Source organism: Oryza brachyantha, chromosome 7, assembly GCF_000231095.2.
Source record: "Oryza brachyantha chromosome 7, ObraRS2, whole genome shotgun sequence".
NCBI lineage: Eukaryota > Viridiplantae > Streptophyta > Magnoliopsida > Poales > Poaceae > Oryza > Oryza brachyantha.
The window spans coordinates 13,316,552-13,386,448 of NC_023169.2; the positions used below are offsets into that span (position 1 = coordinate 13,316,552).

General features: G+C 41.4%; 9 protein-coding genes across 10 annotated transcripts; 4 read left to right on the forward strand and 5 right to left on the reverse strand.

Annotated features, from left to right (window-relative positions):
* Positions 1-2,809: 2,809 nt before the first annotated feature.
* LOC102716428 (beta-amylase Tri a 17) lies at positions 2,810-6,175 on the forward strand. The gene is made up of 7 exons (XM_006657740.3): positions 2,810-2,887; positions 3,054-3,452; positions 3,774-3,938; positions 4,552-4,815; positions 5,044-5,253; positions 5,391-5,630; positions 5,741-6,175. The coding sequence occupies exons 1-7, from the start codon at positions 2,837-2,839 to the stop codon at positions 5,876-5,878; spliced, it is 1,467 nt and encodes a 488-aa protein (XP_006657803.1). The 5' UTR covers positions 2,810-2,836; the 3' UTR covers positions 5,879-6,175.
* Positions 6,176-9,154: 2,979 nt separating this feature from the next.
* LOC102707986 (protein STRICTOSIDINE SYNTHASE-LIKE 10-like) lies at positions 9,155-10,461 on the reverse strand. The gene has a single exon (XM_006658598.3). The coding sequence runs from the start codon at positions 10,327-10,329 to the stop codon at positions 9,265-9,267; it is 1,065 nt and encodes a 354-aa protein (XP_006658661.2). The 5' UTR covers positions 10,330-10,461; the 3' UTR covers positions 9,155-9,264.
* A 6,760-nt stretch (positions 10,462-17,221) lies between these two features.
* Positions 17,222-18,608, reverse strand: LOC102708267 (protein STRICTOSIDINE SYNTHASE-LIKE 10-like). Its single transcript, XM_040525679.1, has one exon. The coding sequence runs from the start codon at positions 18,504-18,506 to the stop codon at positions 17,442-17,444; it is 1,065 nt and encodes a 354-aa protein (XP_040381613.1). The 5' UTR covers positions 18,507-18,608; the 3' UTR covers positions 17,222-17,441.
* Positions 18,609-21,660: 3,052 nt separating this feature from the next.
* Positions 21,661-23,024, reverse strand: LOC102708546 (protein STRICTOSIDINE SYNTHASE-LIKE 10-like). The gene has a single exon (XM_040525678.1). The coding sequence runs from the start codon at positions 22,904-22,906 to the stop codon at positions 21,839-21,841; it is 1,068 nt and encodes a 355-aa protein (XP_040381612.1). The 5' UTR covers positions 22,907-23,024; the 3' UTR covers positions 21,661-21,838.
* A 2,340-nt stretch (positions 23,025-25,364) lies between these two features.
* Positions 25,365-26,750, forward strand: LOC102708819 (oxygen-evolving enhancer protein 3, chloroplastic). Its single transcript, XM_040525680.1, has 3 exons — positions 25,365-25,733; positions 25,822-26,117; positions 26,509-26,750. The coding sequence occupies exons 1-3, from the start codon at positions 25,442-25,444 to the stop codon at positions 26,605-26,607; spliced, it is 687 nt and encodes a 228-aa protein (XP_040381614.1). The 5' UTR covers positions 25,365-25,441; the 3' UTR covers positions 26,608-26,750.
* Positions 26,751-27,123: 373 nt separating this feature from the next.
* Positions 27,124-29,921, reverse strand: LOC102715954 (54S ribosomal protein L24, mitochondrial). 2 transcript variants are annotated; one of them, XM_006657738.3, is made up of 3 exons: positions 29,629-29,921; positions 28,171-28,612; positions 27,124-27,503 (listed from the first exon to the last, which is right to left on the reverse strand). In XM_006657738.3, the coding sequence occupies exons 1-2, from the start codon at positions 29,826-29,828 to the stop codon at positions 28,198-28,200; spliced, it is 615 nt and encodes a 204-aa protein (XP_006657801.1). In that variant the 5' UTR covers positions 29,829-29,921; the 3' UTR covers positions 27,124-27,503; positions 28,171-28,197. The 2 variants fall into 2 exon arrangements, with proteins under 2 accessions (XP_006657801.1, XP_006657802.1); XM_006657739.3 differs by having other exon boundaries at positions 27,125-27,452; positions 29,629-29,920.
* A 3,347-nt stretch (positions 29,922-33,268) lies between these two features.
* LOC102709100 lies at positions 33,269-34,304 on the forward strand. Its single transcript, XM_040525681.1, has 3 exons — positions 33,269-33,486; positions 33,571-33,770; positions 33,920-34,304. Exons 1-3 carry the CDS (start codon positions 33,388-33,390, stop codon positions 34,110-34,112), a joined length of 492 nt encoding a protein of 163 aa, XP_040381615.1. The 5' UTR covers positions 33,269-33,387; the 3' UTR covers positions 34,113-34,304.
* Positions 34,305-39,015: 4,711 nt separating this feature from the next.
* On the forward strand, positions 39,016-40,040 carry LOC102715677 (probable histone H2A.2). The gene is made up of 2 exons (XM_006657737.3): positions 39,016-39,322; positions 39,589-40,040. The coding sequence occupies exons 1-2, from the start codon at positions 39,134-39,136 to the stop codon at positions 39,805-39,807; spliced, it is 408 nt and encodes a 135-aa protein (XP_006657800.1). The 5' UTR covers positions 39,016-39,133; the 3' UTR covers positions 39,808-40,040.
* A 964-nt stretch (positions 40,041-41,004) lies between these two features.
* LOC102709388 (formin-like protein 11) lies at positions 41,005-54,451 on the reverse strand. The gene is made up of 6 exons (XM_006658603.3): positions 54,212-54,451; positions 52,098-52,758; positions 51,205-51,829; positions 50,902-51,101; positions 49,527-49,762; positions 41,005-42,277 (listed from the first exon to the last, which is right to left on the reverse strand). The coding sequence occupies exons 1-6, from the start codon at positions 54,350-54,352 to the stop codon at positions 41,432-41,434; spliced, it is 2,709 nt and encodes a 902-aa protein (XP_006658666.3). The 5' UTR covers positions 54,353-54,451; the 3' UTR covers positions 41,005-41,431.
* Positions 54,452-69,897: the final 15,446 nt, after the last annotated feature.

Here is a 69,897-nt window from a genome sequence, read left to right on the forward strand (position 1 = left end):
TCAAGATGAAGGGAAATGCATAAACAAATATGGTATAAAGTTTTCATATCTTTGGTCTATTGTATTATTAAGAGAATACTTAAAGAAACTACCCTGTTAGCTTTATGGATATAGAAAGTTAGAAACTACCATGCAAATTAGAATAGTATATGTAAAAATCTGATTAAGTTGAGCTAGGGTTTAAAATTATAGTACCATTTTTAATATTTTTGTTTCACAATGAAGTATGAAAGTATATTTGTTCTTATATAAGAAAATTTTGCGATGAATGCTAGGTGTGTAATCTGCGTGGGTCGCCATGTTAGTTCGTATTTATAGCAATAGAAAATAATAATAGGGAAGGCGAAAGGCAGTGTGTTTGTATAGAACAAATACTTTTCATTTACTTATTATCAGCTTACCATTCACGTAAGGATATTGCTTTGACTTGCATTCTACTTCTATATGGTTTAAACACTATAGCTATCGGAAAGCACTGTCTATTTGTTCATATTATAATATTTTCTAATTTTGCCTAGATTTTTATGTATATAGTTTATTTATATATGTCTATGTTTATTAGAAATTAGACAAAACTAGAATGTCTTATATTTGTAATAGAGTTTTTATATTGTAAATAGAGTGAGGACGATTCGTTGCATCTGTCCACTGTTCGTCTCACAGCAAGATGGGGTCATTTTTTGGATTTTAAAAGAAATGGGAGGCCAAACGACATATTTGCAAACAAAAAATATTTTATAAATAAAACTTGTATATATGTGTTTATAGCAATCTAAAAGTCAAGTCAGTTAAAATAAATTTGGTGAAAAAACCTCAAAATTAATTTTAAATTTAAGATTAAAAAAAAAGAAGAGTGTCACTCTTTATTACCGCAGATGAACTGGATCGATCCGGTCCTTGCAGCGATGGTTAGTTGAGTAAGCTGATTCAAACATAAGAATTAAAACTTTATTGTGTAAAATTTTTAAAATATTTTGCAACGCAGATCATAACGTAGTCTATATATGCTAGCTACTTACAAACAACCAGTTGCATTTTTTTTTTTGGCATTTTGTTTCTAGTATGTGATAGAAGATATTCTAAACTGCCCCAGCCCCCAACTGATATGAATATTGTCATGGCAGATTACCTAGATAAATTTGTAGCATGTGGAACAAACTAATGTTATTTTAAGGGCAGGTTGTTTTTAGCTTAATGGGCTTAGCTGCTTCTCGTTTTCCGTGATCATGTTTTTGAAAATGTTAAATGGTATATTTCTTGCGAGAACTTTTTAGGTCCAAGTTGCTTTAGAATCAAATAAATCTATTTTCAAGGTTTTGATAATTAATACTTAATTAATTATATGCTAATAACATTTCTCATTTTGCTTGGGAGTTATCAACTAATTTCAACCATAGAAAAGACCACCTAAACATGTATGTCAAGCAAGAGGAATTTTACGATTCTTTAAAAGGCACTAATATGTACTAAATTTTATATTAAAATTTTTTGATACCTTAAGATTCATATATAGTATTACCAAATATATAGTAATCCCTCCGTTTCATAATGTAAGAAGTTTTAGTTATGCTTAGATTCATCTATTAACCAATGTATATTGTTTATATATATGTCTAGATTCATTGATATCTATATGAATTTAGGATACGCTAGAAAATCTTACATTATGAAACGGAGGTAGTATTACCAAAATTTCCAAACTTCCACTTTCTCAAGTACTATAAAAATACCCATGGACGATAAATATGTAATTACCAAGGGTCACTGTGAGCGAGTACTGATGACTCGGCGATCCATTTTTAACAAACAAATTAGTGTTGCCTGTCGTGGTTGCTAGGCTATATAGAATATAAATGGGATGGATTTAATACACTATGGTCACACTTGGAACATGGTAATTTCATAATTTCCTACATGATATGAATCGATCATTCCAAATTTCTGCGCTGAAACATGGAACTCCATCTATTTCAGGTTATAAGGTATTTTGATTTTCTCTAGATTCATCTATGAACCAATGTGTATTATATGTATCTAGATTTATTAGTATTCATATGAATTTAGAGAAAATCAAAATACCTTATAATTAACCTGAAACAGGGATAATACAAACAATATGCATCAATCTCAAAAACCTCAGAGGTCGTTTGAACTCGCAAGAGGGGTTGCGGCAATGAGCGTCCAAAACTAAACAAATTTCTGTTGTGCCCTAACACACGGCACGTACGTACGTACAAAAGAATCCGTTCTGTTGTTAGCCGAAAGCTAGACAAGCGCATTTTCTCAAAAAATTTGAGTATAAATTTTGATACATAGAGTTATTTTCTTAAAAATGGTAAAAATTGCCCTTAAAATTAACCCCACCTGGAAGAACCGTGCAAGAGGCCATGTTCTCTTCTCGTCGGGATTTTCAGGTTTTCTAATTATCTAATTTAGTGAGAGCTACTGAGGGTATAAACGAACAAATTAACTACTACAAGTTTTACTTTAGAAATATCAAATGGCAAACTTGTATCTATAAATTGTTTACCAAACATACCATTTAGGAGTTTATTAAGTGTGGTTTATGATAATTCCATAATCAAAAATGAGAAAAGAACACGGACACGGTAGTTGAAATGCCGAATGATATCAACTGGGGAAGCCCTGAGATGACATAGTACACCATTAATTTCTGAGAGGAAGTACGTACCTGCAAGAAAAGGATTGGTTAGCTCCCTCCTTTTTCCCAGTATAAATAGCCCCTCAGCTGCCTGAAACATTCATCGAACCGAGCTCAGTGAGCGCAACAACTGAAACCAGTGTTCTCAGAGCATACGCGCACAGCCACACAGCAATGGCCGCGAACTTGCTCGCCAACTATGTCCAAGTCAACGTCATGCTCCCCGTAAGCAAACTAGCTCGCTCTTTTTGGGCAAAAATCTAACTCTAGTCACTCACAAACCTGGCGATATATATGAACACACACAAACACTACACATCTTGATCAAACGAGCTGTGCCTATGCATGCATGCCACTAACCTTTACTTCCATTGCGAGATGTGTTGTGCAGCTGGACGCGGTGAGCGTCGACAACAAGTTCGAGAAGGGCGACGAGATCCGGGCGCAGCTGAGGAAGCTGAGGGAGGCCGGCGTCGACGGCGTCATGGTGGACGTGTGGTGGGGGCTGGTGGAGGGGGAGGCACCCGGGGCGTACGACTGGGACGCCTACAGGCAGCTGTTCGGGGCGGTGCGGGACGCCGGGCTGAAGCTGCAGGCCATCATGTCGTTCCACCAGTGCGGCGGCAACGTCGGCGACGTCGTCAACATCCCGATCCCGAGGTGGGTGCGCGACGTCGGCGAGGGCGACCCGGACATCTTCTACACCAACCGCGGCGGGGCGAGGAACGTCGAGTACCTCACCCTTGGGGTGGACGACCAGCCTCTCTTCCATGGGAGAACCGCCATCCAGGTTGAGCTGATATGATAAGATAGACCCACCATCTGCACTGCACATTGATGAATTTTAGAAGAAAATGAGACAGGTTTTTGATTTGGTTATATTCACTAATGGTCAAGGCAGAAAGCTTTAACCTAAGTAGCATCCAAGGTTTTGTGTACAAATCTTCGTAGGAACATGAATTTTAGATTAGGTTATTTAAGGAGCTAAGTTTTCTACTTTGGCTAAGCCCGAATTAAAAAAAAATGGATGCATATATCCAATGGGTAAAATATCCTTCTCTAAAAAAAAAAGAAACCTTTGACTCTTCTCTCCTGTTTGTGGCTGTGACAGATGTATGCTGACTACATGAAGAGCTTCAGGGAGAACATGGCTGAGTTCTTGGATGCTGGTGTTATTGTGGACATTGAGGTGGGGCTTGGACCAGCTGGAGAGATGAGATACCCTTCCTATCCCCAGAGCCAGGGATGGGTGTTCCCAGGCATTGGAGAGTTCATTGTGAGTGTTCTTTAGTCTTTAGACTCTTTACCAATGTAAAGATTCTTCTGCATGCATGCCCTCACTTCATAAACAAGTACTCTCTCCATCCAAAAAAACCAACTTTTCGATTTTTGTGTCAAACGTTTGACCATCTGTCTTATTTGAAAAAATTTCAAGAAATTTTTAAAAAAATTAGTCAAACATAAAATACTATTAATGTTTTATCATCTAATAAAAATAAAATTATTAATCATAAAAAATTTTGAATAAGCCGAAGAGTTAAACATTATATCTAAAAACTGAAAAATTGATTTATTTTGGGACAGAGGAGTAGCTGATAAAAAAGATTCCTCCATGTGATGACTGATGAGATGACCAAGGACAACAATCTTGGTCCAATTGCTGATCTCTTTCAGATAAAGTTCATTGGGAAATGAGCACAGATATTAAAGTAAATCTTGTTCACAAAGATGTTAGGATGGAAAACATTACTAACAGCAAAAGCAACAAAAGCATAGGAAATCAAATGCTAAAAAAATCTGCTAAACCGATATGAATTGGAATGAGACGACTGAAAAACTGTAGTTATTCACTGTTCTAAATGTTATTAAAATATATAAAAAAACTGCAGTGCTATGATAAATACCTGGAGGCAGATTTCAAAGCAGAAGCAGCAAAGGCTGGGCATCCTGAGTGGGAATTGCCTGACGATGCTGGAGAGTACAATGACACTCCCGAGAAGACCCAGTTCTTCGCGGATAATGGAACATATGTCACTGAGAAGGGGAAGTTCTTCCTCACTTGGTACTCCAACAAGCTGATCAAACATGGAGACAAGATCTTGGATGAAGCAAACAAGGTCTTCTTGGGATGCAGAGTGCAGCTGGCAATCAAAGTAAGTATGATGCCAAAGATCTCAGCTAATTATAGTAGATCATTCTAAAGAATTAATTCAATGATTTCAAATGTGAAGGTGTGATAGCTTAGCAACAACAAATACTCAACAATGAAAATTAGACTAAGAGCTAGGTGACTAAGCAAGAGATGTATAAGGTTCCATTAAATTATCAAATCTATATAACATACATGAGAGTATGAGACATGCTCCAATGTTTGCTGGCAGATCTCCGGCATTCACTGGTGGTACAGGGTTCCGAACCATGCAGCTGAGCTCACAGCTGGATACTACAACCTGGACAACAGAGATGGCTACAGAACCATCGCACGCATGCTCACAAGGCACCGTGCCTGCGTTAACTTCACATGTGCTGAGATGAGGGACTCTGAACAAAGCTCAGAGGCAAAGAGTGCACCAGAAGAACTAGTCCAACAGGTAATTTAACTGACCATTAATTGCAGACTACTTACTGGTCTATAAATCAGGACCTCTACGTTATTCTTCTTCTAGGGTATAGCACAAGAGCACTTCTCATCAAAATATTCTTCTGGCTATGAACAATGAAATGGCAGGTCCTGAGTGCTGGGTGGAGAGAGGGCTTAAACGTGGCATGTGAAAACGCACTCGGTCGATACGATGCAACAGCTTACAACACGATACTCAGGAATGCAAGACCAACAGGAATCAACAAGAACGGCCCTCCTGAGCACAAGCTATTTGGGTTCACCTACCTCCGATTATCAGACGAGCTGCTGGAAGGACAGAACTACAGCACATTCAAAACTTTCGTCAAGAGGATGCATGCTAACCTGGTGAGTGCCACCATACAAAACCAAGACATGCAAATTGAATCCATGTTTTTTTTTTTTGTTTTGCTGCTACCAAGAGTTTTTTTTAAAAAAAAATATGAATGCTGCTTCAGGATCATAATTCAAATGTTGATCCATTGGAGCCTCTGAAAAGATCAAAGCCAGAAATGCCGATTGGGAAGATCTTACAAGCAGCATACCCAAAATTGGAGCCATTCCCCTTCGATGAGAACACCGACCTGCCGGTTTAAGGATATCACTGATGCAGTCTGCAGAGTACAGACACTTTGTGAGAATCAAGGGAGACATTAAATAAGCCTGTTGGGTACAAGATACCAGATGATAAATAAACTATGCTAGCTGGTTATAACTATATGATGTGCCAATAATTATGTGCAGTTGGTCATGAAACTATATGCTTGTACAATAAGCTGTAATACGTTGGCCATTACCCACCCTCATTCCCACGTTGTTGTATGCATTTGGGGTAATGAATAAAAGTTTGTGTGTCTTACTTAATGTGTAATTTAACAGTAAAATTGGAATTGCAGACGAGATTTTGCTGCTAAGTGTATGAATTAAGTTTAGCATGAGCTGGTCATCGAAAAGATAGAACAGCGTGCAATGTGAAACAATAAGATGCGTGAAAGGAATCAAGATGACAAGGCCAGTTGTACAAACTGCAACAAAAATGTCACGGGACTAAAATCAGCAAGCCAGAGCAGAGAGTATCGTACTGAAAATGATTTGCACACTGACAACTTTCTAGTTTTTGTTATACAAATACAACGATCCATAATCGCAATACACATGACAGTACATTATTAACAGCACACACTGAAAAACATTTAGGTAGCTGACAAAAAAAAAGTTGCTTCATATCAGCATAAAACATGTCGAAAATGTACCAAGATGTATATTATGATCTGGGCAGCCATGCATTATGCTCTCTATTAAGATACTAGTGATGAAAAACCTCATCATAAATATCACATTGCATTGTACTAACAACACTACGGATACAAGATTGAGATGCCCTGAGATTAGAAAGTAGATAGCAGACTGCAAACATTAAACAAAGACAGTTCTCCCATATGGTCATATGATCCTTTAGTTTTCACATATCACAGCAACCAATTTTACATGTCCTTTTAACCCGCAAGGGTGGCAAAATTGGGAAGTACCGATATGACTGTTACTAGTGAATTTTCTCAGGAAAAAAATAGTTCCAAATTTCTGGCAAGAACTAATTACTAGTAGAATAAGGCAGCTAACTATCTAAAAGGTGAATTTAGTGAGTCCACAATGCTATTTGACTTATGTTCCCTGCACACATTTGCTACATCAAGTTTTACGTGCAAAACTTGCTAACGTGCGTCTATGCTAGGATCATTATTCTTCGCATTACATCCAATTTTCAGAACAAGCAGTAGGTATCCCGCAACTATCAGCTTAAAATGGAATGAAAATGCATTTATTCAGCAGTCATTTTCCGAATCATCAAACATACTATTGTAGGGTGTGAAGCTACTACATCATACATGAACTATCAACTATACACCTAGAAATGCAGCGCATATGACACATGAATGTACCATAATAAGATGAAGAAATCATAGTATCCTAGTTGCCTCGGTGATCCAATTAAAATGTGAGCCATCAAAAGCTCCCCCAATTCTGACAAGCATCTACCGAACCGTCGCCTCCGATGCCAGCAAGCAGCGGTCTCGAGGAACGCACCGCACAGGGGTGGAGACTCGATCCGGTGGTCTCGGAGAAGGAAACCCACGCTGCATGCAGGCGACGCTCGCGCCGCCATTGTGGAAGCCATCCATACCCATAGCTGCCTCCAGCAGCGGCGGGCCGGGGCAGGGCCATCGGGAGGGGAGCTGGATCGAGAATTGGACGGACATGGCGGCGCTGCGTGGATCCTCCGCCACCACGGACAGGAGCACCGCCTCGACCCGCGTGCAAGGATGCGCCTCACCGAGGTCGCCGTCGCCGCCACCACCTCCCGCGAACTTCTCCGTGGCTCCCTTTCTGAAGCGCCGCCCTACTAATTAGCCCATCTAATATCGTGGGCCTAACTGGGTTATCGACATGAATTCAGCCCATCTACATAATGGGCCTAATTCCGAAACCGACGGAGATTTAGCCCATACAATATAGTGGACCAAATTAGGCCACTAGCGTATTATCGGCCCAGTTTCAAATTTCTTAGGGCCAAAAATGTTAGGGACTTTTTATTCAAACTGATGGGCCGAAAGCTTGGCATGTAAAAAATGTAGTGTGGGCCTTGATTTTGGACCGCAAGTTACGGGCCAAAATTTTCAGCCCACCTAAAAGATTTCGGCCTCTTAATATTTTAGCCCATTTAAAAATCTTTACTCAGGCCAGCCCATCAAATATCTGTCGTGGGCCGAAAATCGGCGCACTTATAGTCGTCACAGGGCCCAATTTCGGTCCACGTACAAATGGAAGCTGACTACATCTGCAGCGTGCTTGGGCCTAATTCTGGCCGTCGTAGGCAGCCCATGGGCTTCCAACAAGTCCACTCGTTGACCTCCATCCGGCCCATTTTCCACTGGATATGTATTTAAATTAGGCCCATATGTATGATGAGCGAAGTTTCCGCCTTTCTGGGGGTAATTCGACATAGTTGAAAGATTATGGGCCGAAGCGTTTGTGGCTGAACTTAAGAATTTCGGCCATTGGGCCACGGACAGTAAGAAAATCTTTACGTGGGCCAAACACAAGCTTACCCAACCGTCCCAGGAAATTTTCTTACGGAGCCCACGTAAAATTGACACACTACAAAATATTAAGCCAATACAAAATGGGAGCTAAGATGTTATAACTAGCATCGTGGCTACGCAGATTGCGCGATTAATTTCGTTATAAAATTTTTTATATAATATCAAATATAATTTTATATCATATTATAAAATAGTAAGTTCTAGACTTCTACATATGTGGCAACAACTTTTTTATCATTCTTGAAAAGTAAATCGAGATGATATATTTTTCAGCGTAAAAATTTAGTAACTTGAGGTATAATGTATCTTAAGATATCAGAATTTTGCGCTAAAATTTTTGATACCGCAAAATATTTCTCAAGTACGATAAAAAAAATGCCGTGTGGCAAAGTCCTTAAAGCTTCCAGATTGATCAAGACAAAGAGAACTTAGAGAAGGTATGGTTAGCTAGAGCGCAAGCATAAAGGTTGTGAGCAGAGAGGGACGGCGACGACGATGAGCATGCCCGTGCTCTGCAAACCGGCGAAGCTGATCGCGGCATGGAGATCAGCGTTTGCAAATTATTACATTAGTTCAGTTGAAAACACATGCATCAAAACAAGCGCGCTGAACAGGCAAAATACCCTCCATAAACTAAACTAAGGTTATTGGTTGTTACAACATTATAATTGCATACAAATTATATTAGAATTATATATACCAGTTATATTGTAATTATATAATATTTACGTTTTAATTACACCGTAATTATACTTTATTTACGCTCGGGTGATTTTAAGTAAAAGATCACTGATGTACAGCAAAACCGTTGCAAGTTCAGCTGAAAATAATTGCATCTAATACAAGAAGCTCACCGAAAAAAAAAATCTACGGTAAACAAACTACTTAGTTGGGGTAGCCTTGACAACGGCGACGTGGTTGAGTTCAACCGAACCCAGGAAGAGCTTGCCGCCGTCCCTCTCGATCACCTCCGTCGGACGAACGTCTTTCGGACCCCTCAGCTCCTGCACCAGCTTCCCGCTGCGGCTGACCCGAACTGCGAGGAGGTGGCTGTCCGAGCCATACGGCGTCTCCGTCTTCTCGCGGTGCAACGCCACCCAGTGGCCGCCCTTCCCGTCGGGCCTCACGTTGTCCGGGTAGCCCGGCAGCTCGGCGAAAGGCTCCGACGTGCCGGCCTTGTCGCCCTTTATCCAGTGCCTCACCAGCTTGCACGGCCCGGTCAGCGCCACCACGAGGTGCGTCCGGTCGGCGCTGAGGGCGAGGCCGTTCGGGTACGTCATGCCGGACTCGAGCACGTCGAGGTAACCCGTCGTCGGGTCGTACCTCATCAGGCGGCCCGTGGAGTCCCCGGTGGCCGTGACCCTCTCGTGCTGGGACCGCGGGAAGCGCGTGCTGCTGTCCGTGAAGTAGACCTCGCTGGTGACCTGGTCGACGTCGACCCCGTTGGTGAAGCGGACTGGCACGCCGTCGGCCTCCTTGGCGAGCACCGTCGCCTCCCCGCCGCGCGGCCCGACGCGCATGAGCCCCTTGTACGCGTCGGCGATGTAGAGGTTGCCGCAGGTGTTGTGGAAGCGCAGGCCCAGCGGTCGGCCGCACGTGCTCTCGGTGAACTCCCCGGGGCGGAGCTTGGGTGCCATGCACTTGGCGACGTTGTATCCGGGGGCGGTGGAGTACGTCGTCCAGCCGCGGTCGGCGCCGTCGTAGCGGAGGATGCGGCCGTCGGAGACGCCGCTGTAGGGCCCATCGCCGTACGGGTCGAACGCGACGCTCTCCGGGCCGACCAGCGACGTGGGCAGCGGCAGCGTCTCGACCAGCGTGGCGATGGTGTCCGCCGCGTCGACGGCCGCGGCGAGAGCGTGCGATGGCAAGAGGAGCAGCAGGACGACGACCGCCAACGCGACGCGGGTCAGGGTGCCCACCCTCCCGGTGCCTAGAGCGGCACCCATGAAATGGTTGGTCGATCTGTTCTGTTTTTGCTTCTTCTCTTTAGCGAATTGCTTGTTGCTTGAGACTTCTTGTGTTCTTCCTTTGGACGAGTGTGTGCCTTTATTATACCAAAGGCCGAAGCAGCTTTTTAAGTACACACGGTGAATATGCACGTGTCGTTGGTATTGGTATGTCATCTAAATAGTCATAAAAAATATAAAAAATTTAAAAAGATAGATTAATATGAATTATATTTCTTCACAAACATGCAAGTTTAAATTCAACTTCTACGAGTTGTAACAACAATAATTATGAATATGCATATACTTAGTTTCAGTTTAGTTTGTTTATTTTTTGCTACAATTTGTAGAAGTTGAATTTAAACTTGCATGTTTGTAGAGGGATATAACTCATAGTAATTTATCTTATCAATTTTTTTATATTTTTTATAACTATAACACGGGTCCACCCGTTGCTAAAAACGGTTTCGTAGGCCATGTCTAGTGTCGAACGCCGATTCCGATTACAGTCCGAATTGAATTAGCAAGGTTAGTGTGGCGCCAATGTAATTAGCCCGTCCCCTAATGGCTATTCGGAGTTAGCCTGATTAATGGGGCTGACGTAAATAGCCCGCTCAGTATCGTGGACCTAATGTAGTCATCGCTGTAAATTCAACCCATATAAATGGACCAGACTAGGACATGGTCGATCTTATAGATGGCTTGTGTAAAGTCGTTTCTCTTGCAGGCTGCGAACTCCGCCCCTTGCAATCCTCGATAGGCAGGGCATTTAACTTTTTATTTTTGTTACTTTTACTAATGTTCATAACAAATTTATTATTGGAGCTACATGTCATAGACTCGTAAGAGTTCATATGTCATAGACAGCGAGTGGTAAATCTGTTTTGACCACTTGTTAGAGTGGCAAAAAGTTAAATTTCCCATATAGCCTGAGCATATCGGCTACAAGATCAAATACTTAAAAATCTTCAAAAATAAAAAAATCATGCTATAAGATTTTGAAATGAATAATTTGTTGAGCCATATAAATTAAAATTTGCAAATGATTTGATATATTTTTTTATCGTGACTCATGGAGCAACCCATAAGTCATAACTCACTCTACCATAATTATATATAATAAATATAAGAGAAAATTATCATTTATTAAAATATGCAATATGCATTTTGATTAATTTTATATTCCTATTATATATATTGTACCTTATATCTGTGATAATTAAAAAAAATTATGTAAGATAAAAATGCTGGATATGTCAATGGGCCCAGCCCTACCATGTACCATGTGTTTATGAAAAGTCAAATGAAGCTTGAAAAGGCCCAATCGACCCGAGAAAAGCCTGAGGGTTGGGCTGGGTTTGGGCTTTGTTTCTTCTGTGGATTATGAGGTTTGGGTCTAGGATTGGAAAAAGTTCACCAAAGGTCCCTCAATTAATAGACGAGTTTGTTTTTCGTCCCTTAACCAGAATACCAGAAATGTGTACCCTTCAACTAAATAAAATAGTGCAAACTCGGTCCCACTGCAGAATTGACTCTGTTTTTACGCGGTTTTAGATGACATGGCATAAGATGGCCCCACATATCAATAGCTTCAATTGTTTTCTCATTTCCTTTCTCTTTCTTCTCTCCCATGTTCTCCTCTCTCTCTCTTCTTCGTCACTTCGCATGGGGCGGCGCCGGCTGGACACATGCAGGCGCAGCTAGGGCGGGCGGCGACCTGGCCGGGCTGGGGCTGGCCGAGCTAGGTGTGAACGGCCGCGCAGGCTGGAGTCGACGCGGGCGGCGGCGACGCTAGTTGGATTACTCGTCCGCTGAGCAAATGTTGTCGTAGCTTCGTCGTACGGATCCTGGTCGGTGGTGAACGTTCACCGTCAGCTGGTTGTCCTCGCCGTCGAGCGACTCTGCGAACCACTCGTGTAGAGCGTGCCCGGCAGTACGTGCACCAGGTGGCGGCCGCGAGCTCGTCCTCAGCGACGGGTCGACGTCCTCGCCCTCGCACAGCAGCATGCCATGGATGGGCTCGAACAAGTCGAGCGCGGGGAGGAACGGCTGCGGCGACAGGTTGTTCTGGCGCACCACTTTGAGGATGAACTCGATGAGGACGACGACGCAGGTGGTCAGGTGGTGTCGTTGGTGAAGAGCGCGCTGGCGACGTCGGAGATGACGCAGACGCGGAAGAGGGAGGTCCTTGATGTCGCGGTTGTTCACGACAACATGTTCCCGAGGTACTTGAACATGTCGGCGCGCTAGAGGAAGATGCTCACCACCATGGCGCCGAACAGGAGGCCGAGGATAGGGAGGTCGATGGCGGCCAGGCGGCGCAGGCCTTCTCCGGCGTCATCATGCGGAACAGCACCATCAGCATGGCGCCCAGGAGTGACCCCGCCGTCCTCCCCATCGGCATGAACGGCACCGACGGGAACACGGCCAGCAGGCAGCACCCAGAAGATGGTGAACGCCACACATCCCAGCACCACCATGGGCGTGCTCGCCAGCACCATCTTCTTCGTCTTCCTGATCAGACTAAATCTCCAAGAACCCTACTTGATCCAACACCACCACACCAACTGCACAAAAAAAACACCACAAACCAAACCATCAACCAATACGCATGCATGCACTAGATTCGGCGAAACGAAATCACGCAAACAATCGGTCATCACAAACACCATGCAGCCAAGGCATATGCATGAACAGAAGAGCTGCACATACACCATGCAGCATTTGCGCTTTGTAGGATCAACAAGACATATCGTACGTGTCAGTCACCTGGCTAAGAATAGCTACGCATGCGGACTCGACTCTGTCCGCTCTGCCACAAGCCGCCACCGCCACCTCGCCCGACCGCCGCCTCTAGCCCGTCGCCACTCCCGCCCCAGCCAGGGAGAGAACAGAGGAAGAAGAAGAGAGAGTTGATAGCACAGGAGATAAGGGAAAAAGACAAAAAGAAAAGAAAAAAATTGACATGTGGGACCCACTATATGTCACGTTAGCGAACCAGGCAAAAATAAGTCAATACCGCCATGGGATCTTTTTTAAACAGTTTATGTGAGTTAAGGGATACACATTTCTGGTTTTGCGGTTTAAGGACCTCAGACAAACTCGACGCTAAGTTGAGGGACTTTTGATGAACTTATTCCTCTAGGATTTTTAGTCAGGCTTTCTCCCGGTCTAGCCTAAAGCCTGATCTGGGATTTGAACAGGCCTAGGGGAGAGGACAGAAATTAAAGATTTAGTTTTGAAGGGAACGTGGACCCCAATGTAAGATAGGAGACTGTACAACTTGATCCAAGGCTTTGGCCGCGTTCGGTAAGGATACGAATAAGTTAACTTATCTGGCGCGGAAAACATAGTAATAGATTAATACATGATTAATTAATTATTAATTATTAAAAAATATAAAATAGACTAATATACTGTTTAGCAGTTGCGCGAGAAAAACAAGAAGATTAAGTTAACTTATCTCTGCGACATAGATGGAGATTTGTGTATATACTTACATGAGAGGATATATCGGACAAGAGGAATATTCAGTTCAAGTGCTAGGCGGTTTATCTTTTTTGCAGAATTGCTCCACCGCAATGAGGGCCTTTGGATCAAGATCGGAAAGTCCCAAATAAATGAGTGTATGCGCACCTTAAGGTGCTGATACGTTGCCTATAGGTGGACCCGACTTTTCACCCTTTCTATATCTTTAGTCCTAATTCCAGCCTCGATCGTTTGGAAAATTATAGGCACGGACGTCTGTAGCTTAATGGAGGCCTTTGTAGATGGGTCATATGTGGGTGAACGCAAATTCATGAATGCACGCGTGTGCTATAGGCACTTTGAATGTGTTCATGGTACGACCGCGTTCGGGTAAAAGGCGGGTAAGTTCACTTACGTAGTAATATATTAGTACATGATTAATTAATTATTAAAAAATATAAAATAGACTAATATGATTTTTAAAACAACTTTTCTATAGAAAATTTTCACAAAAAATACACCGTTTAGCTATTCGGGAAGCGTACGAGCGGAAAACGAGGGGATAAGATAACTTATGCCCCTTACCAAACATAGCCGCATCATGACAAGACATCATGCTAGGATTAGGGTTTCGACGGTATGGAGGGGGAGTGGAAGAGATGCTAAGGAGAGGGGAATCGGAGATTGGTGAGGAAGCAGTGGACTGACGGGTGGCAAAAGCCAGGCAACAAAGCTACAGGGTTGGAAGAGGGGTACTCCCTTCATTCCTAAATATTTGACGTCATTGATTTTTTATACACATTTGACTGTTCGTTTGTGTGTTCAGATTTATTAGTATCAATTAATATGGAATTAAGGTAATAAGTAGAGATAGAGATTAGTGCTCTACAGTGGGTATCTACCATGTCAAAATTGGAAGTTTTAAATTAGGGTGATTATTTACGGAATTTACAATGCATTTTTAAAAATACTTGTATGGTAGCTTCGTCTGTCGAGATTGAAATGATTTGGCCTTTTTCATGAGCATATGTTAAATGCTCTCTGTTATGGAGTTGTTTTCAGCCTCTTATCACAATTCACAAATCGTGGTAATTATGCTACAGCATACTGATATATTCCAAGGACATATAAAGTGCATTTTTTTTACATCCGTAGTTCACTGGTTCAGCCGAAAATACTTGCATCTAAAACAAATTAAAGAAAACAAGCGCACTGAACAAAAGCCAAGGAAATAAGCTAACTCCGAAGTCTTTACGTACGTACTTCGAATCGTGGTGCGGTGCTGCGTCCCTGCATTTTATAGCGCGGTGCCCACGTACGTCCGGGCTCGATCGAACTCCGACTAGTATCATTTCTGAAGCTGAACGCAGAGTCCGATTCGGAACGGGAACTACGGCGTGGCATAACTGAGTACTCCGAAGTCATTTCGTGCTTCGAATTGGAAGTGAGACATTGATGCTGATTATAAGATTTATTACTTAATATATTTTAACTAGAACTTGTATTGTCATATATATGCATGAAATGTTTGGATATGACAAATGGTCAAAAGTATGTTAAAAATTAACGACGTCATCAATTAAAATACTAAGAGAGTATAAAATTGTGTATTTTGACTATAAAAATATGATAAAAATCCAAATTTAAAGTGGTGTATCATAAAAATACATATTTACCATCGAGTTTATCCAAAAAATTGCATACTTAACGTAGATAAAATTTAATAAAAGAGTTATCACTTAAGTACGGATTTTATGGTGGGTTTTACCTCCCTAGCAACGCTTCTGTAGTGAAGTCTTAAACATTGTAATTGTAGTTTTATGTTTTAATTGGAGCTAAACTTGTAGGTTTTGAACTTTATCATGACCATCTTTTTGTTTATGTTTGTGCTTATAAGCTAAAATTTAAATTTTTAGTCTTAAATTTGAAGTTGATTTTGTGGTTTTTCATTGAAATTTATTTTCCAGCATTGAGTTTTAGATCAGAAATAATACATATATAAAAGTTTTATTCATAAATTATTTTTTTTTGCAAATATGTCATTTGTTTTTTTTAAAAAAATATCAAACAATCACTGTCTATTAAATATATAATTTGTATTAACTCCATCTTAAATATTTAGTGCTAAGATAAATTCAGTGTTAAATATGTACATCCTCCGTTTCATAATATAAGATTTTCTAGCTTTAACTAGATTCATAAGGATGCTAATGAATCTAGACATATATATATATAAATTATATACATTCATCAATTGATGAATTTAGACAAAGCTAGAAAGTCTTATAATATGAAACAGATGTAGTAGTTATGAGATATTGTATCAAAAGGTTGCATGGGCAAATAACGTATAGTTGGACAAAGTGTCTCATATTACACTTTGACAATCAACATTTCTATAAACCGACCGGATGTGGAGCCAAAACCGGTGCTAACACCCTGCCGAGAAGGGATCCGGATCCTCTGCTTTTGGAGGGTAAAGGCCGAGGTGCACGTTAAAGCGTGAGTAGAGCTACAACAGTAAACTGTATTACGCCGTTATTTACTGTAGCAGCAGTAAAACCGTATTTTACACTGATCCAAATCACCAATCACCATGTACTCTGCAATCGATCTTGTTTGTTTATTTCAATTAGACGAATAAAAATACCCCAAAGTAATAACACTGTGCACATCTGCCTCTGGAGGCAGAAGGTAGAGGTCCCGATTCCCCGGGAAGGTCTATCGTCCTCTGGCTTTGTTGGCCACCACCAAGAACGGCCCGATCAAGGACGCATAGGAGATTGATGTCCATGGATGGGCATTGACGTGAAGATCGAGAAGGTGAAGGACCACCATCTCCTGATGTTTTGTTTCGAGCGAGGGATGGGAGCAGATACAATTGTAAGCCAAATATAAACATATTTTATAGAGATAAGAGAGAAGAGCATCAAGCTACATATATGTAGTCAGATACAATACAGACTCTAAGACGTAAGATGTCTATGATAGGTGAACCAGGTATTAATAGTATAGTACATGTTTTGTAGATAACTATTGTAAGACTTGACTATTAGATTGATTAGGGCAAGTACAACCATATAGACGGTTGTTGTCTATTTGACACACAGATAGCTAAGTAGACGGCTTGTATAATAACTTGTTTATTTGTTTGTTTACAAAATATTTAATTTATCCTTTGACACATAAATCAAGGTATTCAATGGTACTAGCGAGCGAATAGACGATATGATGTAAAATGATATGGCTTTTTTCATAGGCAGATGTTAAATGCTCTCTGATATGGTGTTTGCTAGTTGTTTTCAGTCTCTTATTACAAATCGTTGTAATTATGCTACATCATACTGATACATCATGGTAGATTCGTCTGTCGAGATTGAAATGATTTGGCCTTTTTCATAAGCATATGTTAAATCCTCTCTGTTATGGAGTTGTTTTCAGCCTCTTATCACAATTCACAAATCGTGGTAATTATGCTACAGCATACTGATATATTCCAAGGACATATAAAGTGCATTTTTTTTTACATCCGTAGTTCACTGGTTCAGCCGAAAATACTTGCGTCTAAAACAAATTAAAGAAAACAAGCGCACTGAACAAAAGCCAAGGAAATAAGCTAACTGGTACTCCGTCTGAACAACAAACTAACTGGTAGCCTTAACAATGGAAACACGGTTGAGTTCCACTGAACCCAGGTAGAGCTTGCCGCCGTCCCTCTCGATCACCTCCGACGGTCGGACGTTCTTGGGACCCCTCAGCTTCTCCACAACCTTCCCGCTCCGGCTGACCCGCACTGCGATGACGTGGTCCTCCGAGCCATACGGCGACTCCGACTTCTCACGGTTCAGTGCAACCCAATACCCTCCCTTCCCGTCAGCCCTCACGTTGTCCGGGTAGCCTGGCAGCTCGGCGAAAGGCTCCGACGTGCCGGCCTTGGCTCCCTTGATCCAGTGCCTCACCAATTTGCACGGCCCGGTCAGCGCCACCACGAGGTGCGACCTGTCGGCACTGAGGGAGACGCCGTTGGGGTACGGCATGCCGGAGTCGAGCACGGCGGTGTGGCCTGTCGTCGGGTCGTACTTCATCAGGCGGCCCGTCGAGTCTCCGGTGGTCGTGACCCTCTCGTTCTGCGATCGCGGGAAGCGCGTGCTGCTGTCGGTGAAGTAGACCTCGCTGGTGACCTGGTCGACGTCGACCCCGTTGGTGAAGCGGAACGGCACGCCGTCGGCCTCCGTGGCGAGCACGGTGGCCTCGCCGCCGCGCGGCCCGACGCGCATGAGCCCCTTGTACGCGTCGGCGATGTAGAGGTTGCCGGAGGTGTTGTGGAACTGCAGGCCGAGCGGGCGGCCGCACACGCTCTCGGTGAACTCCCCGGGGCGGAGCTTGGGCGCCATGCACCTGGCGACGTTGTACCCCGGGGCGGTGGAGTACGTCGTCCAGCCCCGGTCGGCGCCGTCGTAGCGAAGGACGCGGCCGTCGGAGACACCGGTGTAGGGACCTTCGCCGTACTCGTTGAACGCGACGCTCTCCGGGCCGACCAGCGACGTGGGCAGCGGCAGCGACTCGACCAGCGTGGCGGAGGTGTCCGCCGCGACGGCCGCGGCGAGGGCGTGCGTAGGCAGGAGGAGCAGCAGGACGACGACCGTCAGCGCCGTCCGGGCCAGCGGCCCCACCCTCCCGGTGCCGAGAGCGCTCAGAGCGGCCCCCATGACTAACCACTTGGTCGCTTTTCCTTCTGGCTTCGTGAACCTTGGTCTACCTAGCAATCGAAGCTCGAACAGCCCAGGCAGCTAGCTTCGCCTTCGTCTTGCCGCACCTTGGTGCTTTGTGTTCGTGCTCGCTTTGCTACGATTCGTGCATTTTATAGCGGTGGCCAGGCTCGATCGGGCTCCGACTACGAATCTCATTTCTGAAGCTGAACGCAGAGTCCGATTCGGAACGGGAACTACGGCGTGGCATATCTGTGTACTCCGAAGTCTTTACGTACTTCGAAATGGGAGTGAGACATTGATGCTGACCTGGCCCTGATCTGTATTCGTCAGACAGAGGCCAACCTCTCGGGAGAATAAAATTTGACGAATGATCAATTGTTTTTCTGTATAAATTAATTTTACTCCCGGTGTGTATTTTAACACATGGCGTTGTTGACTTTTTGGTGGGCATTTAACTATTTGTCTTACTTATAAACTTATATAATTATGATTTATTTTGTTGCTATCGGATTTGTTACTAAATATAGTTTAACTAGAACTTGTATTTTTGTATTTATGGATGAAATGTTTGGATAAGACAAATGGTCAAAAGTATACCAAAAATCAATGGCATCATCTATGAAAATACAGAGAGAGTATAAAATATTGTAATTGTAGTGTTATTTTTAATTGGAGCTAAACTTGTTGGTTTTGAACTTTATCACGGCCATCTTTTCACTTATACTTATACTTCTAAGCTAAATTAGAATTTGTAGGGCTAAATTTGAAGTTGATTTTGGGTGTTTTCATCGAAAATTATTTTCCAGTATTGAGTTTTAGATCACAAAGAATATATATATATATATTCATTAATTATTTTGTTTGCAAATATGTCGTTTAATTTTTTTAAAAAAAATAGAGAGCAAACAATCACTGTCTATTAAATATGTAATTTGTGATAACTCCATCTTAAATATGTAGTGGTGAGATAAATTTAGTGTTAAATATGTAGTTATGAGATACCGTATCGAAAGGAAGCATGGGGTGGAGAATCTATAGTTGGACAAGGTGTCTCATATTACACTTTGACAATCAACATTTATATAAATCAGATGTGGAGCCAAAACTAGTGCAAATTGACCTGACACCCCCTGCTGAGAAGGGATCCGGATCCTCTGCCTTTAGAGGGTAAAGGCAGAGGTGCATGTTTAAGCATGAGTAGAGATAAAGTAGTAAATTGTATTTTGCCGTTATGTACTGTAGCAATAGTACAACTGTATTTTAGACTTATCCAAATCACTGTGTACTTTGCAATCGATATTATTTGTTTATCGCAAATCAGACGAATCAAAATACCCCGAAGTCATAACATTGTGCACATCTGCCTTTGGAGGCCGAAGGTAGAGGATCCCGATTCCCAAGAAGGTCTATCGTCCTCTGCTTTGTTGGCCACCACCAAGAATAGCCGATCAAGGACGCACAGGAGGTATTTTTTGATTTTTTAATTTTATTTATTAAATAATTTATAAATTTAATTTTGCTTTCAAAAAGTCACAAAACTAACCTCTTGCCGTCCTCTAGGAGGGCGAAAAAGTGACGTGACAAACGGCCACGAGGGACGACCGGCAACAGCGGCACGGTGAAATTTTTATTTAGGTCCTTTCCGCCCTTATAGAGGGCGGCAAGGGGTAAAATACAAAAATATCGCACACGTTCGGGAATTTTTCAAAGGAATCAGAAATTTTTCGATTGAACTGCGGTTTGATGCATATATGCATAACGTTTGTAATTGATTAATCCCAAATGCTTCTATGGCTCTATGGCTCAGTGGTCGCTATCATCCTCTTCTATCTAAGAGACCGGAGGTTGAATCTCCGCTGAAGCATATTTTCTTTGGCTTTTTCATGGGCTAACAAAAATAGGAGAAAATATGCTCCTATAGTAGTGATTAAACAAGTACATACATTATACATATATTATCAAACCGTGGCTCAATCGAAAAGAAAAATTCTCGGGCGCACGCAACATTTTTGTAGTTTGCCCCTTGCCATCCTCTGTAAGGGCGGAAAGGACCAAAATGAAAAATTCATCGTGTCGCCGTTGCTGGCCGTCCCTCTTGGCCGAGTGGCCGTTTGCCATGTCATATTTCCGCACTCCTAGAGGGCGGCAAGAGGTTAGTTTTATGATTTTTTGAAATGCAAAATTAAATTTATAAATTACTTAATAAATAAAATTCAAAATTCAAAAAATTCAGCGGGCATTGACGTGCAGATCGAGAAGGTCAAGGACCACCATCTCTTGATGTTTTATTTCGAGCGAGGGGATGAGAGCCATCAGAGGTGTAATCAAAGACGATTAGGTCAGTCTTAATAAAGGTTTTATGGAGGTGTCATACGCATTAATTATGTGACATATCAGCACAAAAGAAAATATTTACATGAAACTATGAGGAGAGAGAGGAAATTAGTTTCATAGTCATGAAACCTTTGGGTACTGTTACCAAGTTCTCGGTAACATAGTAAAACTTACATCGAGGGGCTTAAGGCGTTTTATATACTCAAACTTTCAGGAGCAATGAAATGTTGACTGTGAGTAGTTGTTTCATGCATAGTTTTATCGAATTAGCTATTTTGCAAAGCGTGTAGTGAAACTGAGCATTAAGACTGACCTGAGTGCACTATATGGATTTAGAAATAAACAAAACAGAATGAGCACGTGAGGGACTCGGGGTCGGGAACACGAAGTACTTACCTCTATATTACAACTTATTTTTGGCTCTGTCTAAATTTATTAACCAATTAATAAATATTTATATATATTTGTTTAGATTCATTAGTATCTATAACTATAAAATAGTAGAATTAGAGATCAGTGATCTACTGTGAGTATGTACAATGTAAAAATTGAACGTAAATTACAGTAGATTATTTACGGAGTACGATGTAAAATGACATGGCTTTTTTCATAGGCAGATGTTAAATGCTCTCTGATATGGTGTTTGCTAGTTGTTCAGTCTCTTATTACAAATCGTTGTAATTATGCTACATCATACTGATACATCATGGTAGCTTCGTCTGTCGAGATTGAAATGATTTGGCCTTTTTCATGAGCATATGTTAAATCCTCTCTGTTATGGAGTTGTTTTCAGCCTCTTATCACAATTCACAAATCGTGGTAATTATGCTACAGCATACTGATATATTCCAAGGACATATAAAGTGCATTTTTTTTACATCCGTAGTTCACTGGTTCAGCCGAAAATACTTGCGTCTAAAACAAATTAAAGAAAACAAGCGCACTGAACAAAAGCCAAGGAAATAAGCTAACTGGTACTCCGTCTGAACAACAAACTAACTGGTAGCCTTAACAATGGAAACACGGTTGAGTTCCACTGAACCCAGGTAGAGCTTGCCGCCGTCCCTCTCGATCACCTCCGACGGTCGGACGTTCTTGGGACCCCTCAGCTTCTCCACAACCTTCCCGCTCCGGCTGACCCGCACTGCGATGACGTGGTCCTCCGAGCCATACGGCGACTCCGACTTCTCACGGTTCAGTGCAACCCAATACCCTCCCTTCCCGTCAGCCCTCACGTTGTCCGGGTAGCCTGGCAGCTCGGCGAAAGGCTCCGACGTGCCGGCCTTGGCTCCCTTGATCCAGTGCCTCACCAATTTGCACGGCCCGGTCAGCGCCACCACGAGGTGCGACCTGTCGGCACTGAGGGAGACGCCGTTGGGGTACGGCATGCCGGAGTCGAGCACGGCGGTGTGGCCTGTCGTCGGGTCGTACTTCATCAGGCGGCCCGTCGAGTCTCCGGTGGTCGTGACCCTCTCGTTCTGCGATCGCGGGAAGCGCGTGCTGCTGTCCGTGAAGTAGACCTCGCTGGTGACCTGGTCGACGTCGACCCCGTTGGTGAAGCGGAACGGCACGCCGTCGGCCTCCGTGGCGAGCACGGTGGCCTCGCCGCCGCGCGGCCCGACGCGCATGAGCCCCTTGTACGCGTCGGCGATGTAGAGGTTGCCGGAGGTGTTGTGGAACTGCAGGCCGAGCGGGCGGCCGCACACGCTCTCGGTGAACTCCCCGGGGCGGAGCTTGGGCGCCATGCACCTGGCGACATTGTATCCCGGGGCGGTGGAGTAGGTCGCCCAGCCGCGGTCGGCGCCGTCGTAGCGAAGGATGCGGCCGTCGGAGACGCCGGTGTAGGGGCCTTCGCCGTACTCGTTGAACGCGACGCTCTCCGGGCCGACCAGCGACGTGGGCAGCGGCAGCGTCTCGACCAGCGTGGCGGAGGAGGTGTCCGCCGCGACGGCCGCGGCGAGGGCGTGCGTAGGCAGGAGGAGCAGCAGCACGACGACCGTCAGCGCCGTCCGGGCCAGCGGCCCCACCCTCCCGGTGCCGAGAGCGCTCAGAGCGGCCCCCATGACTAGCTCGCTTTTCCTTCTTGCTTCGTGAACCTTCGTCTACCTAGCTATCGAAGCTCGAACAGCCCAAGCAGCTAGCTCGCTTCGCCTTCTTCTTGCCGCGGCTTGGTGCTTTGTGTTCGTGCTTCTTTGCTTCGATTCGTGCTGTGCTGCGGTGCTGTGTCCGTGCATTTTATAGCGGTGCCCAGGCTCGATCGGGCTCCGATTACGAATCTCATTTCTGAAGATGAACGCAGAGTCCGATTCGGAACGGGAATACAACGTGGCATAACTGTGTACTCCGAAGTATGTACGTACTTCTTCCAATTGGGGGTGAGACATTGATGCTGAACATTTGGCCCTGATCTGTATTCGTCAGACAGAGGCCAACTCTCAAGAGAATAAAATTTGACGAATGATCGGTTGTTTTTCCGTATACATTTTACTCCCTGCGTATTTTAACACATGGCGTTTTTGACATTTTCGTAGTCGTTTAACTATTCATCTTACTTAAAAACTAACATAATTATGATTTATTTTGTTGTTATTTGATTTATTATTAAATATATTTAAACTAGAACTTGTGTTTTCGTATATATGCATGAAGTGTTTGGAAAGACAAATGATCAAAACTATGTCAAAAATCAATGTCGTCGTTTATTAAAATATGGAGAGAATATAAAACTATGTATTTTGACAAAAAAATGATAAAATTCTAAATTTAAAGTGGTGCATCATAAAGACACATACTTAGCATCTAATTTAGCCAAAAATTACATACTTAATGTCGATAAAATTTAATAAAAAAAATTTATCACTTAAGTACGGATTTTATGGTGGGCTTACATCCATAGCAACGCTTCCGTAGTGAAGTCGTAAACATTGTAATTGTAGTTTTATGTTTTAATTGGAGCTAAACTTGTAGGTTTTGAACTTTATCACGATCATCTTTTTACTTATACTTATGCTTATAGGCTAAAATTTAAATTTTTAATGTTAAATTTAAAGTTGTTTTTGGTGGTTTTCACCGAAATTTATTTTTCAACATTGACTTTTACATCGTGAAGAATATATGTATAAAAGTTTTATTTATAAATTATTTTTTGTTTGTAAATATGTTGCTTGTTGATTTTCAAAAAAAAAAAGAGCAACCAATCACTCCCTATTAAATATGTAATTTGTGATAACTCTATCATAAATATGTAGTGCTGAGATAAATTTGATATTAAATATGTAGTTATGAGATACCGTATCAAAAAGTTGCATGGGACGTAGAACTTATAGTTGGATGAGGTGTCTCATATCACACTTTGACGATCAACATTTCTATAAGTATATAAATAGTATTGCCTTTCTTCAGATTATAAATATTTTAATTTTACTTAAATTTATTTGGATACTAATATATACCTTCACCGAGATGCACAGACCTATATTGTCGCAATAAACATCGAACTTTGAACTCGAGGACAATTACATATACATTCATGGCAATACGTACTACGTAGTGACCCTTCCGCTGTAGCAAATATATAAATTCATAATAAAGTAATTATACTCCTAAGCCAAGTGGCGGATCTACGATCCGAAGGCTGAGGGCTAGTTACATTTTTCTTCCTCAAGTCCCCTCTTCTTCCTCCACTCTTCTTGGACCATGATGAATAGTAAATACACCATAATACACTAATAGATTGATAAATTTTATCCCTCAAAATTAGTTGGGTCTTTATGGACCATGATGAATAGTGCTCTTCTTTAATTTCTTTTTACTTTTCTCGTGCTAACAATATTTTGGACCTTAATCGTAGTTAAATTTTCCTTTCACCGAACAACTCTATACATATATCACTATCATTGATGATTCTTTACAAGAATTTTCAATTCATTTGAATTTGAACAAAGTTTAGCAACTCAAACCATACCCTACCGCTATCATCTCCCGACGGAGCACGCCATACCAACCATTATCCCGGTGATTACCGCGGTTTTACAAACCCGCTCACCAATCACCATACTTTCTAACCCATGTTTATTTTCTGTACGCACGTTTTCCGGACAGCTAAACGGTGTAAATTTTGGAAAAAATTTCTATGAAAAAGTTAATTTAAAAATCATATCAATAAAATTTTAAGGTTTTTATAACTAATAATTAAGTAATCATATAATAATCTATTATTACGTTTTCGCACCGATTACTTATCCGAAGGAAGAACATGTCCGTCGTCACATTCGCACGGCGCAGAGCCGAGATGAAACCACCCCTTTTGCCGCCGCCGATCCACATCGACGGAGAGCCAGGACAGTGGCGCTTCCGGACACGCGTCGCCTCCCCACTGGCCGCGGCGGCGCGATCCGATGCAAAACGCTCGCCCGGTCCACGTGGCGCTTGCCCACTGGCCCGCAACTTATCCAGTCAGATAAGGTTGCAAGGGGGCACCTAGCACGTCGTCCTCCGGTCAGATAAGTATATTTTTTTGGCCACCCGCGACCGCCACCTCGAGAACGAGACCAGCTGAAGTGAAGCGACACTCCGGCGAGGTCCAGAGGCTTGAGAACATGGCACAGGCAATGGCGTCCATGACCGGGCTGTCGCAGGGCGTGCTGCCGGCCGGCGCGGCGAGCAGGGGGCGCGCCGGCAGGTCCTCCGGCAGGATCGCCGCCGGCGCCGTCGTCGTCAGGGCCTCGGCTGCCGAGGGCGGCGACGTCATCCAGACCGGCCGCCGCGCGGTGCTCGGCCTCGTGGCCACCGGCGTCGCCGTCGGCGGGGCGGCGCTCGCGCAGGCGGCGCTCGCCGAGCCGGCCAAGTCCATCAAGGTCGGCCCGCCGCCGCCGCCGTCCGGTGGACTTCGTGAGTATTCGTCAGAATTTTCATCAATTCAGTTCAGTAAAATTTGCTCGATCGATTTCCTGACGTGCGTTGTTACGTACGTGCGTAGCCGGGACGCTGAACTCGGACCAGGCGAGGGACGTGGAGCTGCCGCTGAAGGAGAGGTTCTACCTGCAGCCGCTGCCGCCGGCGGAGGCGGCGGCGAGGGCGAAGGAGTCGGCCAAGGACATCATCAACCTCAAGCCGCTCATCGACAAGAAGCAGTGGCCGTACGTCAGGGACGACCTCCGCCTCAAGGCTTCCTACCTGCGCTATGACCTCAAAACCATCATCTCCTCCAAGCCCAAGGACGAGAAGAAGGACCTCAAGGACCTCACCGGCAAGCTCTTCGCCACCATCGACGGGGTATGCAACTAACTAAGGCCGCGTTCAGCACGAGGAGCGGGAGGTTTAGATATCGGCACGAAAAACATAGTAATAGATAAGTAGATAAGTAAATGATTAATTAATTTTTAATTATAAAAAATTGTAAAATAGATTAATATGATTTTTAAAAATAATTTTCCTATAGAAAAATTTCACAACAAATATACTTTTTAGCCATTTATAGAGCGTGTGTGTGAAAAACGAGGAAATCTAGTAGCGGGGGAGCCAAACGTGGCATAACTACCCATTGCAACTTTCTGATAGTTTTTTCTTATTTTTTTCTGAAGAATTTTCTTCAGAAATTACAATTAATTGCTCGTTGACAGAAATAAAATGAGTTTGATCTCTCTCTCTCTCTTTTTGTTTGCAGCTTGACCACGCGGCCAAGATCAAGAGCCCCGCAGAAGCGGAGAAGTACTACACGGAGACCAAATCTGTTCTTGGCGATGTCCTCGCCAAGCTAGGCTAGAGGGATCGGCGTAATAGCCATGGAGTTTCGGTGTTTTTTATGTTTGTTCATATGGAACCCGGCGATGTATCCTCCATGTTGATATTGTATCAGCAAAAACACTTACGTATGCCTCAAATCTTGAGTTGTTCACAGCTAAAACTTCAAGCAGGTGCAATTATCAACAAAATTATCTCACAATCGTTTATAGTCAGAAGCATCACAACACATCAAAGTTTAGAAAGGAAATTCTGTCAAACAAAAGAAAGTATTTCTTCGAGGCATCGTGACTTGTGAGCCCAGCAGCACTTGCATAGTTGCATGTGCACATCGTTGGCCCAAACTAACAATTTATTCAACCTTTGGGATGCTTCCATCTGTAACTAGTAAAGCATTTTGCTTGGTTCACAGATTATAATTAGCATGGGTCGGCAACAACGTAACAGACATATGGCTGCGTCCGTGGCCCCCTCTTAACTTATCCCCTCGTTTTTCATGCGCACGATTCCCGAATTGTTAAACGGTGTATTTTTTACAAGAATTTTGAATATTACTATGTGTCAAGTCAGGCATAGATTATTTCAATATTCAACTTGAATGGGCAGTAGCAGAAGATGCAAAATTCTACAAGAAAATTATCTGAACTCTGACGCTAGAGTATTCAGTAATTGTACAAAATTTCCAGTTAATATGCAGCTTCTTACAACACCAACATGCTGATAGACAAGTATTAGACTTCAGCTTACAATACACTGCTGCTCCCAGCAAAAAGAGATTAACTGACTTTCAGGATATGCGCCCTGCTTTATATGAAATAAAAATGTTCCATTATTTGTTCAGCGGCACTCAATGTTTCTCCTTTTCACCTGCAAGATTATGCCAACTTCCAACTTGTAACTTTGGACAACAAAAGCCCCCTGCATGCATGTGCTAAAAAAATTTAAGCCTTGTGGTTTTGCCTAAAAATTAGCCTAACAACAAACAGAGTACTACCCCCATTCCAAAATATAAGCATTTTTAGGTTGTTTAGCATTTTTAGGTGGTTTTGCGCTAAATATATTTTGTAACGGAGGGAGTATATGTTTATTGGCACACTCTGAGTATAAATAAGTTGAGTTATATAACTGCAGCATGTATTTGTTGTCAAGGAGTATCACAGAACTATATCCAGTTAAAACAGTACAATAAATCTAACATGCATAAAAGTATATGGTATTTAGCTAAGAAAGTTGTTGTGCAGGCCAACTTTTGCCCTTAACTAATTTGACGTCACAAACAAAGGTAACACCTTAGATGATGTCCAAAATGATATCGTGGTTTGCCATAATATGAACTATGGAGTCATGGAGAGGTTTCACATTGATCAGAAATGAAGTAAACTAAAGATAAATTAACATATCTGTACATCACATTTCAAACCTTCAGGCATAAAAAGTGGAACTTTGCATTAGCAATTACCGCCAACACTATAATAAAAGAAGTTGATTTTTTAAAAGTGACATGTTGGAAAGATAAATAAAATCTCAAGGTATTGCACATGGATGACACTGATTCATGAAAAGAAGGGTATATAATCAATTTTACCAATGACGACGAGCAGACATGTCCAGACTAAGACTTCACTGCAACATCAGAAGAAGCTCCAGCTGTTTGCTCAGGACCAGCGTTACCTGCTTCTAGTTGAGTCTGTTTAGCCAAAGCTTTTCTTGCTTCCCTACGGTGTTCTCTCTTGGCAGCTCTAACCTCCTCAAAACCTTGTTCAATCTTAGCCTCTTCCTCAGGAGGGAAGAAGCCAACCTCCATTTGAGCTAGCTGTGAATACATCTTCTCAATCTTTGCCTTCCAGACAATCCCCATCTCAGTATCCATTTTGTTGTAAGGTGTCTTCAGGAGGTATTCATCTATCCCACCAGCTTTGTCAATGCACCGAAGCGCATGTGTGGTTACCTTGACTTTAATGTGCCGGTCATGGATATAGCTAAAAAGACGCTTCTCCTGAACATTTGGTTTCCATGTTCGCCTTGACCTGAACAAACCAAAAAGGATAAGTTCTCAAAAAAAGCACTACAGCCACAAGTGCCATATTTTAAGAGGAGGGGATCAATACAAAGAAATTTATGAAAGGCTCATGCCCCATGGAAGTTTAACAGTATGTGTTTATAATACATAAGTTTCAGAGGTTTTTTTGTGTGCCAGTTGGCCAAATGCACAATCGCAAATTCACAGCATAAGAACAACACATTCTTAAGAAGATCCAGAATGCAGCTCCAATTACTAAAACTGTGCTATAAGGATGGAAGAAACAAACCTAGAGGTTAGAAGCATCACTAACTAAGCAGGTTCACGTTATCTTGAGGTTCCATATATGGATTATGACTCATGACACCATGCTGACAGCTTGACAAGGTGAGGTGGTGATGGGTTATGAACTCTTGCAAGATTCTGTGGATTGTCAATTCCTCGTTCTCAAGGCAACTGATAGTTGAGGCTTTGAATTATCATCAAAGAACCAAAATAGCATAGTGAATGGATGAAGCAAGCAAGCACATACTAGTCAAGCATTTACACGGAGAAAACTATTTTTTTCTATTTTCGTAATATAACAATTTGCACATAATTTTTAAAGAAAAGTAGCATTTTTTTCGTATGATTGATCATTGAAAGCTCTATAAATCGAGGTTAAAAATTATAAGCCCAATAAAAAAATGGATGATAAACCCAAAATAACCCAATTCGATCCTCAACTCATCCAATGCTCAAGTAGGTTACCAAGAGCAGACCAATTACACATGCAAACAATCCAAAATAGTGGAAAAGAAAGCACCGATAATTTGAGAAATGCAACCTTTCTCTCCTAGATCACCCCCCAACTGTCCAATCCAAACCACCAAATCAAATCGGGGTTCAAAGCACCTAATTGCATCATACAGATTTATCCCATTCCACGAACAACTGAGAACCTTACCATCTCCACTCGCATAGATCCGACGGGAAAGAGAGAGAAAAAGAAGGTTACACGGCCGAATGGGGGGGACGACTTACTTGTTCCCGCCGTCCTCGGAGACCTTGTTGCCGAACTGGATGTGGCGGCCGGCGTAGATGCCGCGCTTGGCCCTGCCCATGACGACCTTGCTGTCGGGCAGCATGTTCTTCACCGACTCCATCAGCTCCGCCGGCAGCTTCCCCTCGCCGCCCACACGGCGCACCACCTTCTTGTACATCTCCCGCGCGCGGAACGACATCTTCCTCCCCCGCCTCCTCCTCCTCCTCCTCCTACGACGGGCGGCGGCGGCGGCGGCCGGTTGCTCGGGGAGGTTTTGGTGAGGGCTGGGAATTGCGAGCGTTCCGGTGGATTCGTCGTCGCGTGGTTTGTTGGGCCGTGACGTATGTGGGCCGGGCCAATTTAGGCCCGTCAGAGTTGCAGGAAAATTTGAAGACTTTTCCTTCGAATTCGTGTGTTGTGATTACCTGGAGGGAGTATATGTGTGCCTGATTTGTTTGCCAATCCATTAGTATTATCGTATTTTCTTTCTGTATTTTATTGGTCATGCATTTCAGTCATGCGTTTTATTTTCCTACTATGTTACTAAACGGGCTTAATCTGAATTCAGAAACTTTTTTCAACAACAGGTTCAGGAAATTCCTTATATAATAATGCAAGTTATGAAAAGTTCCTTTTAAACATAGAAATTTTCAAAACACATGAATATGGAAAATGTACTAATGGAATGCCTTCACATTGGTATCCTATGGGATTTCAAAATACATGAAAGTTTAGACAATGGTACGAGGACACGTAGTGTCAACTGCATGAACTCGGGTCATGGTAAGAAGAAAACATGAGACGAGACATCATGCCTAGCCATTCTTTGGTTTGGAGGATACATAAGTCGAACCTCCAAAGTGTATTGGTTCCGTAGGAATATAAACAAAATCCACTCCATCTTTATTCAACTCATTAATTGAGAAAATTCAATCCCTTGTTTTGTAGATGCATTCTACGACATTTATACATTTTTCCTCTATTACCATGGAAAACCCTTTGGACCAAATAGGCTCGTTTTTTCTACTAAAATTCTCTAGAATAACATATTTTATAGGATTTTCAGGGCTCATTTGAAACATAGAAATAAAATAGGATTGCACAGAGAAATAGGGGATTAGAAAACAGATGAAAAAGGTCCAAATGGATGTGTGGACTTCTATGGATTTTTCTGTGTTTTATGTGGTGCTATAGCATTCCTCTCAAACTTATTTGAGCTGTTCCTGGGATCCGATGGGATGAACGGTAGCAAATTAAAAGGAATCGTGAATCTTACATACATCCCATAAAAGAAACTTTTTTCGAATGAGATCTCAAAAGATTTGGTAGGAATCAATCACTTTGTTTAATATGATTGTTTCCCATATATATAATATATATCCTCTAGAAATTGCTATGTTTTTTCTTTGTTTTATGGATCATATAAAAACACCGGATTGAGAAAAAGATAAATAAAAAAATATAGGAGCTTAACATAAAATGCAAGTATAAAATAAATGATCATAGAAGATCAGGGATGTATAAAACAAATGATCATAAAAGTTGCAGGGACGATCAATTGGACAAGAAAAAAATATTTAAAGGAAAATTTCCAAAAGGCTATGTTGCTAACATTTCTTCACTTTAAGGAAAAATTACAGGGCTGCCATTATAATTTTACTAAATTAGAGATATATTATCCTGACCCATATGTCATTGATTCATGTGTGCCCCACATGTCATTGAAATACCGATGACGTATCTCAAACTTTACAAAATTATAATGCACGGTTGCAAATTTCTCCTTCTTTAAACCATACATGCGATGTGTTTAGTTGGTGGGATTTGGGTGGATAGGACATAGCCGCTACTTTTGGGGGTTGTTTGGCTAGAGGACAGGGATAGGATTTGGTCACCACCTAGAGAATATTCTAGATGTTGGGTATCCAGGTCCGGGCGAAATGGGCGGACACCTCTCCTTTATATCCTTCTCGCTTTCTGTCACCTCCTCACCTTTTTTTCCCACCTTCTTCATTCTCACCTCCTTAGAACCCTAACCCCTGTGAACTCGGTGGCGGGTGGCGGTCTCCAGCGGCGGGCGGTGCTCTCTAGTAGAGGACGGCGACCTCTGGTGGTGTAGTGTAGAGGGCGCAGGGAGCAGCGTGCTCAAATCTGGTGGATCTGCTGAGGGTGGCGGAGGAGCGTCATCGGCCGGAGAGGGTGCAGGGACGACGAGCCAGGTGGTGTTAGCCAGAGGGGTGCAGGGGTGACGATCGGTGGAGCGTCGGCTGGAGAGGGCGTGGTGGGTAGCGGTTAGGCTAGGTCCTGTAGTCGGTCGTAGAGGGATGCAAGGGGCACATTACACATTATGGAAAGAATGCTTGCCATATTTGGAAATAGCTTGGCTATCGGAAAATATGCAAAAGGTTCAAATGATCCTCTCGCCACTGAGCCAATTCCAATTGATAAAGAAGATGATGATAATGATCCTGAGAGTGTAGCTGCAAACAAAAACTCAGGTGGTGTTGCTACCCCAAAGGAGGAGAACGGTGTTTCATATTTAGCAGCATCTAAACCGAAGAAAGCCAAGATTTCCTCTTCTGCCCAAAAAGAGGATGACATTATAGCTGCATTTAGAATTGTTGGTGAGAGGCTTGCAGGAGTAATAGAGAAGGCTGGAAAAGGTAACAATGAGCTACCAGAAAACTTGTTTGACAGTGTTCACGACATTCTAGGTTTAGAGGAGGCCCATCTTGCTCAGTACCATACACATTTGGTTGACAATCCTTCAACTGCAAGAGTATTTGTTACACTTCCCTTTACTCACAAGTTTACTTGGGTTGCCAAATATATTGCCACCACATTTTATGAATGAACTGTGGTGTGTAATGGAGGTTGGTGAGAGACTTGTGCTAGCCACCTTTTGTATCAATACTTTAATTATGTGTCTCGTAACCAGTACTATGAGATTATGGTGTTTTCTTTTGCACTTAAACGTTGACTAATGGGTGTAATGGTTTAAGGTGATGAGCTTCTGTGTTAGCCTTCTTTTGTTTTTATCAATGCACAATTTGCTTATATGTTAGAATATTTTTAGTATGAAGATATTTTAGAATCTAAAAAATTGTCATGGGCTAGTCTAGAAATTGTGCAGTTGTGTCTTAAAAATTGTTTTGTCTGAATATTTTCAATATACAGCTGTTGTAATGGTGATCTGCCTAGGTGAGTTTAGAGGGTATTCTCACCAAATAAGACCATACTACATATCGATTCATCGTAACAAAAAACTGATCACTATATCCATCTCTCATTCGTCTAACCAAACAAACAAATGATTAATCTCACCCATCTAAGCAAACAAAAAATAGATAGTCATATCACTCAGGACATAGATGGTCTAGACCATGAACCAAACACATCCTCGTATAATTTGGAAAGCTCAAATCCTTTTGTTTCAAACAATTAAATAGAACATTTTAAGGATTTGAATCGTATAAAAGGAAGTCGCCGAACCACGGCATCTGGCGTTGCCACTAAACAACCAATTTTCCTTGATAAGCCCCAAGCATATGCGTCGCTGCTGCTAGCTTTTCCTGTCGTCCTCGTGAGGCGGAATGATTCAGTAAAGAAAACCAAAGACGAAACAAAGCAGAGCCGAACAAAAAAAGGACGTGAAAAGCAGCGAGCTGTGCCGACACCGCATCGCCACTCTCACCTCCGTGACAAGGCCCAGGTAAGCTAGCGAAGGAGCTCGATCGATCGACCGACGGATCACGGCCATGGCGAGAGTCGAGGCCGTGGTGGTCTGCCTCCTGATCATCGCCATGGACGTCGTCGCCGGCGTCCTCGGCATCCACGCGGAGAGAGCGCAGCACCAGGTACGTGTAAAAGCCGTGAGAAGCAGCTGGCAGCTCAGGATGGAGATCCAAGGTATTTGTTGATGGTAGTGGGGGCTATTGCAGGGGAGGCGGCTGAGGATACTGTTCATCGAGTGCAGGCAGCCGGTCCGGCAGGCGTACGAGCTCGGCGTCGCGGCGGCCGCCGTGCTGGCGGCGTCGCAAGCCGTCGCGAACGCCGCCGGCGGGTGCTCGTGCGCGTGCTCCGGCGACCGGCGGCCAACGCCCAACCGGAAGATGGCGTCCTTCGCGCTCGTCATCTCGTGGTACGCCTACGCCACCTTTTTTCCCACTCTCCATGCGTGCGTGCGGGTGTTAATTAATTTGATGGATTTGCTCCCCAAAAAAGAAAGAAACGCATAAAAATGAAGATTTGTTTCCCCGCCTGATTTGATTTTGGTTGGGTTGGAATCAGGATCGTGGTGGTGGTGGGGTTGGCGCTGCTGATCCTGGGGGCGCTGCCCAACGCGAAGAGGAAGGCGGCGGAGTGCGGGCTGCCGCGCCACCGCTTCCTCTCCATCGGCGGCGTCCTCTGCTTCGTCCACGCGCTCTTCTGCCTCGTCTACTACGTCTCCGCCAACGCCGCCAAGCGGGAGGAGGCCCGGTGACCCATCCATGCTTGGATGGATTTCTCCTGCGCTAACTAGATCCACACATGCTTCCGTTGATTAGCGTTTGTGATTTGCAAAATCTCTCTCTCTCTCTCTCTCTCTTCCTTCCGTGCTGCAGAGGAAGGATGTGATTTTGCTGGATGCGTGTAGGGTGATTGGAAGTTTGGAACAATCAAATGGCGCAAATTAGTGATTAGAGCATGTAAAAGTCGTATTAGTGTGCATGCAAGCGTACGTCAGTCAGTCTGCTTGCAGTGTCAAGAAGATCTTGTAGGAATTAGGAAATGCAGAGCGGAGGTTGGTTTCGGTACTGTCGGGTTACTTAAAAGTTGCGTCGACAAGATCAAAAGACGATAATGTCACCGGCAAGATTGTTCAGCTTTGTCGTTCGAGATGGATCGCTTCATCCGGCCGACGCGGTTTGATGCGTCGTGCCGTACGTGGAAACGAGCCATCGATGTCCTTGGCGTGGAGGATGTTTGTTCTTTTTCAGTGGAAATTATGCCAATCGGTCGGTCTACTCCGACATACATGGGCTAAAAATCGGCCTAATACGTTTGAACAAACCCTACCAGAGCTCCATCGTAACGCACGAATTTCACCTGAATCGAATTGACTCGTAAAAATCCTTCAAAATCCCTGTGTTTCATAGGAGGCCTGAGGCTCTATTCGGGAGGAGAGGTCCTCCGTTGGCAGGGAAAACGTGTGAACTAAGTATGATTAACTAATGTTAATTAAAAATTTAGAATTTATATATTTTAAGTATTTTTTTAGAAAATATATATTATTTAGTTATTTAAAATACGTACACACGAAAAATAAGGAGGTAGAAGTTAGGAAGGTGGATTATCGAACACAACCTAAGTAACTAAAAGCAAGTGCAATGGGTGATTTAAGGGGGCAATAAGAATCAACGGATCAAATTTCTACTTATGTGGGTGTGTATGGGGGATGAGAGAAGAAAGACATGCTATATATCTCTGTAGCGTAGCCAGTGTGTGAGAGAGGTGTGCCATGTCCTAATATCGTAATGTGAATCTACGTCAACTATAATATAAATCAGCTGTTAGACCGGCTATAGATGGTGTGTTAATTAATAGTACCAGTAGTTAGCTATACTATTGATATTGCTCTAAAGCAACTAGGCATAACACCCTGTCCATACTCTGTACTGCACTACTGCAAAATCCATATTATCAGGCCCTTTGATTGAAATGGGGGATTGGTATATGAATTGTTTACAATTCAACTTTCTAGTAAGAATTTTTTTTGAGCCCTTTGATTTATAGGAAATGATAGAAAATTTTCCGGATGATTGTGTTCCAATGGCTCAATTTCGTAGGAAATCAAGAGGCCTCTTGAAAACAGTTTTTTGCTTTGTTTTATTTGTTCCCTAAGGGATCGTTTTTCTTTGTTAGGATTAGAAAAATGTCACTTTAGTTCATGTGTTTTTCCTACCACGTGTTTTAAAAGGAGTCTAATATCTTCCAACTTCCAAAATCTATAAACATCCTTAATTCAAAATATATGTTACTCCCTCCGTTTCATAATGTAATATGTTTGATTTTTTTGCCTGCAATGTTTGATCATTTGTCTTATTCAAAAATTATAGAAATATCATTTATTTTGTTTGTGACTTACTTTATTATCAAAAGAACTTTAAACAGAACTTGTCATTTTTTATATTTATACTAAAAATTTAAATAAGACGAATGGTTAAATATTGCAACTAAAAAGTCAAATATCTTACATTATGAAACGGGTAGTAGGTCATATGTCGTTAGGAGAAAGCCCATTTAAGTATAACACACATTTACACCTTTGTCCTGTTTGGGAAGTTTCTAGCCACTGCAGAATCTGTGTTGGAGCTTCTCTCTTTCCACACTATGATAATTTGTAACAATAGTTACGAAATATGAATAAGAAGCCAGAAGTTGAGAAACTCCCTTAAACACATCGTTTCTTTCATCGTGTCCTATATATCTATAGAGTTCATCCCCACTAACTATAATTATTAGTATTTTTCTCTTATGTGGTGCTTCCACGTCACCTAAATTATTTTTCTCCGTTATATTGAAGTTCAGCTTTCTAGATCACCAAAGTCAATTTATTATGATTATTGGATTCAATTTGTTTAGCTCACATTTCTTCGGGTGATACACGTTACATCACTTGCATTTACTCCTCCCAGCATCCACAACTATGCCCAAATGCATTACTTATGAGTATAATTCTCTCAACTGAAATGACACCGTAATCCTAGCTCCAATCCTCTAAGCACTCCCTCTATCAACCAGGCAAACAATAGGACACTAAAACCATGCATGGATTGTAAAGTGTTGCAACGAATTCATTTGTCTTCTTGCACATCTCCCCCTACTTTTTGAATGACCACTATTTTTTTAGCTATTTATCAGTGTGCATTACCCTTGATCCCTTCTTTGTTTTACAACATTTTTTCATGAAAACATTATTGTTGGATTTCGAACCTGCTCTTCTATTATCTTCAGGGTATTTTGAAATAGACACAGAAACACACAGTTTTGCAATGGATTCATAACATTTTTTTTGTTTTATCAAAAAAAAATATCAACACATATAGAAATGTTATAGTCACCGCATACTTAAATTCCGCTAAAGAAAAATGAGCTACTACCTCCGTCCTATAATAACTTCATTTTTCGTTTTTATGTGCCCAATATTTGATCATTCGTCTTATTTGAAAAATTTATAAAAAACTTTAAATTAGTCACGCATAAAATATTATTAATATTTTTCATTTAGTAACAATAAAAATATTAATCACAAAAATATTTTAAATAAGACGAAGCGTTAAAACATTGTATCAGAAAACTGAAAAATAGAGTTATATGGATAATAAATATGGTGCCACGTAGACATTTTTATGATGTGGCAATGTATTAATGAATAGAGAGATGGAATAAGTTTCATGCAGATGAAACCTTATATGCATTGTTATTTAGACAACTTATGTCTTGCATGTAACCTAGGAAACAATAATAAATTAAACAATGCATTAAGAGAGTGATATTTTATTCTAGTTTTAAACTAACTTATACTGAGGATGGTATTATGGGCCAGAGGTAGTATACGCTGGCGTCATTATCGAGTAGACCGACGGCTCGTACAAAACGACGGCTCAGGCTACGAATGCACGACACCTGCCCTGCCCCTCCACTCTCCAGGTGCCTTCCAACTCGCAAATCTGGAGTTCCGGATGTTGACGAATGGCGATGGGCCATCTCGTAATCTCAGTCAAGCTGAGCGCACGAACTAATTTCAGCGCTCAATCTCCATTGGGCAGGACCTGTTAGGCCAATCTTATTGAAATTTTATAGGTAATAAATAAAGTATTATATAGATATTTTTAATAATATGATAAAATATTAATGAAGAGAGATGAAATGAGTTTTATGGAGATAAAAACTTTCTATCACTGTTACGCTAGATAACTTGTGTCTTGCATGTAACCTAAGAAACACCAATAGATGAAACTATGCATTGAGAGAGATGTTTTATCCTAGTTTTAAATTTTTTAGATAACATGTTACTCTAAGTAATGTGTCCATGAAACTTACATTAAGAATAGCCTTAGGGAGTCCCAATGCTACATTAATGGTGGTTTTTATTCTCATTAAATAGTTTATCACGTAAGCAAAATGATGACATGATAACATAATTAATGAAGAAAGAGAGGGAAAAACTTAGAAATGGTTTTCTCATGAAGCAACCAAGTCTTCTCTTCACCCAATGCACCAAGAAACCATAAATTCATCATTGGAAAGAAATCACTAGTTTCTAAGAGACATATATCATGCTCAACATTGGTGGAATATACAGCGTTAAGAGAGAAAGAGAAAACCATTATTACTCAAAGACATCTCCATTGTGAAAAATGATCTCTATATATGATTTTTTATACTATGACAACGTGTTGGTTTCTACTATTGAGGCTGCCTTTAGTCTCCATTTTACGGATTTTAGGAACTTTAGGCTACAATTTTAGGGTTATTTGTTTTAAAAGATTTGCAAAAGAAAAGTGTAGGAATGTAAAATCCTATGAAACGCATACCGTAACAACATTAGTTTCAAAGGAATGCACCTAAGAAAAACTATAGGAAAAAATTTCTTATCTCTCTACTATTGGGGGCAAAACACATGAAAAAAAGAATCTACTCCAACCTTATTTTTATAATGCTGGAAAATTTCTATGTTTTTCAATCCTATAGGCTTACACATGTATTCCTTTCGTATTCCTATTATTTTCTATTTCCAAGATTTAGAACTCTTGTGAACCGAATAAGCACTTGAAGTTTCTAAACAACAAGATTTCGTAGAAATATGTTATACAAAAGGTCCTCGTTTATTTTTTCTAAACTAAATTTTAAGTTTGTCGTAGTTAAATCATTTGTTTATACTTCAAAAAAATCATTTGTTTATATGCAAAGCTATCTATCACAGTGGGCTAGATAATCCTTCCACTTTTCCCGAGAATATTAGAGAAACCAGCACTAGTTTACTGGTATACCATTTTGACTTCTTTTGCAATTCTCAGCCAAAATTCGACTAGTTGACGATGAAAATTTAAAACATCAAGGTTGACTTCCAGCAAACGCATTTCCACGACCCCCCCGCAGCCCACAGGCCCAGGAAAAGAAGAGGGCCCACAATCCACACGGCCTGGGGGTGCGGGCCCACCGCCGAAACGCTGTGCGCGGCAAACACCAAAAACCCAACCGCTCCACGGCTCCCCCCGGATCCGACGGCCACGATGGATCGATCCGCCCCGCCACGTCACCGATCCGCGTACTCTCCCCTGATTGGCTGCGCCCTCCTATATAATCCCCTCCCCCAACCAACCCAACCACCCAGCCGTATCCCTCTCGCTCGCTCGCTCGCTGCGCCGCCACACTTTCTCCTCGCGTCGTCGTCGCCTCAGCCTCGCCTCGCCCGCGGATTATTCCGTGCACCTTCAGCCTCGCGCGCGGGGGACAGCCATGGCCGGGAGAGGGAAGGCGATCGGCTCGGGCGCCGCCAAGAAGGCCATGTCGCGGAGCTCCAAGGCCGGGCTGCAGTTCCCCGTCGGCAGGATCGCTCGGTTCCTGAAGGCCGGCAAGTACGCCGAGAGGGTCGGTGCCGGCGCACCCGTCTACCTCGCCGCCGTGCTCGAGTACCTCGCCGCTGAGGTGTGTGTGTGTGAATTGTGGTTCTTCCGTTGTTGATTTGGTTTTGGGTGTTTTGTGATTGGGGCGGGTCTGCGCCTGTTCGATTTTGGGGGGGCGGGGGTTGCGGAATTGGGGAACGGTTCTAGGGTTTCCCGGGGGGGCGGGGGGGATTTGGGGATTCTTCCAGAGATTCGAATTGGGGTGGTTTGGAGTGTTTTGATTCGGCTTGTTTTCTCGAATCATCGAGGACTTTGGACTAATCGTTGGAACTCGTATCAACCGTGCAGGTTCTTGAGCTCGCCGGGAACGCCGCGAGGGACAACAAGAAGACCCGCATAGTGCCGCGCCACATCCAGCTCGCCGTCCGCAACGACGAGGAGCTGTCCCGCCTGCTCGGCACGGTCACCATCGCCAGCGGAGGAGTCATGCCCAACATCCACAACCTGCTCCTCCCCAAGAAGGCCGGTGGCAGCGCCAAGGCCGCGGCCGGCGACGACGACAACTAGATCACGCCGCTTCCGGCGGCGGTGGATGTGGATGCTGCTCTGTGTAGTAGTAGTGTTGTAGGTTGCCTAGGTGGTTGCGTTGATCTCTAGTAGGATATGATTAGATGCTTAATTGTGCTTGTACCAATGCTAAACTAAGGTGGACTTCTGTATGGACAGGGGATTGGTTGCTGTATTCGTTGCTATGTTCTAGTATAAAAAAAGTATCATCCTTTCGATGATTTTCTCTCAAATCTTTCCAATGTTCTCGATTTTCCGATGATTTGAATGGATTTTCACTGAATTGTGAACTATCCATTTTCGGATGATATTCGGGTTCAATTGGCAAATCCCTAATATCCTATACCTCATTTTTTAGGGTTTATGCCCTGCGATGCTCGGGATAAAAAGTTGCAAGTGAGTATTAGTTTTCGTGAACCACTGCTTCTAGTTCAAGTGGCTGTTCTTGGATCTAGTGCAGGTTTAGGAGATTCTGGTATACAAAATTGAACTTTGCGCGGGCACTGGCAAAAATTTTGTGATTTGAAACAGTGCCAAGGCGGGAAGATGAAAATGGTCAAGTGAAGAGGAACGGAGGAAAAGTGAGCGACTGGGTAAGGAGATCTTCTCAGAGTTTTGAGCTATTTGGTTTCAGATTCAGAAAAAGAAACCATGCAGAGTTGATGCAAATTTGGTTTCAGGTTCAACCGCTTCATCCTGAATTTGTTTTCCATGCAAACAGCAATTTAGGGGGTGTTAAGTTGGGGAAATGAAATTTTTTGGATATCAAATCAAACGTTTGACCAGATGTCGGAAAAAACTTTTAGACACGAATAAAAAAATGGATTTCAAGATTTTTGAACACGAATAAAAAAACCGATTTCACGGTTCACCTAGAAACCGCGAGATGAATCTTTTGGACCTAATTAATCCACCATTAGTACATATGGGTTACCATAGCACTTATGACTAATCATAGACTAATTATGCTTAAAAGATTCATCTAACGATTTCTCACGTAACTGTACCATTAATTTTTCGTTTTATTTATGTTTAATGTTCTATTTAGGTATTCAAAAATTTAGAAAAATTTTTTGGCAACTAAACAGGGCCTTAGAAGAGTTCACGCATGATAGAATACAAGATGTTTCACGTTAAAAGGTGAAATTTTCTGTTTGCTCTTCACGAAAGCTGCATTGAACTAATGGAGCTAAAGAGTACAGCAAAAGTTGCATGGAGCTAATGAAACTAAAGAGTACAGTTCATGTGGTGCCCTTTTCTTCCTTTCTCACTTTCTATCTATACATCTTCCTTTCTGTGGTTGTACAATTATGTAACAAAAACAAAATTACAGTATCAGACTATCAGAGTCTTATCCCTGCCCTAACATGGAACTAGGAGGTCAGTTTTCTTCCATTCCCTGACAAATTTTACTAGGAGAGTAAGCAATCCCCTTCCAATTCTATGCAGTCTCAGTTTTGTTTAACTCTTTTGCTTGATAGGATCCGAAGTGAAGAATGCAGGGTCGGAGCAGATAACACCCCAATGATAGCAGCTCGATTCTGCTCAACCTGTGACATTTTTCCCCATGAATTTTCTCGCACTGAAACTGCAATGTAACACATACTTTGGAAGGAATGTTGATCTAACTTTCGTCGTCAGAACTTGAGCTCGAGCTATCTACCCTCCGGTCCTGAATCGCTGGAAAAAGATTAACCCGTGGATCACGGAATGACTGCAGCGATTGGGATGGCTGTTTGGCTTTTGCTTTACTTGGAGCAACTTTTGATGCTTCTTTCACCTCCTTGCACACCTTGTCCAGCATTGCAAGGAAATCTCTTACTACCACAAATAACCGGAGGCCCTCATCCTTTCCTGCACTGCCATGGAAATAGTCGACACTGGTTTTAACCAGCGACCGTATTTTCTTCTCTTCCTCCAGCAAGAAACTAATATCGACCTGAGACTGCTCCACGAAGTGCTTAAGCTTGTGGTGAAACCCACTGTCTTCGTCCAAACTTTTCATGCTCGTGTTCAAGAACTCATTGGTTTTCACAAGCTTGTGGCCAAGACTCGCTACCGACATAGTCAACTGATCTGCGTCGAGGATCGCTGCCTTCCTGACGTTTCGAAGTTCATCTCCTAAGCTGGACACAACCGTCAGTCCAAGTTGTTTGTAACCGTCTTCAGTTTGCTCGTTATCGTCACCAGTTTGATCATCTGTGCTCACGCTGGATACACTACTGTTCTGCTCCTTTGCAGCCCGTTCAGCACGGACACCTTCGGAACGAATGATTTCTTGAACGACAAAATGCAATAGCGTTGTCTTTCCATCAGTTCCTTTGACATCAGACAGCTTAAGGAGAGTGTCGAGCTTGAAGGCCTGAGCTTCACCACGGAAAGTGCCGACATTCATTCGATTTCCTGTTTTGAGGACAGCTTCTAGTAACTTCAAAAAAAGACGGCTGTTTGTAAGCTCCTGGCAGGCCACCTGATTGGGATTTACATGCCAAGATAACAGAGATAAGAACACTAATCAATATGAAACCATATCACAAAAAGAATAACTGTTTAGGGAAAAGTTTATCTTACTTCCCCGGAACTATAAAAAATGGTTCACTTTACTCCATAACACTATTTTTGTTTCTCTCTATATACTTCATAGTTTGCTTTGAAATTTTCGTACGATGGCAGATGCATTACAACTTACGCTCACAATTTTTAAAAGAACTTTTTACACTGTCTATAAATGTTGAAAGCACCTAAGATTGATTTGAACATCAATATCTAAAAATTAAGCAAACTGTCATGAAAAAATTGATTTTTAAACCTCGATAATAGTGTCATCTATGTCTCACAAAAGTTCAGATTAAAATACAATTTGTCTGAACAATAACAAAAATGAGAATGTTATTTAGGAGTGGACTGAACTATTTTCAATTGTTTAGGGTGATAAAATGAGCCAAAAAATAGTTTAGTGGGTTAAGTGATCCAATGAATTAGTTCAGTGGAGTAAAATGGATTTTTTTTCTAACTTAAAATCATATTTCTAGGAAAGAAATTTTCAGCCACAGTGCAGTTATTGTTACAGTAATAAAATACACTACTTCGTTGTAACCCTTCATGGAAATGTTAGTGTTAGATTGATCTCCAGCCTTATTAGCCGTACGGCTAATAGGGCTTGATCGCGCCCTGATCGGGGGCGTCCAGCCCAAGTAGGCTGGTGGGCCCCTGTCACCCTGCGCTATATAAACAGGGGTGGAGGCTGGCTCGGTACGCGTTCCAAAGTTCGCCGCCGCCACCACTCCACCCCACAAACCCTAATCCGATCCAGAGAGGGCGCAGCCAGTGACGGGATCGCCATCGCCGCGCCGCCACCTCGCCGGACTACTCCGACCGACCGTGACCATGCGCTGGGACATCGCCGACCACCGTCGTCGTCGTCAACCGAAGCAGAACAACGACGACGATGGCGGGATCATCCTCCTCTGCAAGCGGCTCCACTGGTCGATATCCTAAATCCTAATCCCGTTCTCATACCCGCAATGCCATTCATCCATGCAAATAGAGACCCCGATCAATGCTAGATCTAGGTGATCCCAAATAGAACTCTAACAATGGTATCAGAGCCATCTAGGGTTCTAGATTGGTTCGGGGATTGAAAATCCAATGAGAAAATGAGGGGTTTCGATCTCCAAAAGAAAACCAAAAGCAAACAGAACAGAAAATAGATGGATGGGAGGGGGAAACCCTAACCTCCGTCATTGCCGCCGGTCATCGTTGACGCCGCGCGGTTGTCGCTCTGCCTCCACCGCCGGTGTGCGTACTCCGAGGTGGCCGACGTCGACCGCCGCGGGGACGTCGCCGTGTCAGGTCGAGGAGGAACAGAAAAGGTCGAGCGCAGCCGTGAGGCCGCTCAACGGCGGCGCGTACACCCGAAGGCGAGCGCGCGCGCTGGCGAGGGGGCCCGCGGCGGCGCCACCATCTCCATTGTCGCCGTCTCTGCTCTCTCTCTCTCGCTAGCGCGGTAGGGAAAGGATTGAGATGGTGGGGGGAGAAGAGAAAAGAAGGGCGTGCCGGCCGGCGCGAGGACGCCGGCGATGGCGCGGCGGCGCGAGGGCGACCGGCGGCGCCGATGCCGCTCGGCGCGACCGCACCAGCTCGAAAGAGAAGCAAATGACCTAGGGTTAGGGTTGCTCGGGCGGCGGTGGCTGGGGGGTTTTGTTCACCCCGATCTGGCCGGCTGGCCGGCCGATCGCTTCAGCCCTAGATCGGACGGCCGGCGTCGACCGGACCGAGATTTGGCCCAAGAGGGCTGCACGCGAAAGCCACTTTCCCGGCCCAGGCCCAGGTTGCAGCTTGGGTAGGGAGAGCGCCCGCTGGAAGGGGAAAAACAGGCCGTGGGCCGAGTATTTTTCACCCAAAAAGTCCACTTTCGGTCCCTCGCGGCCAATTTAAAAGAAAAGAAGTCTGTCTTAGGCCCCTGTTCACAGAATATCTCAAATTTAAAGCTATTGAATGTTTATTTTATATTTTTCTATGCAATTTGAGCCAACGTGATAATTGTTTAGAGAATATTTAAATGTTTCTTCCGCTGCAAATAGATTAAATTATTGAAATTTGATGTTTCTAAAATTAAATTTCAAACCAATGTGAGAAATTTAATTTTAGTGACTTGAATGTGCTATGATATTGGATTTTTGACCAACGTTTTAATCGCAATATCATAGTTATGGCTCTATGTGTTATTCTAATTTTACCCAACGGTAATTTCGGCGTAGTGCATAATAAAGTTATGGTTAAATTTTATCGTTGATTTTGTTCTCACTATACATGATTATTTCAGGTGGCTACTCCTTGATGGGTTGCGTAAAAGACATACCGACCCTGAAAGGAGACAACTACGGTGAATGGAAAAGAAAACTTGATCTTGCATTTATCTTGGGAGAGGTGGATTGGGTGTTGACCACCCCATGTCCTACAGAGCCTACTGCTTTAGTCAGAGGCGCCAATGAGTCTGATGCAGACTGGGAGAAACGAGAGAGGGACCATGCTCCCCACGTCATGTCTTATGACATAGAGAAGAAAAAGTGGGCCTTAGCCAATAAAAAATGTTTGGCTGTGGTAAAGAATACCATTGAGCCCACCATATTAGGCTCAATCCTAGAGTGTGAGACTGTCGCAGAGTACTTAGACAGAATAAAGGGCCAGTTTACTGGTTCCTCAAAGACTTATGCGACACAGCTCATTAAGCAGCTCACTTCGCAGAAGTATCGTGGAGGTGGTATAAGAGACCACATCCTAAGGATGAGCGACATGGCTTCCAAGACTGGCTAGTCCATCTAGTCATGGCATCTTTGCCACAGCTGTTTGACAACTTTGTTGTCAACTATAACATAAGCCTAGAAACATGGAGTTTTGAAAAGCTCATATCTAATTGTGTTCAAGAGGAAGAACGGATCAAGGAGTCTACTGGTGGCTCCATAAACTATCTTAATTTGATTAAGAAAAAGGACAAGTGTCCTCAGTGCAGGAAGACAGGAAATCACAAGTCTTCCCCTTCCTCAAAAAACAGCCACAACATCAGCCACAACAGCAACAATTTGCTGCTGAAAAGGATCAGTGTCTTCACTGCAGGAAGACAGGGCACTACAAGAAAGACTGCCCTGACTTCCTAAAGATGATCATGGCCAAGAAAGGTGAGAACATTATTACATTTGTAAATGAATCTCATTATGTTGGTTACTCTAGATCCACATGATGGGTTGATTCTGGAGCAACTATTCATGCTTGTAATTGTTTACAGGCATTCCATTCGACGAGGACTACGCTAAGAAGCGAAAGTTCCATTAGAGTCGCCAATGAAGTAGAAGAAGATGTTGAAGCTGCTGGAGACGTATCTCTAGTGCTCCCAAGTGGCTTTACCATTCGACTTAGAAATGTTTTCTATGTTCCTTCATAACAAAGAAACTTAATAAGTGTACCCAAACTTGATTTGGATGGTTATCATTGTCGTTTTGGAGACGACAAATGCGAAATATGGTGTAATAATGAACGCATTGGTCTTGCTATGTTGCAAGACGAGCTTTATTTATTATCTCTATCTGAAAGTATGAATGGTGTGTCCTCGTCGACAACTGAAAATAAGAAAAGAAAGAGAACTCATAATGTCTCATCGAAATTATGGCACTGTCGTTTAGGCCATATTTCGAGGGGGAGAATTGAGAGACTAGTTAAGAATGAGATTTTTCCTCCATTGGAGTTCTCAGACTTAGAACAATGCATAGATTGCATTAAAGGCAAATTTGTAAAGAGCATCAAAAAGGGTGCAACACGATCCACGGGAAATTTGAGATCATACACACAAATATTTGTGGTCCATTTCCCGTGAAAAGCGTGGATGGTTATGACTCGTTCATAACATTCACACATGATTACTCCCGCTATGGTTATATTTATCCAATTAAAGAAAGATCAGAAGCCTTGGATAAATTTAAGATATTTAAGGCTGAGGTTGAAAATCAGCATGACAAAAAGATTAAAGTAGTAATGTCTGACCGTGGAGGGGAGTACTATGGTCGACACATGCCATATGGGCAAGTCCCTGGACCTTTTGCAAGGTTCTTATTAGAAAATGGAATTGTAGCCCAGTATTCTACACTGGGCGAACCTCAACAGAATGGAGTAGCTGAAAGGCATAACCGTACCCTCATGGATATGGTGCGCAGTATGATGAGTTACTCCACCCTCCCATTGGGGTTATGGATGGAGGCGTTAAAAACCGCCATTCATATTCTCAACAGAGTTCCAAGCAAATCGGTGCCCAAAACACCGTATGAGCTTGGACAGGAAGAATACCCTCACTAGCTCACCTCCGTGTGTGGGGGAGTCCTGCAGAGGCTAAAGTATTTAACCCAACCATTGAGAAATTGGATCCCAAAACAGTGAGCTGCCATTTTATTGGCTATCCTGAAAGATCAAAGGGTTATCGTTTCTACTGTCCCAACAATTATACAAAGTTTGTAGAAACGAGACACGCCGTCTTCTTGGAAGATGAAATGATTAGGGAGAGCTCGGTAGTTCGAAAGATTGATCTTGAGGAGAGGCGGGCGTTAGAACCCGCTCTGTCGACTCAAGAACTTTTATTCTCTCTACCTGCTGATGTTGGGCCAACTCCATCAATTTCGTTTGACGTTACGGTACCACCTCCTGTTGTTACCCCTCTTGTGGCAACAATGAATGAAAGTGGAACCTGTCATACAGGATCCAACAGAAACTAGTGCCACACAAGAGGAGGAGCCTCAACAGCCTCAAACAAATAATGTGCCAGAACAGGAGGCCCCTAGAAGGTCTGAAAGAGTCAGAAGATCGGCTATCTGTGATGACTATGAAGTTTATAACATAGAAGAGTCTCATATGCAGGATGATCCCACCTCATATGAAGAGGCCATGAGAAGCGCCCGTTCATCTGAATGGTTGGAAGCCATGAAAGATGAAATGAAATCAATGAAATTAAATGATGTCTGGGATTTAGAACAAATTCCTAAAAGAGCCAAAACAGTAGGCTGTAAATGGGTCTACAAAACCAAATACGACTCTAGAGGGAATATAGAAAAGCTTAAGGCGCGACTTGTGGCAAAAGGTTTCACGCAAAGAGAAGGAATTGATTACAACGAGACATTTTCTCCAGTCTCGTGTAAAGATTCCTTCAGAATTATAATGGCATTGGTGGCACATTATGATTTGGAATTATATCAGATGGATATAAAAACGACATTCCTAAATGGTGATTTGGAGGAAAAGGTATATATGGCGCAACCGAAAGGTTTTGTCATAAAAGGAAGTGAAAATATGGGATGCCGATTGAAGAGATAGATTTATGGTCTAAAGCAAGCTTCGGGACAGTGGTACTTGAAGTTTGATGGGACAATAAAGAAATTTGGGCTCCAAGAGAATGTTGAGAACAACTGTATTTATTCAAAGTTTAAGAATGGAAGATTTATTTTCCTAATTCTGTATGTGGATGACATTTTACTAGCTAGTAATGATGTCAATCTACTGCAGGAAACAAAGAAATTCTTGTCATCGAATTTTGACATGAAAGACCTCGGTGAGGCTTCATATGTTTTGGGCATAGAGATTCAACGAGATAGAAGAAAGTACGCATTGGGACTTTCCCAAAAGACATATAGAAAAGGTGTTGAAGAAATTCAACATATCCAACTGTAGTTCTTCACCTGCTCCTATAGTAAAAGGCGAAAAATATGGGGCATCATAGTGTCCTAGAAATCAATATGAGCTCAATGAAATGAAAACAAAGCCTTATGCGTCTGCTGTAGGAAGCCTACAGTACGCGCAAGTGTGCACACGACCTGACTTGGCATTTGTTACCGGGTTACTTGGCAGATTTCAGAGCAATCCAGGCCCAGAGCACTGGAAATTGGTAAGGAAAGTCTTGCGTTATTTGCAAGGAACAAAAGGCCTCATGCTGTCTTACAGAAGATCAGAATCGCTTCAGGTAGTGGGGTACTCTGATTCTGACTTTGCAACAGACAACACAAAGTCGATATCGGGATACGTGTTTACTCTTGTGGGAGGAGCTGTTTCATGAAAAAGCTCAAAACAGACGATCACCGCAGGGTCTACTATGTATGCTGAGTTTATAGCATGCTAAGAGGCAACAGGGCAGGTGAACTGCTTAAAAAGTTCATACCCGGTTTAAAGGTGGTTGACAGTAGTAAAAAACCACTTAAGTTATACTACGACAATGAACTCGCAGTAATGTACTCTCACAACAATCAGTCAAGTGATACTGCCAAACACATTGACATAAAGTACTATGTTGTGAAAGACAAAGTCCGGGATCAAACAATCAGTCTCGAGCACATAAGAATAGATAAAATGCTCGCGGATCCGCTCACAAAAGGTCTACCACCCAACGTGTTCAAGGAACATGTAGCCGGCATGAGTTTAAGGGAAGCCTTATGATTCCTGGACTATATGGCCCAAAAGTAAAGTATCTGTTTTTGAATAGAAATGTGTATAGTGGCTATGAAATCCATCGGTGATTAACTGAGACGATAAAACATGCTCTATGTACAAATCTGTGATGGAATAGAAAAAGCATAAAAAAAATAGTGAGATTAAGGGGGAGAATGTTAGATTGATCTCTAGCCTTATTAGCCCAACGACTAGTAGGCCTTGATCGCGCCCTGATCGGGGGCATCCAGCCCAAGTAGGCTGGTGGGCCCCCGTCACCCTGCGCTATATAAACGGGGGGTGGAGGCTGGCTCGGTACGTGTTCCAAAGTTCGCCGCCGCCACCACTCCACCCCACAAACCCTAATCCAATCCAGAGGGGGCGCAGCCAGTGACGGGATCGCCACCGCCGCGCCGCCACCTCGCCGGACTTCTCCGACCGACCGTGACCACGCGCCGGGACATCGCTGACCACCATCGCCGTCGTCAACCGAAGCAGAACAACGACGACGATGGCAGGATCATCCTACTCTGCAAGCGGCTCCACCGGTCGGTATCCTAAACCCTAATCCCGTTCTCATACCCGCAATGCCATTCATCCAAGCAAATAGAGACCCCGATCAATGCTAGACCTAGGTGATCCCAAATAGAACTCTAACAGTTAGATCAACGGAAATACTAGATATTGTCAAAATGAATAACACTAACACAATAATGGGATATAATCTAGAAGTTAAAATCTTAGAATGAAATTTTCATTACCTCCAAAGTGGCAAAAGATTGCTTCACATTTGAAGTTTCTTCTGGTAAATTGGCCATGAATAGCAATGTATCTAGGCGCTGGAAAATATAAGGAACGTCTATTATTGCTCTTAAGAATTGCTCTGCAGGACCAAGTTGAAAGAGTTCCCCAGTGTATAACCGAAGCCTGAGCTCCTCGTCATTGCTTGGGACCCATCTTAGTAAGGTCTGTATCAAATCAGACGGAAGTTCATTTCCTACAAATTGTCAAAAAAATTGGTTAAAGTGAAATCCGATTTCAGATTCTTATAGGATCACTGCTACATGCTCTAAAAAATACTTACTGAACTCTTACAAACAAAGCCCACAATTGTTTGCTTTCACTAGATGGGAATTATAGGAAACCATTCCACATCCGCGTTTGTAAGAGTACTGTAAGAAAATAGACTTTTCCTTCTTATAGTTCACTTCTTTTTTTTTGAATCTTAAAACAAAATGGTTGGAGGCACCATTGATGGATACCAAATGTACACATAAGATGCCAACAACAGAAGCCAATCTTACTTCTCATAGCTAGTAATATGCATCTACTTGCAGGATAATCCTGTAAATTATTGCTCAATAGTAACGGTTGAAGTAGATGACATGAATCATTTGACTCCTCATATCTTTTGTACTATTTGCTATGGTGGACAAAAGTTAATCTTATCACCCTTAGCTCAGAAGAGAGCAACTCTTATCTCATTGCTTTGAGGACACAACTGAAGTAGCCATATAGAAAGAATGTATTGATCCAAGACCAACTCCTTGGTAATCTTCAAAGGAACATACTGGGCACGTCAATGGTCGCTGTTGCTTAAAAAAGAAGATAGATTGAAAGTGGAGGAGGGGTGCAAGAGCGTTGGAGTTCTTCTCAGCTGCTGGGTGGAAATTCAGATCAAGAATTGAGGTCTAGTATCTGGTTTTGCTAGTTTCTTGATAGTCAGTCTTCTTTGGGTTAATTTGGAGTCTAAGTGCTCTTGTTAAGTGTGTTGCCTTGTGTAAGATATTAAGTCTAAGTACTTTGTATTTTGTGGGTTGTGTACATCCTTGTTGGATCTAGATGCCGGGTTTCAATCCATTATCTAACAAATAGAAACAACGTATGCCATATGCCCATATACATCATTACAAGCAAAGCTATAAACTAGAAGCCTGATAATAATTCAAAGCATCATCATTCCAACATAGATGAGTTCTCCAACTTTTAGAAATATACTGTATGTATGATAAAGATGGAGCTAGGAGGCAGAGTGGGACTGTGCTAAGATTTTTTTTTTTTTTGAAGAAAAGAGTTCAATACAGGATGAGCTGTGCTAAACTGCAAATATGTGAAACCAGTCACAGTAGATTTTACCTTCATTAACTGCACTGCATACTTCCTGAGGTGAAACACCAAGCGCCTTCAACGATATAGCCAAGTTCTGCGCCTTCTTGGGGTCAAGTATCCTTACAAATTGAGCGGCATCTTTTGATGCTAAATCTTTCTTGGCGTCACCGCCTTTCTTGTCAGTTGAATTATAACCAAAGAGGCTCTCAATCATATCCTCATTGAACCTGTGAAAACAGCATCAGACACTTTCAAGTTTTAGCCAATGCCTTCTTGCAACACAAAGTTTGGGGCACAGCTTCAGTTTAATCTCTGAAAAAAAAAACTTACTGGAACGATCCTGATTTCAGGTGATCCCACACCATGGACTGAGCAGGATTGGCAGTCACTTTGTCCCAAAAGAATGGCTTGAGCTTCGCTTTGGCTTCAGCAGGATCCGCCGCCGCCGCCTTGGCGCCTCCTGGCTTCTTGAGAGGCGGCGGCGGGCGTGTTTTCGAGGAGCCAGGCATGGCCGGCGGTGGTGGCCCGGTAGATCTCGGTGGTCCGGTAGATCTCGGTGGTGGCGGTGGAGGTGCAGCGCTAGGAGCAGGAGGTGGTGGCAGTGAGGGCTCTGGGTGAGGAGGAGCCGGAGAAGCTTGTAATGGAGTCATGGGAGCCGGAGCCGGAGCCGGAGCTCGAGGTGGTGGTGGAGCAAGAGCCTTGGGAGGTGGAGGAGGAGCAGCAGGCGGTGGTGGCATCACAGGAGGCGGCACCGGCGTCGTCGTCGTCGTCGTCGACGACGACGACGACGAGGAGGCTGACACAGAGCCCACTGGGTGGGGGTGCACCGCACTGTTTGCGCCTGCCTGTGGATTATTCAGTTTCACGCCTCCGTTCTGACCAGCCTCTGACTTCAACGATAATGCTCCAAGCTTATTGACATCAATTGGATTTCCTTGGGAGGATTTAGAAGCAGCTGCAAAAGAAAACAAACGAGTAAATACCACCGCTAAGACGAAAATTACCCTCGATTTCAAATTATACGGTTGGGACAAATAAAAGATTACTCTGTTAAAAATATTTTCCAATATAAATATAACAATATTGATTTTATTTCATAAAAGTTATATGCTAACAGAATAATCTTTGATTATGCTTTTGTCCCAACGAAACCAAATACGTTCTATATTTTAAAACGGAGGCAGTATTGTATTAAGTTGGAGCAGAGCAGGCAGTTGCATTACCGGACAAATTGCTCAGATTTAGAGTCAGGAGTGGTTTATCATCCCTCAGGTCATCTGAAGAATCCTTGTTTCCACGGAACATGCAGCAGCACAAGCAGATGAGAGCCACAGCAGCAATCGACAAACCGATGATAGCTGTGGCCGGCATCCCACTGCTCTCCTCCTTTTCCGCTGCTGCTTTTGATGAACTATCCTTCTCTGCAGGAGCTGATTTTGATGAACTATCCGATGGAGATGATCCACTGCCGGCTGGCTTCTCTGCAGGTTTCGGCACAGGAGGAGTTTTCCCTGGGGCAGCTTGCCCAGTTTCTTGGGTTGCTGCTTGTTCAGGCGATGGATTTGCAGGTGCAGACGATCCCTGGTTAATGTCACTTCTTAGCGAGGCAACAAGTGCTTTGATGTAATCAGCAGACAAGGCCTTCAACCCATCCTGCCCTACGATGCTCAGCAAGTTCTGCTTGCTTAGACAGTTCAGGATGCTGTTCCTGATTTCTGGTGATAACACACTGGCCCCTTCGTCTTCAGTGTCAGGAGAGGTGCCCTTGCCGTCTTGCCCAGACATTCTACGCAGGATTTCGAATACATGGTTGTAGTTGAAGTGTTTTCTAACGTCTTCAAGAGCTCTCTTGTCCAGCCCACACTTGACCCACACATGTTCCACCTGTATGAAATGTGATTAGCACTCGCTCTCATCAGTACAAATAATAATTTGATAAATAAAAAATGTGATGTGCCCTACATGTGTAGTCATATCCTACAATAAGGCAACATGGAGCCATGGATTATTATTACTATAGCCCAACAGTTAGGAACTAAACAATCATTTGTGTCACACAACTTTAGGTTCTACTTACCTGGATCCAAAATCGTTATATTCACTAGAGTCACATTCCTCTTTCTGAGTTTTGATATGGCTGGGATGTTGTGTGTGGCAACGATGGCAAACTCGTCCTCCTAACGAGGCTTTGAGTAAACCCTTACTTTATTAAGTTTAATTTAATCTTCCTTGATTAATTACAAAGACTCGATCATTATATGTGGATGCTGCATCTGCTAGTCCTGTAAACAAACTCCTAATTTATCTCGAGGTGAATGGTCCTGATTTATCTAAAACTAACAAACGTGTTCTTTCTTGCTGAAAAATGGAAAATGAAAGATTTTCCGGTTTTTTTATAGTTATGTAATGATATAAGTGATAAAATTAACCACTGTAAAGTTAAAAAATACTTTAGAAATGCAAAATGGTGAACTTATGTATATAAACTTTTACAAACAAAAAACATATTGTTTAGCATTTCGGAAAGCATACATACAAAATTCAAGAAAAAAACCGAGAAAAAACTGACAAGAGAACACATCATAGACTAATAGTACAGAAACTCTAGATAAGCAGTTTGTGTTCTTTTATGGCTCAAAGATGAAATATTGTCTAATTTTTTTATAGCTATTTGGGAATCACTGTAGACCTTGGCAATTTTATTCGTCGCAATTCATGCAATTTGAGGAACACAAGAATAACCCCTCTATTTCAGTTTATAGTGTGTATAATTTTTTTTTGTCTTTTTTGATATTGTAAGGTCTATCTTCAGTTTTGGTTGATTCCTCCCGAGATTACCCCAACTGACTATTGCATGCATGCACGATTTATTTCAACTGCATGCTCAAAAGGGGAGTGGTAATTAATTAGGGGTATAACAGGAACAAACTCATCTTAACACCTTTACTTGGTGTCAGTGAAAATTTTTATACGCCCTATACACTGAAACGGAGGTAGTACAAGACTAGTGTGCATGTCCCATACAGTAAGTAAATATGGACCTCTGACTAATAAAACAATCCTAATTTCATGAGTCCTTCTGCATTATCCAAACGCATCGGTTCTGTTTAAAGCCTCAAGATACACTTCATAATACTCTTGATTAATTCCTCACAACTCTTAGCCACATGGAACATATGGTTCTAACACTCAATACTTTGTTCTTGATTGCAAACCAAATGCAAACACCACTGTGCCAACATCTCATAAAAGTTGCTACCGCCATATGTATGATTGGTCATAGAAAAAAAAATCAAGCTAGTGTTGTATGCATTAAAACATATGGAAATATGATTACCAATTGGTCAACTTGATTGATGAGGGGTGGCGTCAGAGCAGGTGGTGACACCCCCTCGCAGCCTATCGGAATGAGGAGCAGCAGAGCGATGAGGCACAGGACGAGGAGCCATTCTCTCCTGCAACGCCTCATCGTTTGCATGCTTCCTTTCTACACCAATCTGATCATCCACAATGTAGAGAAACCCTAAAAAATTGCGCAGAAGATCCCCTTTCTGAAAATCAATTCCTCAGCCCCATAGGGCAAAATGATCCCACGAGACCTAGTAATTGAGAATTTGCAGATTCATGCAACAACTCCACTTAATTTTTGAGTGTGATGCATCCAAAGGACACTCCAAATCCTCCGCACTAGCAATTTAGAGGCTGGGCGCCCGAAACCCTCCAAGAAATGCATTGATGAAAGGCAAAAAATGCTTGAAATTGTAGAGACAAATCAGAATAATCTAGGAGGGCTTCCACGACAACAAAAGAGAAGATATGATCAGCTGGTGTGGTCAAACAAATCCCCAACCAAGTTCGTGGTTGAGTTCCCTAATCCACCGAGAAAGCAGCCCACCCGAAGAACAAGGAAAAAAAAATACTTCTCTCCGGGAGCCCAATCTGTGATGTATGCAACAGATCGGGCGGCCATTGCTCCTCTGTGCCATAGCGCATGATGCATGCATACAAGTTGTCGCATGCATATAGGCCATCTTCCACTCGCTATGTACGCAAGCCTCTCTCATTTTTTATTCTTACTAGTTAGATTTTATTTGCATGTACTAGTTTTATTTAGCAAACATTAAATATTATATTCTATGTTACTCATCTGATAAATAATATGATTACATAATTGACAATTGTATTATTGCAGTTAAACCTTCACAATAAGATATTACACGATTATATATTGATGAAAAAATGAATGTTTCAAGTTTCAACAGTAAAAGTTCGATGTTTCACGTGTGAGGAGTGAATATTTCAACACAAATTCAACTTTGTTGCACATTTGAACATTTGATTTTTTATGATGTTTTTCGATGTTTCAAATCCCGGATTCAATGTTTCAGTTAATGGTTGTTGAGGTCGCAAATACATTTTTTGAATGTTGCATCTTTTTAAAACATTTTATCAAATGAGGTGAAACATTTGATCAAGTTATGAAATAATTTTGTACATGTGTTGAGCACAATCCATTTTTTTCCTTTGATCAAGGGCCCAATTAAACTTCCTATAAAAATAACTTAACTTTACAATGAATAATGAGACAACTAGACATTGAGCCTTCAATTTATTGATAAAATTAGGTAAACACCAATTTATATGTGTGAAAAAAATAGGTATTGAAACATTTAAAAGATATATATGAAACATAGTAAAATGATTGCTAAAACATTTCGTTCTTTTGCAAAAAACATTATATTTTAACGTTCAAATATGATCGTATGAAATCTTGTTTAAAGATTTAATTATGATGAATACGACGATACAATTAGATCATGGGCCAAGTAAATATTTTAGAAGAAAGTGATTTGAGCTTTATTTTTCTTATCTACATCTGGATGCAAAAAGATAGCAAACACAAGTTGCATGTGTCTTCATCTTTTCGCTAAAATAATATAAGAAGTTTTGGGGCATACACCAGTACAAACAGATAGACACGCATGAAACATCTATTTTGAACAACATGCAGTCGCATTGTAGCACTTGTATTGGCAAAACCTCATGGAGACCTTAGATCAAACGGCTTGGACAGAGCATAACGTTTCACCCAGATCAGGCACCCGACCCATAGTCATGTCTGAGGAATAAGGGAGAGAAAAATAAACACATGAAAGTCCAAGCCCACGAGATGTATCCATGTCCTTGTCCCATGAAATCCGCAACAACAACGTTACAAATATGGGCATATGATCTGGTGTGACGAGAAGAGTTGGGATAGCTCTTTCTCTCCCACTCTCCGTCTCTTCGTATTTATCATAGGAAACTAAAAACGATGGGAGGAAGAATCCGAAATGAAATGGTTAATATTAAGCTTAGCCTTATTCATATTGATATCCTCTTCTTCATGTTGAATGGTTGTAGAGATCAACTACCATGAGCCTTTGCCACTAGTGAGGTCTACCACCATAGATCATCCTTGATGACACCACAACATCCTCTACCCATCTAGTCATTGTGCCCTTGTCACCGATAGGATCACTACTAGCCACTTTTGACACCATTACCTAACAACAATAGTAGCATCAACAACATGAGGTGGAGCAGGGCTGATCGGCTGACGCAGTCATATATAAGTTAACAATAGTTGCCTGACAACACCTAGCCACTAACAATTATGTTTGAGCTCTACATTTGCAGATGTTAGAGTTTTCCTCCCTTTCATGGTACTAACAAGAGATTGGTATAGTGAAATGTTAGTCTCCAGTCGAACACAATATATGCCTATTACTCACCTCAAGACCTGAACCTATATAAAAGAAGATATAGTCTCGATGGATTTGTTTGCTTCATTATATCAGATGATTCATACGTCTTTCAAATTCTAACATATATACACGCATTCTAAGATCGAATTATTATTCATCGATATATTCATTACAAACTTATATTTTTCGCAAATTAGAGTGCATCTCAAGAAAACACTTGACAAGTCTGCACAACTCTCGTATGAAAAATTGGACCACTGCTTTGCAGCATTGGTTTGAGTGTCTGTTTTTTCTTTTTACACCTGCACCCCATCTTTTTCTCGGCCGATAGTTCGAGTGTCTGACCCGACATTGCCGTGCTCTTACTCGGACGTTTTCGTTTTCTTTTTCTTTTTTGTTCCGTCTGATGATCTGATCTGGTCTCCTCTTGTTCTCAGCCGACGGAGAGATGAGAAAATTTTTTGATGAGTGCAAGCCCGAGGTTGCCGTAAAACGTACTGCTCCCTCCCTCCGTCCAACAGTAAGGTGTATTTTTATAGTGTTTATATTCCACGTTTAATCGTTTGTTTTATTTTAAAAAATTATGATTAGTATTTTTATTGCTATTGGATGATAAAACATGAATAACTTTATATGTGACTATATTTAGAAAAAAATTCTTAAAATTTTGAAATAAGATGAAATATTAAATGTTGAACACGTAAATCCACAAATACAGTCATATTGAGACGGGGCAGTAGTAAATTTTAGTATCGTAAAACGTCAAAAATTAACTTATGTTTGTAGTATAGGAGTACAATTAATTTTAATTAACTAGTCCACGGACAACCCATGTATAGAGATGGTGCTAAGGGCACGTATAAAGGTGCCTATTAGCTGACTCTCTCAATCGTCACGTAAGCAAATTTAGTAACGTGGAGGAAAGGAGAGAGAAAAGCTGTTGTCATGCATGACAACGACTTAGAGTCGACTCGTAGGATTTATTAAAGGAAACTCTTTTGCATGTGAATGTATAAAAAAGAAACTAACTGAATAAAAAAATATTTTATTACATTAATGAAGAGACCACACCTGTACGTATTATTTTAAAATAGACTCTTGCTGCTAATGTGGCTCGAGATAAAGCTCACAATGGACTCTACTGTTGAACATGCCCTAAGCTAGCTACGTCGACGAAAGGTACTTGCAAATATTGGGTTAATCTTAGACATCATGCCTCATTACTTATTAATAATTAAACGGCAGTTATAAGTTGCTTAAATTTTTGCCTTCAAACAAAAGAGTTCCATAGTTTTTATCGTTTCAGACAAGATATATTCAAACTTTCTAAACTTTGACTATTAATAACTTTTAAATTATTTTATTTAAGAATACTGTGACAACATATATAAATCAATCTTAGAAATAGATTGAAAAATATAAACATTCATTTATTGATATATAATGTAATAGATAAGGATTATTTTCAGGTACACCAAAAGTAGCTTACACCATCCATTGCGCATCGATTCATGGGCTACTCTTACCTCATGGTGGTAAAACATTATTTATTGCAATTTCAATGCTATTGAAGGTAATTGTTTGACTCATAAGGAAGGCATGAATGTTTCCTTTAATTGGTATTAAAATTCGTAATTATATTAAATAAAAATAAAATTTGTAATTATATTAAATAAAATTAAATGTACCTATTTCCAATTAAAATTTCAATATATTCAAACACTATAAATTTGAATTTAATTTAATTTAAATATGATTATCTTCTTTTTCAAATTAAAATTAGGTGTGTAAAAAGTAATTTCAAATCCTCAAAGTTATATGCACGTGCATCTTAAATGGGAATTATTTAAAATATGATGTTTTGACAAAATGACTCGAATATTTCAAAATTCAAAAAAATATATTGTTGTATCTCATGTATAATTCTGGATTTAAAACCATAATTTATTTGTTTTATAAAGTTCAATAATTGTTGCACATTCATTGTTTGCATTGTTTAAATTTAGAAAGCTTGATTATGCATAGGATATGAAAATAAATAAAATAAATCAAGATTGATTATTAGTTCTTGAGCAATTTTACAGTTAACTAAGTATCAGGATGTACCAAAATTTTAGTGTAAAATTTTGTATACCAAGAGGTACCAAAATTTACATAGAAAAAGTGATACCTTTTTATACCTTCTCAAGAATGATAAAATTGCTCTTAATTATTCCTAAAGAGGTAAGATGAAGTACCGTAAAAAAGCTCAATAGATAATTATAGTCAACATAAATTCTAAAGACCGTCCAAAAACGACATAAATTATTAAACCGGCGAGAGTACCGACCTACAACCTTCCAAGTTTAAACAAAACATGGATGGATATGCTTTAGGTGACGAGTTACCGACTAACCGACCACTTCAAACTCATGGGGTAGACAATTATATATACGATGTTTGACCAGGGTCAAAAGGGCTCGTCGGTTAATCAGCAGCAGCTCACACCTGTTCCCACCTCACGCGACGCGGAGGCAGCTGGCCCGGCAACCGGTCTCGGCCCACGCCACGGTCGCCGGGCGCTCGATCGGGCCCGCCCGCCCGCCCGCCCGGACACGTAAGCGCACACCGCACCACCGCGCCGCGTGCCACGCCGATCCACCTCGGAACTCGAGGGCGCCACGTATGCGGCGCGCGCGGCTCGACGCTAAACAACGTTGCTGGCGGCGGCGACGTTGCCGGGTTTCGCATACACCGCCGGTGGATTACTGGATCGATAAAGATGGCGACATAAAAAAAACCAATCAAACGATACGGTTGTAAATAAAAAATAAATTATAAATAAATTTTTATCTACGTATTTTTATTAATCTAAAAGCTAAAAGCTAAGACTAAAAATAAATTATAATAAAAAAGCCTCAATTAGCTCTAAATTTATAATTGAAAATTTAAGATTTTATCCTATAAACATAAACAAAAGCGAAAATATGAGAAAATGAATCAACAAAGGGATAATACGTGTGTCACAACTGGATAGGCTACGAGGCTTCATACGTGCTGCCACTGTCCCTCTGTAGTAAAATATAATTATTTTATATTGTTTAGTACCGTCAAAGAAAATATTGAAAGATTCTCTTTGAGTTATTTAAGTGATCAATTTTTAATTAATTGGATTTCTTTTCTAAGTATTTGATTGGTTGTAAAATTAATAGAATGATTGAAATAATCAGAATTAATGGAGTAATGTTTGTATTATATTAACAAGTCGAGTAGAGTGAAGTCGCGGATGTGTTGGATCGGACGTGGCGGATGGGCCGCCTTTCGGTGACGACGCAACTTGGCGCCGCACTGGAGATGCTTTGGATGTAGCATACCGGATATGGTACTGCAGAGCCAATATACATCTGCCGATAGATCACGCCCACGGATTCGGAATCAAACAGACTAATCCGCACGTGGGGGATCGATGATGATCGACCGTTGAATTCAGATGGATTATTACACGTTATCCCCTTTACAAAGATGCATTCCCGATATGGTGGGTCACATGCACACAATTCACAAAGTTTTTTTTTTGGGGTTGGACGTACGATGAACAGGAGTAGGAGCAATCCTAATGTGTTGTTTGGTTTGAGGTACCTGCTTACTACTTCTATAGCTAAAGAAATTATCTTTTTCTATCCAAGTATATCAATATATAACAAAAACTAAAATATCATTCACTTTATTAAACTCCAATCTTTTTAAAACTTCAATATAACGATTACTGTAAGTAAAGTTTTTATAAATAAAGTTAGTAAATATAAAGTTATTTTGAAACGGGAGGAGCCAATAAATGAATACCATTCTTAGAAACTATAGCGTGACTGGATTAGTCATGAAACGTGCATGCACCTACTTACCGATCCAGGAGCATAAATATAATTGTGTAAATTAATTTAGTGGGATGTACACCGATTTAGTGGCAAGTGTGTTAAGCATGTGTGCATTGCATTCTACGATCTTAAAATACAAATATGTAGGATATGAGTTTTTTTATCGTCCTTAAAAAGTATCTCAATGTATTAAGAATTTTAGTACAAATTTTTGTTACCTTAAGTTACCATACTTTTTATATAAAAAAATATGGACGTGTGGTATTTTGAGGTATATGGAAAGGACGGTAAAAAAGCTCACTATTGAATTTAATCGGTAAGCTACAGAAACCATCTTCCAAACTGTAGTTCCTGTGCGTATACAGGGACCAAATGCCATTGCATGACAAGAACATGGATCACGCAAGAGCTAATCATGCAAGACACAAGGAGAGACAATTGTGGCACGGGCATTCCTCGTGGCACGCCGGCATGAGTGCCATCCGCTGCTGCAAATCATATGGCATGGCCATCATTTCTCTTATGTTGATTATATGTTACGCCCTCTATTTTTTTATATATAGGACGCCGTTAATTTTAAATTTATATTTGATTGTTTGTCTTAATTAAAATTTTTATTCAAATATATAAAATCATAATTCATGCTTAAAGTTTCTACAGTAATAAATTAAATCATAACAAAATACTAATAATTATATGAATGTTTGAATAAGACTAGTCAAACGTAATTTAAAAGGTAATGACCTATGATAAAAAAATAGAGAAGGTACAATGCTTTATCAGCCATAAAAAGTATTTGGTTGATAAACTTATACATACTATATATGTTTTCATTTAAATTATTTATTTAAAGTAATGCTGAAAAATAAACAATCACAGAAAACCAAATACAAGATTTTAAACTTTAGCTACAACTTATAAGCTAGGTAAAGGGCAAATGGTGGAAAAGCTATAGATCTAACCATTATAGCATCTTTTCATATAATCATCAATTCATCATTTTGCACCCTTATACTTTTGTTTTTCTAATACTTATAAGTCAAAATTTGAAAAATTAAAAACCTTAAATTTATAGTTGATTTTATAGGGTATTTTTCCATCGCAACATATTTTTTAGCATAAATTATTATTTTTAAAAATATCGTCTGATTTTTTTTTCTTGAAAAACGGGAAAGATGAGCCCCTTGATTATTAGGATGAAGAAATGCACCACTAATTAAATAAAACTGTACAGCATATACTTTATTATCCCCTTGTATTTTGTATTTTTGGAGAGATGTGGCTGCAGGCATATTCGCAAACGCGTGCCTTTGGAGTACTATATGCCGAGCCGTCTTTTGGTGGATGATCATGAACAGATAGCGCACATGTTTCTCATGGTGCATTGCCCCCCATTGGGTGATTAACAAGGTCGGCCCACGGCTAATTACGCGTTGCATGATCAGAACGTACGGGTTGTTAATTTAATTAATCATTATAGAGCGTCTTCTTTTATGTTTTAACCCTTTTGGACCGAAGCTTCCAACAGCCAGTGTTGATCAGGCAGTCACCTTAGCTGTACTAGTTGCTACTACCAATCTGAGTGCTGATCAACTTGAGCCTGAGTTTTACTGCTCCGTAATTGTGATTTTTTTTTTGTAATTAGGGGTGAGTCTAGATGCATCTGCTAGCACTGGAGTTGCATAGTTGGTCATCTGTCCTTAACTTGACTCGATGACAAGGAATTTCCTCGTAACCCAAACGCTCGCAGTGTAATCAGGGGTTGTTTAGATGGAGCTAAACCCATATTTGCTCACTAATTTGAAGTGTTAAACATAGACTAATAAAAAAAACTAGTTTTATAAACAAGAGCTAATCCGCGAGACGAATTTTTTGAGCCTAATTAATCTATAATTAGTAAATATTTACTGTAGCATCACATAGGTTAATTATGGATTAATTAGACTCATTATATTTGTCTCACGAATTAGTCCAAGATTATAGATATAGATTTTATTAATAGTATACATTTACTATTTTATAATAAGTACCTAAACATCCGAGGCTAAACATATAAACAAACACCCGTCGATCCATGGCCCTCTCTTCGACCAGAAGACATGAGTATCATCCAAAGCTGGAGATAGAGGAGCTGATGTGACAGCACTCTGGAAAGCCATTAAATAAAGCAAAGCAGCTCTCTCTTTGTGGCCATATTCTTCGAAATTGATTCTCCGTGAAGTGCCAGAGTATGCATGAATCATGATTATTGCAGTCATACTCCATTTGTTTTAGGTCTTGGTTAGTTCCAAAATTTTTTTTCCCTAAAATATTATATCAAATATTTACCCATTTATTTAAATAGAGTACTAAATAGATGAAGTGAAAAACTTACCCCACATCTATATAAGAATTCATGAGACGAATCTAGTCTATGATTAGCTATAAGTGCTACAGTAACCTATATGCGCGAATGACGGATTAATTCGGCTCAAAAGATTTGTCTCACGGTTTCTAGGCAAGCCGTGAAATTCGTTTTTTTCATTTGTGTCCAAAAATATCTTCCGACATCCGGTCAAACGTTTGTCACCCAAAAATTTTCATTTCCCAAACTAAACACCCCTATAGTGTTTAGTTGGTGAAATGAAAATTTTGGATGTCACGTCAGACGTTTGACCGGATGTTGGAAGGGTTTTCGGATACGAATAAAAAACGAATTTCACGGCTGGCCTGTAAACCGTGAGATGAATCTTTTAAGCCTAATTAATCCGTCATTAGCGCATGTGGGTTACTGTAGCACTTATGGCTAATCATGTACTAACTAGGCTCAAAAGATTCATCTCACGATTTCTCACGCTGTAAAATTAGTTTTTCATTTTATCTATGTTTAATACTCTATTTAAATATCCAAAGATTCGATATGATGTTTTTGGGTGAAAAATCTTGAGAACTAAACATCCCCTTGGAATATATATAGAATATTTTGGGGAGTAGCATTAATCTCAGGCCTTTAATTCTCTCTCGTTAATCAGTCATAACTACTGCATTCCGCTTAATATAAGGTCATTTGTAGCTCTTTTAGTTTGTCAGAGAATCGTTTATTTTAGAGTAATTATTGTATTAGGATTTGTGAAAGCAAAGAATAAATGAGAAAAAATAAAGTAGAGGATAGTTGCATTGAGATTTGATAAAGTGGAATGTATTAAGGGTCATCTTTTGGATTTTTAAAAGAAGAGTAAAGTAAATGGCCAGTCCTTAAATTTGTGGCGCGGTATCACTTATGTCCATAAACTTAGAAAATGCACGTTTAGGTCCATGAACTCGTTTGAATGTTTAAAATTATGGACCTGGATGATACATTAAAATGAGTTCATGAACCTGGATAGTACATTAAAACGAGTTCATGGACCTAGATGGTACATTAAAACAAGTTCATGACCTAAACGTGCATTTTTTAAGTTTATGGACCTAAGTGGTACCGGGTCACACGTTTAAGCACCGGCCATATAATTTACTCTTAAAAGAAAAAGGTAAAAGGCATATTTGCGACCAGAAAATAATTTGTGAATAACATTTTTATATATGTGTTCGTAGTGATTAAAAGCTAAAACTAAAACATAAACTATAATAAAAATAAACTATAACATTTCCATATACGTGTCCATATACATTTCCATAAACTATAAGGTTAAAAATTGAAATTTTGGTTTATAAGCATAAGCAGAAGTAAAAAAAAAAGATATAACTAGTTTTTTTAGCTTTTGTATTGGTAGGTGTGTGATAAGCGAAAAATAAAGTTATTTTGAGACTTAGAGAGTGCCTCATGTTAACTTCTTCATTTCTCATCTCAATTATTACAACCATTACATTTACTTTCTTACTTTCTCAATACTAGTTGTTTCTCTTACAGAAGTTGCTCCGTTTAGAGGTGGCAATTAGTATATAATTTACTGTACAACTCAGTAAGTTTTCAGTGATGATTGGTGCTCTTAAGGGTAAGTTTTTCTTTTACTCAAATCGAATAAGGGCAGCTTTGAATCATAGGAATGAAAAACAGAGAAATGGGAAAAACATATGATTTTGACAGGAATGTAAGTGTAAAACAGAGGATTGCAAAACACAGGAAAAACATATGAATGATTGTTTGATTGGACCATAGAAAAAACAAAGGAATTTAAGGAGAAATAAAGAGAAATAAGTTTTTCCATGAGGTTCTGTCTCTTGTTAAATTTCTTCCAAAACTTGTAGGGGTTGAGACATTCCATAGGAATTTCATAGGATTTTATATGATTCATTCCTTTGATTCAAGGGTTAATTAGATCGATGCCATTACAAATATGCTGGTTTAGAAAAATACCATTATAATTTAACTATTTATAAACATGCCATTACAATTAGACTGAAACTACTTTTATACCACTTTGTACATCCAACTAGGCATTTTACTTATTTTTATATACTGTATTTACGTATGGACTAAAATACCCCATCATTTGGTGCTAAGTTTGCTGACAAGGGAAAATTTCCCAATAAGGACGAGGGTGAGCACGCCGGAGCCAAGGAAGGTGAGGCAGGAGGGCGGTGGGCTGGGAACGTCCCAGGCGAGGAGGCCGACCAGCCGACGCAGCGACAACGCAGAGACGAGGCGGCAGGTGGTCAGCGCGACAACAGCGGAGTCGATGGTGGCGGGCAGTCAGTCGATGCGGCAACGACGAGGGTAGTTGGCCAGCGCTGAGACGAGGACGACAGGTGGCCGGTGCTGCGTGGAAGAAGGCGGTTGGCTTGCGCGGCGACGACGAAGCCAACAGCGACGGGCGACCGACGCGGCGAACGGCACGACGACGACGCGGAGACGAGGGCGGCCGGCGCGGCGACGACGCGGAGACGAGGGCGGCCGGCGCAGCGAGATCTTGGCTCGACTCCACGAGGGCCTCCTCCCTCGCCACGCCAAGCTGTTGCAAGCCTGCAGCGAGACATCTAGCGCAGAGTTAGTGATAAGAAAGAAAAAGGGCATTTTATGTGAGATGGAAATTCGTTGGTCTGCCATGTGGGTCCAATATGTTTCAAAGTGTATAAAATGATATATCTCTAATATAAGGATAATTATAACGGTATGCTTACAAATAATTGAATTATAATGATATTTTTCTAAACCAATATATTTGTAATGGCATGGATCTAATTAACCCTTGATTCAAAGGGCTTTGCAGGAAAAATTCCTATAAGAATGAAATACTCTAAAATTCCTATGAATTTTCTTTGAATCAAAGGGGGCCTAAACCAATTTGCTCGAAAAATGTAAGTTATTATGACGTGATTAATTATGATTCTGTAAGAAGATAGAAAAGTCGTTCTAAAACCACAAACAAATCCACATTATAGGTTTAAAATAATTAATTATATGCATATAAATAACTTATCTCGTCGTTAAGCTTGGTGGTGTTTAGATGGCAAAAATTTTTGATAGCAATGTCACATTGGACGTTTGACTGGATGTCGGAAGGGGTTTTCGGATACGAATGAAAAAATGAATTTCACAGCTCGCTTGGAAATCGTGAGACGAATTTTTGAGTCTAATTAAGCCATCATTAGCACATTTTGGTTACTGTAGCACTTATTGCTAATCATGGACTAATTAGTCTTAAAAAATTTCTCCCGATTTCTCCCATAACTATGTAATTAGTTTTTTAGTTTATCTATATTTAATGCTTTATTTAGATGTACAAAGATTTAATGTGATGTTTGTAGGAAAATAATTTAAAAACTAAACGAGGCCTTATTTAGCTACTATAAAAGAGTTTGAGGATGCACATCCGTTGCCAGAAAAAGAAAAGTTCAGAGAGCACTCGTGGTGCCTTTTGTTCTCCAACGTCCAATCCGCATCAGTGACGACGTCAGCGGCGCTCATTCCGGCGAAGGCGGCTGGGCCCCCACAATCAGGAGCTCCCGAAGTGGGGGGCGAGGGCCCACCGGCAGCCACTCGCCGGGACCCCGCGCAGTACGGACGGACCACCGGTGCGTGGCAATCCTTCTAGAAGCCCGATTAAGCTGCGCCGTTCTGTTCACACCCCCAGGCCCCACCGCCCCAGCTTGTAGCTGTCTTCTCCATTTCTCCCTTCTCCTCCTTCTCCAGTTCTACTCCAGAACGCAGCCAGCTGTAGTACTGTACGGTCGTATCTTATCTTGGTCGAATGTGTTTATAAGTTAAAATTTAAAATAACTTTAATTTTAAAGTTAATTTTAAGATTTTTTTTATCATGATTTATTTTATATCCTTAGATTTTAAATCGTTGAAAGCACGTGCATAAAAGTTTTTTTGTTTGCAAGTGCGTTATCCCCTCCCCGGGCGTTTGGTTCGGTTCATGGAGCATTCATGGGTGCGAGATGTGGTCCGGGTACCCAGTTTTTTTTTTTTTTGGAAGGGGTACCAGTTTTTGGAGCTCGTGGTTTTGGAAGATAAAGTGGATGTTGGTATCCGAAACAGCAGAATCGTTTGAATTACATGGGAATTTGAATTGTATTTCAGTAGAACCGGAGGACGGCCCTATTTAGGTTTGTTTACCTTTTAGCCCCATTTCACATCGGATGTTTGGACACTAATTTAAAATATTAAATATAGACTATTAATTAAACATATCCATAATCTTGGACTAATTCACGAGACGAATCTAATGAGCCTAATTGATCCATGATTAGCCTATGTGATGCTACAGTAAATATTTGTTAATTATGGATTAATTAGGCTTAAAAAATTCATCTCGTGGATTAGCTCTCATTTATGAAATTAGTTTTTATATTAGTCTATGTTTAATACTTCAAATTAGTGTTCAAACATTCGATGTGACTAGGGACTAAAAATAAGTCCCTAAAAACAAACACTCCCTTAGTTCCCAAAAATTTTCACCAAAAATATCACATCGAATCTTTGGACACCTAAATAGAGCATTAAATATAAATGAAACAAAAAACTAATTGCACAGTTATGTGAGAAATCGTGAGACGAATCTCTTGAGCCTAATTTGTCCATGATTAGCTATAATTGCTACAGCAACCCGCATGCGCTAATTAGGCCTGCTAATGGGTTGGATAGAAATGAATTAAATGGGTTGGGTTTTAATTTTGATTATCTTTGGTTGGGTACAAATGAATTGTTACTTAAATGGATTGGATTGGGTTCGGTTATACGGACAGATGGATTGGTATGGACTGGGTTTGGTTAGGTGATTTTAGGTTTTAAATGGATTTAACCCGTGGAGGGGAAATGGATCCTTTAATTGAGTTGCTAATGGATAATAGAATACACATACGTGGGACCCATATATAGAAATTGATCAAAATTTGCACAAAGTTGCTCTTACACATAATAAATCATCCCACCAAATTTCAGTCAAATTTGATAAATTTTTATAGTGTGAACGCGAGTTTTAAAATTTTAGGTCTGAGTTTATACATACCAAATAGACGCATCCATTCTACTAAAGTGGGTTGGATCCATTTTAACTAAATGGTTTGGTGCGGGTTGGACTAAAATTGAAGTTGGATTGGTTTGGACTGTGTCAGGCCCAGAAATTTACTCCGAAGTTCTGAACAATAGCATGCATTAATCTCGGTCCAGAAATCAGCCCGAGTACACACTATGATAAATTAATACATAGTTACACGACTTAAAAACAAATTAAAACAACTATCTATCGAAATGCAGCGGAAAAAGAAACAAACTGAACCATCTAATCTTCAACTTCAGCTGGCGATGATGGTTCCACACCATAGACATTCTCGACGGTGGACTGAACCTCACTTCAACCTTAGGAACAACCTTCTTCTGACTTCTGACTCGGGCTCTGGCACTTGCTCTGGTGGGGGAAAAATTAAGCAAGGCTGAGTACAAAACACCGTACTCAACAAGTAACACCCAAGAGAGGGAGAATAATGAATGCAATAGGATACAAGGATAGACTAAGGTTAACTTTGCACAAAAGCAGCAGTAATTTAGCAAAACAGTAGATAAAATAGACTGAAACAAAAGTAAAGTAACATTTAAAATAATCATCCACTGTCCAACGTTACACCATGTTGCAACAGACCCAAACCACTGTCCAGCATTACACCACACTGCAACAGGGTCAACCCTCTGTCCAACGTTAAACCACGTTGCGACAGACCGGAACCACTGCCAACGTTACACCACGTTGACAGGGTCAAACCAGTTCCAGATTCATCAAGTTATTAAAAGGTTCACTAATCCCAGTGAATCTGTCAGTTTGCCCAATAACCGCGGGCACGGCTATTCGAATAGCTTTACTCTGCAGAGGTGTACAACTTTACCCACAAGACATGGCTCCCAAGCATGTTACCATGCCCCAACATATCACCACGATACCTCAGTACGGAAACCATGATAAGACCTTTCACTTAACCCTCCTTAGACAATCGCATCGCACTTCATGTTTCATCCCCTCCTTTACACCAAGTTGGGCAGTCCTCTCTTGTGCCTTGGTGAATCTTGAAGCAGCAGAGGCTTTCGTTACACCACGATTGCCCGTCCATACTACATCACGCTCACCCTTGTCTTGGTACGTCGAATAGGGACAAGCTAGATTTCAAGTCTCACCGTTGCCCATTCTGGCTTGTGGTTAGTACGTGTAAGACTTCCAGGGTTTCCCGAGAACCGGTCCTTAATTGCCATGGACACGACTCTCAAAACCATGCACCCATAGCCCACCATAAGCAATATTTTAGTTATATTAATCCATATCAGGAAATTAACCATCACAACTATTAAAGGTCTATTAAGTCTAATAGTAATTAAATGATAATTGGTGAGCTAGTTGAACTAAGCATGGCTAAGCATTGACTTATCCTAATTCTAGTCCAATTAACCCTAGATGACAATAATAATGAGTGGGAATCAACAGACATAAAGGTAATCACCCAATAAATAAATAAAATAAATAGATTTGCATAAAACAATGCATATTTGAATGTAAAGCTGGGGAATTTTATAAACATCGGGGCAATATAATCAAAGAAGGGTGCCACTTGCCTTGCTTAGACCCACGAGGAACTTGGGCAACGACTTCGAGAACGAACGGCGCTGCGATGGGGTCAAAACCTATAACAAACAAGGTAAAACAAGCAAAAACAGACTATAAAACTACTGAAATAGAGAAAGAAACTATTTTTAATGGATTCTTGACATTTTTCCGGATTTAATGAAACTTGAATGGGTCTAAACGGAGACTAGATGAATTAGCTATGAATTTTAGAAGGTTAACTATGTTTTTAAACTAAACAGAAAACATTAATTGATTTGTTGCGCAATTATTGGAGGCGATGACGTCAGCGAGGAGGGAGGAAAGCTGACAGCCGAGACCCACTGGTCAGTGGCATGACGGAGGAAAAGGGAGTATGACAAGGGGGCCCACGGGGTGAGAGAGAGGGGC

Excerpts from the sequence above, each read along its gene's own strand:
- LOC102708546 (XM_040525678.1), bottom strand. The coding sequence starts at position 22,906 with ATGGGGGCCGCTCTGAGCGCTCTCGGCACCGGGAGGGTGGGGCCGCTG.
- LOC102716428 (XM_006657740.3), top strand. The coding sequence starts at position 2,837 with ATGGCCGCGAACTTGCTCGCCAACTATGTCCAAGTCAACGTCATGCTC. Across the intron at positions 3,939-4,551 it reads CAGGCATTGGAGAGTTCATT|TGCTATGATAAATACCTGGA; the intron begins GTGAGTGTTCTT and ends AAAAAACTGCAG. Across the intron at positions 5,254-5,390 it reads CAGAAGAACTAGTCCAACAG|GTCCTGAGTGCTGGGTGGAG; the intron begins GTAATTTAACTG and ends ATGAAATGGCAG.
- LOC102707986 (XM_006658598.3), bottom strand. The coding sequence starts at position 10,329 with ATGGGTGCCGCTCTAGGCACCGGGAGGGTGGGCACCCTGACCCGCGTC.
- LOC102709100 (XM_040525681.1), top strand. The coding sequence starts at position 33,388 with ATGGCGAGAGTCGAGGCCGTGGTGGTCTGCCTCCTGATCATCGCCATG. Across the intron at positions 33,487-33,570 it reads CGGAGAGAGCGCAGCACCAG|GGGAGGCGGCTGAGGATACT; the intron begins GTACGTGTAAAA and ends GGGCTATTGCAG. Across the intron at positions 33,771-33,919 it reads TTCGCGCTCGTCATCTCGTG|GATCGTGGTGGTGGTGGGGT; the intron begins GTACGCCTACGC and ends GGTTGGAATCAG.
- LOC102715677 (XM_006657737.3), top strand. The coding sequence starts at position 39,134 with ATGGCCGGGAGAGGGAAGGCGATCGGCTCGGGCGCCGCCAAGAAGGCC. Across the intron at positions 39,323-39,588 it reads TCGAGTACCTCGCCGCTGAG|GTTCTTGAGCTCGCCGGGAA; the intron begins GTGTGTGTGTGT and ends TCAACCGTGCAG.
- LOC102708267 (XM_040525679.1), bottom strand. The coding sequence starts at position 18,506 with ATGGGGGCCGCTCTGAGCGCTCTCGGCACCGGGAGGGTGGGGCCGCTG.
- LOC102715954 (XM_006657738.3), bottom strand. The coding sequence starts at position 29,828 with ATGTCGTTCCGCGCGCGGGAGATGTACAAGAAGGTGGTGCGCCGTGTG. Across the intron at positions 28,613-29,628 it reads TCCGAGGACGGCGGGAACAA|GTCAAGGCGAACATGGAAAC; the intron begins GTAAGTCGTCCC and ends TGGTTTGTTCAG.
- LOC102708819 (XM_040525680.1), top strand. The coding sequence starts at position 25,442 with ATGGCACAGGCAATGGCGTCCATGACCGGGCTGTCGCAGGGCGTGCTG. Across the intron at positions 25,734-25,821 it reads GCCGCCGTCCGGTGGACTTC|CCGGGACGCTGAACTCGGAC; the intron begins GTGAGTATTCGT and ends GTACGTGCGTAG. Across the intron at positions 26,118-26,508 it reads TCTTCGCCACCATCGACGGG|CTTGACCACGCGGCCAAGAT; the intron begins GTATGCAACTAA and ends TTTTGTTTGCAG.
- LOC102709388 (XM_006658603.3), bottom strand. The coding sequence starts at position 54,352 with ATGCAAACGATGAGGCGTTGCAGGAGAGAATGGCTCCTCGTCCTGTGC. Across the intron at positions 52,759-54,211 it reads TCAATCAAGTTGACCAATTG|GTGGAACATGTGTGGGTCAA; the intron begins GTAATCATATTT and ends CATTTCATACAG. Across the intron at positions 51,102-51,204 it reads CTGAAATCAGGATCGTTCCA|GTTCAATGAGGATATGATTG; the intron begins GTAAGTTTTTTT and ends CTGTTTTCACAG.